General features: G+C 43.8%; 2 protein-coding genes and 1 long non-coding RNA gene across 4 annotated transcripts; 2 read left to right on the top strand and 1 right to left on the bottom strand.

Moving 5' to 3' along the window:
• The first annotated feature begins 7,968 nt into the window (after nucleotides 1-7,968).
• Nucleotides 7,969-16,324, top strand: LOC149979128 (uncharacterized). Its single transcript, XR_016484990.1, has 3 exons — nucleotides 7,969-8,187; nucleotides 15,315-15,468; nucleotides 15,800-16,324. It is a non-coding gene; the product is annotated as an uncharacterized LOC149979128 (long non-coding RNA).
• A 5,944-nt stretch (nucleotides 16,325-22,268) lies between these two features.
• Nucleotides 22,269-57,541, top strand: LOC110537350 (sacsin). Its single transcript, XM_036937332.2, has 8 exons — nucleotides 22,269-22,539; nucleotides 22,754-22,793; nucleotides 23,972-24,059; nucleotides 24,253-24,364; nucleotides 39,588-39,734; nucleotides 44,450-45,878; nucleotides 45,983-46,071; nucleotides 46,191-57,541. The coding sequence occupies exons 2-8, from the start codon at nucleotides 22,774-22,776 to the stop codon at nucleotides 57,200-57,202; spliced, it is 12,897 nt and encodes a 4,298-aa protein (XP_036793227.2). The 5' UTR covers nucleotides 22,269-22,539; nucleotides 22,754-22,773; the 3' UTR covers nucleotides 57,203-57,541.
• Nucleotides 57,542-59,863: 2,322 nt separating this feature from the next.
• On the bottom strand, nucleotides 59,864-62,010 carry om-ii (ependymin). Of its 2 annotated transcripts, none has more exons than XM_090191337.1 (6): nucleotides 61,836-62,010; nucleotides 61,547-61,635; nucleotides 61,205-61,345; nucleotides 60,833-61,019; nucleotides 60,569-60,653; nucleotides 59,864-60,364 (listed from the first exon to the last, which is right to left on the bottom strand). In XM_090191337.1, exons 2-6 carry the CDS (start codon nucleotides 61,565-61,567, stop codon nucleotides 60,232-60,234), a joined length of 567 nt encoding a protein of 188 aa, XP_090047463.1. In that variant the 5' UTR covers nucleotides 61,568-61,635; nucleotides 61,836-62,010; the 3' UTR covers nucleotides 59,864-60,231.
• Between the last annotated feature and the right edge of the window lie 6,441 nt (nucleotides 62,011-68,451).

The raw sequence follows: 68,451 nt of genomic DNA, 5'->3' as shown, positions 1-68,451 counted from the left end.
GTAGTTTAGACGCCACTCTTATCCAGTGCGACTTACAGTAGTGAGTGCACACATTTTTCATACTAGTGCCCCGTGGGAAACGAACCCACAATCCTGGCGTTACAAGCACCATGCGCTACCAACTGAGCCACATTACCCTACGCAAACCAATAATAGGTCTGTGGAAATAGCCAACAGTTTTGATTGTTAGAAAGTTTATGATTCTACCAGGATGCATCAGGAGGATAAAGATGACAACTCCACCCGATGAGTTTATTAGCTTGACTGACTTCACGAGCTGTGGTAGCTACCAAACTTTGATTTTATCAAGTAGTGTAGTAGGGTTGTTTACCATTGAAAGAAGTTGTCACAGTTCTACTCAGCGTAAGGGGTGGCTCTCCTGTAAGCACTAATACAATAGCAGCTGGGTCTACTTAGTTCATTGACCGTATATGAACCAGAAAAAAAGAGGAAGTGGGATGTCTCGCTTCCTCTTCTGCCATTGATCCTGCCACAAAATAAAAAACTGTTACGAAACCCGTAACTAGCCTACGGATATTGTTGCACTTGGTTTGTCTAGGGGTCCTAGGCCTAGTTACATGGTCTGTAACCTGAATGAATATGTGCATTTATGTGGGAAATCAGCATTTGAGGACTGTTGGATACACATGTGCCCAGGGAGACAGCAATCTTACCTTAGAGCTGGTCCTGGACCTGTCTCTTGACATCTTGGTCGGCCAGGTCAAGCGGAATATTAGTTGTTCAAAGATGACCAAAATAAATATATATAAACAATGAAACTACAAAAAGGCATACATAAACTCAAGATTAAAAACCAAATGAATAACCTCATGGTCACCAAACAACCCATCAGCTTCAAAGCTGTGACACTGACTGATGATTGATTCACCGTCATTGGCAGCAGCTGATGTGCTTATCAACCAGGCTTAGCATCTCGACAAGGTTTCTTGTGACAACAAAAAGAAAAAAAAAAGAAAAAAAAATGTATGTTACTCTCATTGAAAGCATTTTCTTGAGAACTACAGATGTATCATAAAGAATGTGAAAATGTAATTGGATTCATTTGCTCTTTTTAAAACCCCCTCAGTCGTTGAGGGTGTGGCTTTAATGAACCATCAGTATGTTGGCAGCAGCCACTTAATGTTGGTGGTGTCTGTTTAACAGTCTGATGGCCTTGAGATAGAAGCTGTTTTTCAGTCTCTCGGTCCCTGCTTTGATGCACCTGTACTGACCTTGCCTTCTGGATGATAGCGGGGTGAACAGGCAGTGGCTCGGGCGGTTGTTGTCCTTGATGATCTTTATGGCCTTCCTGTGACATCGGGTGGTGTAGGTGTCCTGGCGGGCAGGTAGTTTGCCCCCAGTGATGCGTTGTGCAGACCTCAATACCCTCTGGAGAGCCTTGCGGTTGTGGGCGGAGCAGTTGCCGTACCAGGCGGTGATACAGCCCGCCAGGATGCTCTCGATTGTGCATCTGTAGAAGTTTGTGAGTGCTTTTGGTGACAAGCCGAATTTCTTCAGCCTCCTGAGGTTGAAGAGGCGCTGCTGCGCCTTCTTCACCATGCTGTCTGTGTGGGTGGACCAATTCAGTTTGTCCGTGATGTGTATGCCGAGGAACTTAAAACTTACTACCCTCTCCACTACTGTCCCATCGATGTGGATAGGGGGGTGCTCCCTCTGCTGTTTCCTGAAGTCCACGATCATCTCCTTTGTTTTGTTGACGTTGAGTGTGAGGTTATTTTCCTGACACCACACTCCGAGGGCCCTCACCTCCTCCCTGTAGGCCGTCTTGTCGTTGTTGGTAATCAAGCCTACCACTGTAGTGTCGTCCGCAAACTTGATGATTGAGTTGGAGGCGTGCATGGCCACGCAGTTGTGGGTGAACAGGGAGTACAGGAGAGGGCTCAGAACGCACCCTTGTGGGGCCCCAGTGTTGAGGACCAGCGGGGTGGAGATGTTGTTACCTACCCTCACCACCTGGGAGCGGCGCGTCCAGTACCCAGTTGCACAGGGCGGGGTCAAGAACCAGGGGCTCGAGCATGATGATGAGTTTGGAGGGTACTATTATTGTTAAATGCTGAGCTGTAGTCGATGACCCAGCATTCTCACATAGGTATTCCTCTTGTCCAGATGGGATAGGGCACTGTGCAGTGTGGTTGCGATTGCGTCGTCTGTTGACCTATTGGGGCCATAAGCAAATTGAAGTGGGTCTAGGGTGTCAGGTAGGGTGGAGGTGATATGGTCCTTGACTAGTCTCTCAAAGCACTTCATAATGATGGAAGTGAGTGCTACGGGGCGATAGTCGTTTAGCTCAGTTACCTTAGCTTTCTTGGGAACAGGAACAATGGTGGCCCTCTTGAAGCATGTGGGGACAGCAGACTGGGATAAGGATTGATTGAATATGTCCGTAAACACACCAGCCAGCTGGTCAGCGCATGCTCTGAGGACGCGGCTGGGGATGCCGTCTGGGCCTGCAGCCTTGCGAGGGTTAACATGTTTAAATGTTTTACCCACGTCGGCTGCAGTGAAGAAGAGTCCGCAGGTTTTGGTAGCGGGCCGTGTCAGTGGCACTGTATTGTATCGCTCACCGAATCAGCGTATTTGTCAATGTTGTTGTTGGACGCAATGCGGTACATATCCCAATCCACGTGATTGAAGCAGTCTTGAAGCGTAAGATTGGTCGGACCAGCGTTGAATAGACCTGAGCGCGGTGGCTTTCTGTTTTAGTCTCTGTCTATAGGCTGGGAGCAACAAAATGGAGTCGTGGTCAGCTTTTCCAAAAGGAAGGCGGGGAAGGGCCTTATATGCGTCGCGGAAGTTAGAATAACAATGATCCAAGGTTTACCAACCCCGGTAGCACAATCGATATGCTGATAGAATTTAGGGCATCTTGTTTTCAGATTAGCCTTGTTAAAATCCCCAGCTACAATGAATGCAGCCTCAGGATATGTGGTTCCAGTTTACATAGAGTCAAATGAAGTTCGTTCAGGGCCATCGATGTGTCTGCTTGGGGGGGAATATATGCGGCTGTGATTATAATCGAAGAGAATTCTCTTGGGAGATAATGCGTTCGACATTTGATTGTGAGGAATTCTAAGTCAGGTGAACAGAAGGACTTGAGTTCCTGTATGTTGTTATGATCACACCACGTCTCGTTCATCATAAGGCATACCCCCTCCGCCTCTCTTCTTACCAGAAAGATGCTTGTTTCTGTCGGCGCGATGCGTGAAGAAACCAGCTGGCTGTACCTACTCCGATAGCGTGTCTCGAGTGAGCCGTGTTTCCGTGAAGCAAAGAATGTTACAGTCTCTTATGTCTCTCTGGAATGCTACCCTTGCTCGGATTTCATCAACCTTGTTGTCAAGAGACTGGACATTGGCCAGTAGTATGCTCGGTAGCGGTGCGCGATGTGCCCGTCTCTGGAGCCTGACCAGAAAACCGCTTCGTCTGCCCCTTTTACTGCGACGTTGTTTTGGTTCGCCGGCTGGGATCCCATCCATTGTCCTGGGTGGTGGGCAAAACACAGTACCCGCTTCGGGAAAGTTGTATTCCTGGTCGTAATGATGGTGAGTTGACGTTGCTCTTATATTCAGTAGTTCCTCCCGACTGTATGTAATAAAACCTAAGATTATCTGGGGTACCAATGTAAGAAATAACACCTAAAAAAACAAAATACTGCATAGTTTCCTAGGAACGCGAAGCGAGGCGGCCATCTCTGTCGGCGCCAGAAGTATTTTGGGACATAGACTGTAATGTAAATGTGTTAATATTGTTGTCTGTGTTTCTGCTTACCCATAGGCATCACCTGGAGATGCTGAGTGACCGTGTGAGGATGGAAGCGTACCGCCAGGTCACCTTGACCAAAGGTGCCCCCCTCAGGGAGAAGGTGGTCATGTACCTGGGCTCTGGCAGCAGAGTCATCAGTCTCTTCTGTGCCCGCCTGGCCCATCCATGATTATAATATATTATTATTAATGTTAACAGGGTCACTGTGTCACATCCTCCCTGCAATATAACAATATTTAGGATATTCTATTAACTGAATTAGTGGATAGAAGCTAACTTTTCTTTTGAGCCTTGTGTTCACTTGGACATTACAATGCCTAAACCTCAATCTAGTGGACAATGTTAGTTAGAACACTGTGCGCTAGGTATATGAAACTCCTCTGTTGTTCTGTTCTGTGTTGTAGGTGTATTAAACCCCTGTTTACTCCTGTAGGTGTGTTAACTTCTGTTGTTTTGGTTTGTGTTCTGTTCTGCATTGTAGGTGTATTAAACCCCTGTTTATTCCTGTACGTGCATACAGTGGAGGTCAGCTCCATAGCAGAACACACTGAGACCGTGGTGAGGCAGAAAGGCTGTGAGAAGGTGGTCAGTGTTCCAGTGCCGGCCTGAGGAGCTGAGTCTACCTGGCAGAGTGGATGGGCAACTGTCTGCTGGTAGGATACTGTCTGCTGGTAGTAGTTACAGTGCATGCTTCCCAAATGGTACCCTATTCCCTAGGTAGTGCCCTACTTTGGCAAGTGCACAAAAGTAGTGCACTACAAAGGGAATAGGGTGCCATTCGGGACGCAAACACAGCACGGATGGGATGAGAACCTTCTTGATTCCCAGCTGGACGTACATTTCCTGTATTTCCCATAGCTCACATTCTGTCCCAGTTGTGTCAATGACGGCTGTCTCTCCTCTCTCTTACAGTTTAAGTTCATGCTGTCTCTCCTCCTCTCTTCTCTCTTCCAGTTTCAGTTGATGCTTTCTCTCTCTCTTGCTCCAGTTTGAGTCAAATCCAATCAAATGTAATTGTCGCATGCGGAAAATACAACTGGTGTAGACTTTACTGTGAAATGCCTGCTTACATGCCCTTCCCAACGATGAAGAGTTTTAAAATAATAAATAGTAACAGAAGAAAATAAAATAAAATACACAAGGATGGAGCTATGTACAGGGAGTACCAGCACCAGATCAATGTGCAGGGGTACAAGGTAGGGGGTTGTTGGGGGGGATTGTTGTTCGGGAGTGTCAATGTAATGTGTGTGAATGAGTGTGTACACTGAGTGTACAGACATTAGGAAGACTGACCAGATGAATACAGGTGAAAGCTATGATCCCTTATTGATGTCACTTGTTAAATCCACTTCAATCAGTGTTATACCAATAAGATCCTCTCAAATCTCCACAAGTGCATATAGGGTCGTAGGGTTTAGGGGTCGATTTCGATTTGGGCCTCTCTGTGTTGCTGTACCCAAAGTCAATTTGGCAACATGAATATACTTTGTTTTGAGTCTAAGGCCTTTTTAACACAAACATCTTTATCTCCCTATAAACTGTTTATCTGTTCTTATCTGCTGGTAGTTTAGGGGATGAAGCTGTTTTTGCTGAAGATATTATGAATCACCGATCATATAAAGACATGGGGGTCTGATGAAGGCCTGATGGTTACGACATTATATTACATGATTTCTTTAGAAGAATTCTCTAATAAGTGAGTGGCCATTCTGTTTCCCTACCATCATCCATCATACCTGCTATGTAAAGACCCCTCCTCTGTTTTCTTAGCTCACCACGTCGGCCCAGGTATCCTGCTGTAAGGGCTCTGTATCACTGTATCACAATCTGTATCACTGAAGCTTTAAATTTAAAGATTATTTCTGATGGACCGACATATGCAGAGTTTACTATGAATGTAGTCTCTGCTAATGTGGGAACATTGAATTCTAATCACACTGTAACGCTGATCTTCCGTGATACGGATTGAATAGTGGCCTAAGTATGTACGATGTTATGTAAGTTATTATTCTTATTATTGGATTCCAGATAGAGGCTCCAGTGGAGGGGTCATGGTGGGTATGCGTTAAGATTGAAGATGATTCAGATGAACCCCCAGACTAACCACAGATTAACATGTTTCTGTCTGAAGACAATGGAACAAAACAAACAAAAAGAAGCCTTGTATTACATTTTGTATGAACACTGGTGACTGCAGAGATACAGCATTTACATTTTAATAATTTAGCAGACACTCTTATCCAGAGCAACTAGGGTTAAGTGCCTTGCTCAAGGGCACATCAACAGAATCTTCACCTAGTCGGTTCAGGGATTCGAACCAATGACCTTTCAGTTACTGGCCCAACACTCTTAACGGCTAGGCTACCTGCTGCCCACAATGCGGTACACACTATGCCCAGCTGTTCTGATGAGTGGTGAAATTTTTCATCCTGGAGATACAGTATTTTTACAGCACATTCTGTTTGTTGACATGTGGAAATATGCATTTGTCAGAGGGGTATTCCTGGAAGCCGGATTAGTGATTCCGCAAGATCTGTCAAACAGGAACTTGTGCAAACTCCGGCTCCAGAAAGAAAGCTTGAAAGAGAGCCTGATCAGAAACCATAGCAACGAATGCTCTGAAGCAAACCCGCGACCTACTAGGTTAACTTGATCTTAGCCTGTCCTGGTGAATAAATATGGGACCTCTAAGCCAATCAGATATTTGTTCATCATTATGCCCTGTCACTTCTTGGTTAAATCCACTTGACATCGGAGCCTGTGCTGTTCTTCGTGCTTTACAAAGGGAATGTATTTTCTGGACCTCAAATACATCCTTTAGATCTGGGGTTCCCAAACGTTTTCACTCTGGGCTCCCGTTCAAGCTTTGGGGAACATCCCGCACTCCCCTTGCATGCTGCGTCTATTTTTATGGGCACAAGCACTGTTCATGGCACAAACTGTTCACACCCCTCTTGTTCAGAATTTTGCAGGTTAAAGCTTGTGTCCTGCAATTCTACACATTTTGTCATGGTGTACAACGACAATTTTGCAATTTTATAGCAAATTTTCCCATGTCTAATGTGTATTCATGTAATATTTGAGTGACAAAAAAATTACACATATCTGTGGGCAAATTTTTTTTAGCTGACATGGGCTAGTTGATCTGGACATTTATGACAAGTTATAAATAGTTCTCTAAGGTACGCAATGACTAACATGACAAGAGCAAGTGATGATGCACTACCCAATTTTGAAATTGCACCTTGTGCATTCTACTATTACAACTTTCAAGAGTAAATTTAAAGCTGGCCTAATTCACGCTGCAGATTTTCCAACGTCATTGGTGCTAGAGATGGAACACATCCCCCATTCAATGACCCTCTGGACCAAATGAAAGAGACTACTGTCACGCCCTGACCTTAGAAAGCTTTTTATGTCTCTATTTTGGTTTGGTCAGGGTGTGATTTGGGTGGGCATTCTATGTTCTATTTTCTATGTTTTTATATTTCTTTGTTTTGGCCGGGTATGGTTCTCAATCAGCTGTCTATCGTTGTCTCTGATTTGGAATCATACTTAGGCAGCCTTTTTTCCCTTTTGTGTTTGTGGGAAGTTAACTTTGTTAGTGGTACTTAGCCCTGTAAGCGTCACGGTTGTGGTGTTTGTTGTTTTGTTGCCGTCATTTTAAAATAAAATGTACGCTCACCACGCTGCACCTTGGTCTCCTTCTTACGACGCCTGTGACAACTACGTGAAAAAAAACATATTTTCACAGCATAAATACATGAATACTGTAACCTACACTTTCACCAAATCATTTTCAGAAACAGTCATTCAATTCAATGATCTTTCTCACTTCTTTTGTTTGTGACTCCCTTGGGGTTACAACTAAACATATAACACATTGTTGCCCGTGTTATCACGAAAAGCACTATGAATTCAATACATTATTTTTCACCCTACATAGGCTATGGAATGGGCCTACCATTACAATTGTGACAGGCTACTACAACTTACAGTACATATTGAACCATAGCCTTAACACGTATCACTAGTGTTGCAATAATAGTGCTCTATAAAGTGAAAGCATTATTACTAATCAGGCATGTGTGTCTGCTAGGTCTATTAGATATTGTAATTGTGCCACTTCACTTGCGCATTTTCTCTGTCTGCAATTTCTTCCCAGGCCCCCTCTCTGGTTTTGGCAGTGTCGTTTAATCAAACGTGTCTGTACGTGAGTAAAATAACTGCTAACGGTGTGTCTTTATGAAGGCACATTTATTGCTTACTTGACGTTGCTTCACCTTACAAGCCACAAGAGAGAGATACTTTCCTCATGAAGACCACATCTCCCCTTTTCAGAGAACAAATAGTAGACTGCCTTTGTCGCAACAGACCTCAAGGGATTATTCTGCCCTTATGTTGGTAAGTCTGTTCCTGCCTAGTTCTTCTGGAACATGTCAACATAGTAATCAACATATATTTTCTGTCAACTTTAACCCAAAATGCATCTCATTTCTTTTAACACAAATCTACCCCAAAGGTAAGTTAGAACTGTAACGATTTGACAGGTGTTTTGTAATCTTGTTTAACTTTGAGCTCAGTCTTTTGTTCTTGTTGCTTTGACTTACAAGTCCAGTCTTTAACTATTGCTCCCCCAGACCTTGTTCTGGGTGTAGCAGGAATATCCATGATTACTTTTGGTGTTGGTGGTTCTGGCAATGCGGTGTGTCATTATGGGGTATTGTGTGTAGATTGACAAGGGAAAACATTTATTTAATACATTTTAGAATAAGTCTGTAACATAACAAAATGTGAAAAGTCAAGGGACCTGAATACTTTCCAAATTCACTGTATTTCGCTAAGCGTGAAGACACTTGAATCTTCACCTGCGTAGCGTTGTTGTTCTCGGGTCCATTCATAGGGATGAGGTGATGTCTGTTCCTGCGGACAGACCCGTGGGAAACTTCCACCATGTAGGATTGTGGTGCTGCATGTTCCCTCAGCACTGTTCCTGTGACTTTTGAGTCAGTCACACACACCTGTTTTCCAGGTGGGAGTCTGCTGAGATTGCTAACTCTGTGACGCTTGTTGAAGCGTTATTGTTCCGCACTCCTCTCCTTTTCCTTTGAGCTGACCATAGCTGTGTTTAAGAGTGATGGGTCTAGCAGCGATGGGAGTGTTGGCACTGTGGTATGAAGCTGTCATCCCATCAGCAGCTGAGCTGAAGCCATTCTAGAGCGGAGTTGACCGATAGGCCAGCAAAGCAAGTGCAGTCTGCCTCCGTTGCTTTGCGGGAACATTGGACTACTGGTGACATTGCAAGTAACCAGGACCTCAGGTACCCCATGGCAGGCGACGATGGACTTCAGATGAACTATGACTTCCACAGACTTTGTTAGTGACATGTTTGCGATTTCCACATACCTTGAGAGGTAGGTGGTGATTTTCAGAGTGAACAAGTCTGTTCAGTCTTTGACAGGGTCTCTCAGGAAGTTGTGATGGTATGAGTGGGTGTGGATGTCAGCTCCTCCTTCAGCTCTTTGAAGGCTCTGACTTGGTCGGCCCCCCAGAACCAGTGATTTTTCTTTGAGAGTAGGTCTCTGAGAGGTTTGTCATTTTCTGCTAACTGAGGGATGAACTTTCCCAGTTGGTTCACCATTCTTCAAACTCTGCAGCTCGCTGATTTTGGAAGGCTTCACCTTCTCCTTGGCAGCCTCTGTCTTTGCCGGGTCGGGCTGTCCTCCTTTGTCCGAGATGTGACCCAGGAACTTCACTTCTTCCTTTGACAGGTCACAGTCCATGTTCAGAGTTCAACCGGCTTTTTCCATCTCCTGCAATGCGGCATGAAGTCTGGTATCATGCTCCTCCTGTGTTTGGCCCAAGACCAACACTTTATCCATGTGACAGACCACAACCTCCAGGCCTTCAGTGACCTCTTTCACCATTCTGTTCTGGAAGTGTTTAGGTGCTGAAGCGATGCCAAAAGGCAGACGGTTGAAGTAGTAATGTCCAAAAGGTGTGATGAAGGTTGTGAGTTTAACTGACTCCTCGGCTAGCGGGATCTGCGAGAAGCCCATGTTCGCGTCGAACTCACTGAAGATATTCGCCCCGGCTAGTGAGCCAAGGGTCTGTTCGACAGTGGGAAGTTTGTATTTTTCTCTACACACTGACTCATTGAGACTGGTGAAGTTGACACATATCCTCACGTCCCTGTTCTTCTTAAGGACAACCACCATGCCGGCGCACCAGTCCGTGGGCTTCTTTACTCAAGTGACAATCTTGAACCCTTGAACATGCTCTAGCTCTATCTTGACTTGTGGCAGCAATGTCAGAGCAAATGTAACCCTTTGCTATGAGATTTGAAATTGAGCTCCGGTGCATCCTGTTTCCATTGATCATCCTTGATGTTTCTACAACTTGATTGGAGTCTACCTGTGGTAAATTCAATTGCTTAGACATGATTTGGAAAGGCACCACCTGTCTATATAAGGTCCGACAGTTATCAGTGCATGTCAGAGCAAAAACCAAGACATGAGGTCAAAATAATTGTCCTTAGAGCTCTCTCAGAGTATTGGGTTGAGGCACAGATCTGGGGAAGGGTACCAAAAAATGTCTGCAACATTGAAAGTCCCCAAGAACACTGTGGCCTCCGTCATTCTTAAATGGAAGAAGTTTAGAAGCACCAAGACTCTTCCTAGAGCTGGCAGCCCTTCCAAACTGAGCAATCAGGGGAGAAGGGCCTTGGTCAGGGAGGTGACCAAGAATCCGATAGTCACTCTGACAGAGCTCCAGAGTTCCTCTGAGGACATGGGAGAACCTTACAGAAGGACAACCATCTCTGCAGCACTCCTCCAATCAGGCCTTTATGGTAGAGTGGCCAGACGGAAGCCCCTCCTCAGTAAAAGGCACATCATAGCCCGCTTGGAGTTTACAAATAGGCACCCAAAGACTCTCAGAACATGAGAAACAAGATTGTCTGATCTGACGAAACGAAGATTGAACTCTTTGGCCTGAATGCCAAGCGTCATGTCTGGTGGAAACCTGGCACCATTCCTTCGGTGAAGCATGGTGGTGGCAGCATCAGGAACCTGAGGATGGGGCAATTGGAGCCTTAACCCCAGTTTTCGCAGGGGAACGCCAGTTTAGGGGAAGATTGAAGAGAGCAGGAGATGAGTGAAGGGCTAGGATAGAGGCCGGTGAGCTAGCGGCCCTTTCAGTTAAAATTGCAGAGGTGATGGAAATCTTGAAGGAACTCCGGCCCTATCAACAAATAAGGGATATTACTGACCTAGAAACTAAGACTCAGTTGGAGGGAGAAATGGATGTTGAATTGCTGGAGATACTGAATCTTTATGACTAATCAGGGGAAGGTGTGAGCCAGGTGAGGATGACATTTTAAGGAGTCTGCCCGGGGTGGGGTGAAGGTTTTGCTTTGATTGATTTGTGTTGCTTAGACTGGCTATAAATATAAATAATGAGTGATGAAAATTACAGATTTTTTTTTAATGACAATGCTTGTATATGTGTACTGGATTATTTCATGGAGAATGTGGCCAATGTGTGATCAGGCAGATGGAAATTGGGACGATAAGGCTGACAGAAGTTAAGGCCAATTGCACCAGATGCCTAGAGACCGATGAAAATCAAAATCAAATGTATTTTTCTCTCTCAAATCAAATCAAATGTATTTATATAGCCCATCAGCTGATATCTTAAAGTGCTATACAGAAACCCAGCCTAAAACCCCAAACAGCAAGCAATGCAGGTGTTGAAGCACGTTGGCTAGGAAAAACTCCCTAGAAAGGCCAAAACCTAGGAAGAAACCTAGAGAGGAACCAGGCTATGAGGGGTGGCCAGTCCTCTTCTGGCTGTGCCGGGTGGAGATTATAACAGAACATGGCCAAGATGTTCAAATGTTCATAAATGACCAGCATGGTCAAATAATAGGTCTGGGACAGGTAGCACGTCCGGTGAACAGGTCAGGATTCCATAGCCGCAGGCAGAACAGTTGAAACTGGAGCAGCAGCACGGCCAAGTGGACTGGGGACAGCAAGGAGTCATCATGCCAGGTAGTCCTGAGGCATGGTCCTAGGGCTCAGGTCCTCCGAGGGAGAGAAAGAAAGAGAGAATTAGAGAGAGCATACTTAAATTCACACAGGACACCGGATAAGACAGGAGAAGAACTCCAGATAAAACAAACTAGCCCCCCACCACGAACTACTGCGGCATAAATACTGGAGGCTGAGACAGGAGGGGTCAGGAGACACTGTGGCCCCATCCGATGATACCCCCGGACAGGGCCAAACAGGAAGGATATAACCCCACCCACTTTGCCAAAGCACAGCCCCCACACCACTAGAGGGATATCTTCAACCACCAACTTACCATCCTGAGACAAGGCTGAGTATAGCCCACAAAGATCTCCGCCACGGCACAACCCAAGGGGGGCGCCAACCCAGACAGGAAGATCACATCAGTGACTCAACCCACTCAAGTGAACCTCTGCTGGAGGGCAGAGGTTCATCTTATGTGGCAACACCCCTGTCGAACTCAGGCCCTGGGTTAGAGCTGGTGGAGCTGCCGAATGAAACATGGGCCATGAGCAGATGACACCGTGTATTGCCGTAACATATGAAGGAAACAATGTGTTACAAAAGTCTGTGTAGATATCACGTGTAAAGGAGACAATGTGTTATGTAACTTTGCTTAAATGTCATGTGCAAGGGGGATGATGTCTTGTGTGTAGTCAAGGGCTTGGACAAAATGTATAAATACCAATGTAAAAGATAGGGAAAGAGCAGAAGCTGATTGATGTATTAGAAGAGTGAAGACTTTGGGGCAAGGTGAGCATTGTGCTTCATTACTATTGTTAGAAGCAACTGTAGAGTGCAATTGCTATAAAAAACAATAAAATCCATCAACTGTAAAGCTGGGGCACCAAAAAGAGAAGTGTTACTGGTTTTTATTTACTAGTTAATTTATTTGTTGAATAATCTGTTAAGAAGTAAAGTAACATTATAACAACTATAGGCTTAGGGGGTTCACCTTAGGTGGCCTTCTGCCAGACCATATTGTGGGCTCGAGCAGGAAACCAAAGGGGAGCTTGAGGGTAACTGTGTCAAAGGTACATTAATGGAGTACTGGGAGTCTAGCCTATAGGGCCTTTGTCTACCCAGACAAAGTGCTGAAGCCCTGCCTTCAGCTAGAGGATTTAGTTGAAACCCTATACCTGGGACTTAGCGAGCATGACTCACCTGTGAGGGTGCTGTCCGGTCAATTAGAAAGGAAGGACCAGCCGCTAGCAGGAGTGTCTGAGATTATGCTGCGCTTGTAATAAATAGTGTAACCCCGTCGTGGAACGTGACCTCCATGCACAGTGAGAATGAAGTAGTAAGAGCCGCGCCACTAATGAAAATAGTACAGAGCGGACTATAAATAAATATTGGATTGCTCATTGGTGTTATACACAAACACATAGCCCTCGCTGATTGTATACCGTGTCACAAACTACCTGTGAAGTGTAATCAGTAGGAAGGTGTGAGCTAACCTCTGTGGCAAGCAGGGATAGACCAAGATGGATGATCAGTTGTTAAAGTGGAGTTTAGGGCTCTACTGTTACAAACAGTTTAGGGTAGGAAGACAGGGAGACTGACTCCCCTGGAAAGAGGCTCATACCACAGGTGGGAGTTGATCCACCCTGAGAGGTCAAGAGAAGATCCACAGGCAAAGACTACCCACACGTGAGTGAACCTAATAGGATCGCCAGGGTGGCCCGTACTAGTCACCTCGACACTAGCTAACAAAACATACAGTACAGATAAATTATTCAAATTCATTATCTTACACAATATTTTATCACAGCACTGGCAAACCATGGTTGGTGAACGCTCTGACCTTTGTCCCATCATAAGAAGGTTTATGTCCATTCTAATATTCTAAATCCTAATTTATAATTCTATACCCATGTGGCTCAGTTGGTAGAGCATGGTGATAGCAATGAGTTTGATTCCCACAGGGTACCAGTACGAAAATGTATACACTTGCTATTCCCCACCAGCTGATGTCACGCTGGACCATGTTCCTGAAGCTAAGAGGAGAGGACTGAATGTAACTTTGTAGAGTTTGATGTTTTAGTCTAAGGTTTTGTAAGATGATCTAGACTGGTCTAGCCTGTGAACCAGTTTTGTCTGGTTCAGACTGGCTTACCTTGACATACTCATGGTGGTTCTGCTCCAGTGTCTCCAGATTCATAGGCAGGTAGAGAAACAGAAACAATAAAAAAAGACATAGAAAGCCCAAGTCTCAGACCACATCTCAAACTTCCTTCATCTGTGTCTCGCATTTCCCTCCCTGTCTTACCAGTGATGGCTGTACAACAGGGTTGTCGATAGCTCAATGGCTGTGTGCGTGCAGCAGTTTGCTCCCCGTGACGGGCCCTATCCAGTCACCTTGAACTCTCCCAGCTCTTGCCCCCCTTGGACACAGAAAGTATTCAAACACACACACTGCAGTGCTGCACATCTGCGGTCCATACACAGAGCACGCACAATTCAAGTAGCTATCAAGCAAACACATCCTCACATGACTAGCTAGTAGCCTATAAGTAAGTAACGTTAGCCTGTGTATAAATGGTTAGCTAACTAGACACACAATACAATATCAAGTAGTTACTTAGCTAGCTAGCTTCAAATGCTAGCTAGAGATTGTAGTTGTCACGTGCACAGCCGCTAGGTAACAATAGCTGGCTACAGAATTACAATTATCAAGTCACTCAACTAACAGTTGTAATGATTTGACCAAGAACACAAATTACACTCAACGGAGACTGTGTGGCTAGCTGCTGTAGCTGCACTAGGAACAATAAATGCACGCAGTTCGGCAACACCTTCCCTTTCCCCGCCTACCTTGATAATGCTTGTTTTCCGATATCCAAAGTGAAGAAAGCAGGACGAAAAAGGCAGATTTCTGTAAATTTCGCACATCTTGAAATAACAGATGGTGGTGGTGGTTAAATGTGGTGATGAAATGTGGTGAAATTATTCTGTCATGCTGCTTAATGAAGGATACCCATTGGCCACAATATACACTGACCTAATTCAGTAGTCAATTCAACATCATCTTTTCTCTCCTATTAAGTCCTGTAGCTAACTACATGTCAGAGCTGTGCCTATACCCGACAACCCTCGTCTCACTGCCTTGACCTGTTGCTGCGACTCTTCCTAGTCTCTGTGAATGAGTAAATAGAAATGTTGTTACAACCAGCAGCACATATTGAGTGTCTGTCTCTCTCGGTCTTGTCTGCAAAACAGACACTAACCTAGACCAGTGTGCAAAATTAAATAATGAAATGTAGTGTTGAAACCAATTCACCCAAACCAAGCCACGTTCAATCTGACCCAGAACGCAGTTCCACCTCGAAATTCCAGCCCTGGGTTTACCAACCCCTTGGTGATCAAGGTGCTTTACCCTCTCTGATGAATAACCCTGTTCTGAAGCAGTACTCTAAAATCAGTATAATCTCTGTGACATACCAGTCTGTTGTCTTTCAGATCACATATTTTGGACTGGCTGGAGGAATGACCACCAAGGAGACTGTGTGGAGAACACTAACACAACTCCTGACAAATGCCATGAACTGGAGAGGGGCCAATGGGAAGGAGGCATTTGAACCACTTGCCCTGGTGGCACTGTTTTTATCACAAGGTATGGGTCTCTCTCTCTGGGTTTGAATTAAACTAGTGCTTCTATTTAATGATTTTACCTACCATATTTCTCAGTGTTGAGGCAAAATACAAAACCTCTCTTTTGGAAACAAAATGATCACATGATATGATTGTATTCATATACAGGTTTAAGCTCATGATATTATTGAGTTGATGCAAAAGGGACAAACTGGCTTTTCCATAACAAATGGAAGAAGAAAAAACATTCTGGATTCAATGACCAACAGTAGGACTAGATTAATACTCCTTTAAAAGTGCCTTCCCAGTAAAACAATCTTGAATCCTCCCTCTGTTGTCTCTGTTTTCTGCAGGTGCCAACATCAATGCTCAGATAGAGGAGACAGTAATCAGTGATGGTCTAACATGTGTTGAGTCATACTGCTTTTTTTAATAACTTTGCATGGGTGAGTTGGATTAATGGATGGTCCATTGTGTGTCTACAACTGTCTCCACACTGACAGGAAAAGACATGCACTGCTGTGAAGGATCCTGCCTGACCCAAATGCTTCAAATGGCACAGTTACTGGCACAGGCTGTCTGTTTGACAGGCATTTATCAAAAGGAAACCACCAGAACACTATCCCTAAAAACAGTGAATAAAGTGATTGTTTGATTGAACCCGTTTTATACCCGTTTTCATAGACTAAATTACATGTTAACTACATATTTTGTTACCCTTTCCTGATATAATTTCATAAATCCTGACTGCTAGCTCTAGTTTAGACTTGTCTGGCACAAACACTTGTAGCTGAATGCATTGCTAATACCGCCATTCCCATCCTGTTTCATTTTATGTATCTCATTAATAATTTACATAAACATCTGTGTGTGCTGCATTGTGGTATTATTTTCCTGTGTTGACAGTTGTAATGGTCAAAATAATAAGCATTAGAAATGTATTTATACATTTTCTTTCTTTGGTCTTTTTTCAAACCTTGATTACATTGCCCTGTGAAGGGTGCTGTCTTTCGGATGGGATGTTAAAACGAGTGTCCTGACTCTGTGACTCTGTGGAGATGCTTGTCCTTCTGGAAGGTTCTCCCATCTTGGCAGCACTCCACCAATAAGGCCTTTGTGATAGAGTGGCCAGACAGAAGCCACTCAGTAAAAGGCACATGACAGCCCGCTTGGTTTGACAAAGGCACCCAAAGGACAATTGACCATGAGAAACAAGATTCTCTGGTCTGAGGAAACCAAGATTAAACTCTTTGGCCTGAATGCCAAGCGTCACATCTGTAGGAAACCTGGTGTAACAGTATAACTTTAGACCGTCCCCTCGCCCATACCCGGGCGCGAACCAGGGACCCTCTGCACACATCAACAACAGTCACCCACGAAGCATCGTTACCCATCGCTCCACAAAATCCACGGCCCTTGCAGAGCAAGGGGAACCACTATTTCAAGGTCTCAGAGCAAGTGACGATTGAAACGCTATTTAGCGCGCACTGCTAACTAAGCTAGCCGTTTCACATCCGTTACACTGGCACCATCCCTACGGTGAAGCATGGTGGCAGCATCATGCTGTGGGGATGTTTTTCAGTGGCAAGGACTGGTAGACTAGTCAGAATCAAGTGAAAGATGAACAGAGCAAAGTACAAACCTGCTGGACCTCAGACTGGGGCGAAGGTTCACCTTCCAACAGGACAACAACCCTATGCAGACAGCCAAGACAACACAGGAGTGGCTTCGGGACAAGTCTCGGAATGCCCTTGAGTGGCCCAGCCAGAGCCTGGACTTGAACCCGATCGAACATCTCTGGAGAGACCTGAAAATAGCTGTGCAGCGACGCTCCCCATCCAACCTGACAGAGCTTCAGAGGATCTGCAGAGAAGAATGGGAGAAACTACCAAAACACAGGTGTTCTAAGCCTGTAGTGTCATATCCAAGAAGACTCAAGGTTGTAATCGCTGCCAAAGTTGCTTCAACAAAGTACAAAGAGTCTGAATACTTATGCAAATTGTGATATTTCAGTTTTTGTATCAACCAATGTAATTTATATGGAAACGGCCGAAGCTGCTTACTATAGCTAACTAATGCACTAGCAGAAGAGCCGCGCTTCCCATTTATTTTCAATGGAAGGAAAGCGGCGAGGGATCTTTGGGCGGTGTGAACGTGGTGTGGGAGGTGGTGAAAAATAACTTTATCCAACTTTATGCAAATCACCAGCAGCGACTGCTGGACAATGACTAATCATATCGAGTGGTTCCCATGACGGATTTAACGTTATGCGACCCAATACAAAGATGGCTGACAAAAATACTAGGATGGAAGCAAATGTAAGTGATTATAACATCATAACAAATGCAAAAAAGGTACAGTTGAGAATAATGTGTTAGTTAGTGTAGAGAAAAAACAATTATGCATATTTTTTAAATCATAAAGTTAATTTATGAAAATGGCGATTTAGCAAGCTAGCTGGTTGCTTTATGGGTGTTGTGACAGTATGAAATTGTAATTCTGGAAACAACCAGCAAACCAGGCTGTCATCTTGTGAACAGTGGATGTAAATAATCTAGCTAGCTAAAGCATTTATTGCAAATTGAATGTGCAATTTTGTAAGCTTGCCTTGTTGATATTTGCCATGCAATGCAGATGTATGAAATAACGTAGCTGGCTAACTATTTTCTTGCTTATTGTGCAGTGGAGGATAAAAATACCTGTATGCCTATGGATGTGTAGCTAGCTATGTAGCCGATCTGTGTATGGACCCTAAAACGCTTGGTATACATATTAGTTCGGGCGGTGTACAATTGGCCCAGTGTCGTCATTGTAAATAAGAATTTGTTCTTTAACTGACTTGCCTAGTTAAATAAAGGTTAATATATATATATAAAGAATTCTGAGTGTGAGTCATTAGGGTCTGGTCCGGGGTGAGCAGTATGTCCTGCGCAGCCAATTAATTGTAGTAGTAATCTTCATCCAAATCGAGGTTATTGATCACTATTGTCCAGAAGCTATTTTCGGTCATAGGAAACTATTGCAAAAATCTTATGTAAAAAGCTAAAATAAAAAAAGTAGCCGGTAAAACGTCCTCTATACATTCCAGCGCCATTCTCATTCACAAGCGGCTCCTGGCATTATACCTAAAGCGGACATTGCCATTGGCAAATTTGAACACTGGAATATGAGATGTAATCTACACCTCAATTAGGATGCTAGACTCTGTACATTGACTCTGGGCTGGTACCCGCTGTATATAGCCTTGCTACTGTTATTTTGCTGCTGCACTTTGTTATTTAAATGTTTTACTTAACACTTATTTTTATGAAACGCTTTGTTGGTTAAGGGCTTGTAAGTAAGCATTTCACTGTAATGTCTACACCTGCTGTATTCGGTGCATGTGACAAATACAATTTGATTTGAAATCCTCATTATTTAGTTTCATGATTTTTCAATTTAAGTGGAATGATTTCTATATAGCCTACACTTCATGGCTATCGCCCGTTAATGCTTGAACTGATTGAATCTAGGCCTAAGAGTCCCACACTTTGTCATGTATATTTTATTTCATTTCAACATTAATATAAAACCCCAGGGGGAATGTCTTTAAAAACATTGTCAAGGCACAGATATAAATTAAACACAATGTAATGCTGTTATTAACTTCATTTGTCTTAGCCAAACTCATGTTAGGTTGCCTCTGACCAGTCTGCATCTGTCATATCTCTGACTCTACATTTGAAAAAATGACACTGTCTGAAATAAATTCCATGAAGTTATTTCTGTCCCAGCCTCTTCCCTGGGTGAAGCAGTGACTCCCACCAGATCTAAGAGCCTGTATTGTATTGTATTACTAAGCAATGCTCCACATGCTCTTGTTTAAACTTGGGGTGGCATAGGTCATCGACACACTTATACCTCTACAGCTACATATGTAAGTACATTTTACATCAGGGTTCCCTAGCTGGTGGGCAGAATTTGGCACACGGGTGGATTTATTTTCGGAAACACCAGGAAATCAGTTCCAAAGGATTTTAATTAGGAAATATGTTCCAAGCATTCCCTTGCTTAATAGAGAGACACACAGTGCATTCAAAAAGTTTTCAGACCCCTTGACCTTTTCCACATTTTGTTACGTTACAGCCTTATTAGAAAATACATTGTATTTTTCCCCTCAATCTACACCCATAATGACAAAGTGAAAACAGGTTTTTAGAATTGTTTCCAAATGTGTGTGTGTGTGTATATATATATATATATTAAAAAAGGAAATATCACATTTACATAAGTATTCAGACCCTTTACTCAGTACTTTGGCAGCCTCATCTTCTTCTGTGGGTTTTATGGCAGACTACACTGCCGCCACCAACTAGACGATTTGAGCCCCCCCCCCCCAAAAAAAAAAATGTTTAAAAAATAAATAAATGTATCCATACGTAATAGTAAAACTAACTTAATCCACCCTAATAAAAATAGTACATTGTCAAAACAAACAAAACTCCTACTTCTTCCTTATTTTAGCTCTAGGACCTGAGAGGGTGGTACGGCTTGTGCCAATATTGCATGTAACTCCTTCGCTGAGAGATCTTTCAGCCCCAGAAGCCGCAATCACTATGATTTCTATATTCCTGGACTTTCTCTACTCCTTGGCAGTGCCACTAATTACCATATATATAAATGCCACAAATTCCACTTTCTTACCTTTGAAATGTCAGGATCCTGCTGGTGAAAGGCAACCCCTGCCTCCTGCAGTGTAGGCCTATCCACTACCATGGACTCTTCTGGTGCACCATTCAAACCCTCAACCCTTTTCACAGCTGCATATGAAATGCTCTGTACAACCCTGACTTTGGCCACATCATTCTCTTTCACCCTTGTGGGGCATTCAGAAGACGTGGAGTCATGGTTCCCACCCGAATTGCAACATGTCATATATTCATCACTTTTATAACACATAACATGATCCTTTCCACAACTTGGACATCCTAGCTTCTCACTTCTGCAAACACTTGCTACATTACCAAAAGCTTTACAATGATCACACTGTATTGGTCTTGGGATAAATGCTCTGACTATGTAGTTAATATACAGGTACCTTAACTGCACTTGAGTAGGGTGAGACTCCATATCAAAAAACAAAAGAACAGATAGACTCTTCTCTTGTTCACCATTCACCACACGATTCATCCGACGTGCTTCAATCACTCCAGGAATATCTTTTAATCTCTTCAAAATCGACTTCCCACCAGGTGCCAGATATAACCCCTTTGATGAGTGCCCTGTTCCGAAGAGCCACACACGACACTTCAAACTTATCAAATCCGTTAAGACATAATGCACGTTCCTTCTGATCTGCAGAAGCACAAGAAATCAAAACAAGCCTGCCTCTCGTGATCCTCACAGCCTTCACTTTACCCAGCACTCTCTCCACCAGTTTGGATAACTCATATGGTTTCTTCAAGACTGGTACTCTGCTCAGCTGCTCCTCATTAACAAACCGTACTCCTGCTAGATACAAAAGGTAATTCTCATCACTGTACACTACTTTGCTCCGGACAATACTCCAATTCTCCTTGATTCTACCGCCATTGTATTCAGAATCCACTTCATCATCCGCTTCCGCCATCTTTCGTTCTCCTCAAGACCGCACTCAACAAGCTGTGTAGCGCCATAAGCAAAGAATTATGCTCATCCAGAAGCAGCGCTCCTCGTGGCTGTTTATTTTAATGCAATCTGTTTTACCTTATTTATACCAGCATGTCACCCCAATTTTGAAAGTGCAGTAACTGCAGTTGACTGTGGTATTTTGGACACAGTAATTGCAGAATAACTGCAGTGTACTGTAGTTGAACTGCAGTTATACTGCATGGTAACTGCAGTCACACTGCAAAATTACTGCAGAAAAAAACACACATTTTGGATGCAGTATTTGCAGCATACTGCAGTTATACTGCACTCTAACTACAGTTATAATACAGTGTACTGCAGTTATACTGCACTCTGACTGCAATCTTTTTTCGCAAGGGACTTGCGCAAAAAGAGGTGAAAAAAGCTCTAGATCACGTTTACTCCACACACAGAGATGCATACAAAGCTCTCCCTCTACTAAATCAAATGTGGTGGCACACTGACACACCTATTGATGAAGATGAGGCCATAAACTACTCATGGTTATGGCCGATGAGCTGGTCATGGCAATAGCCTATTTCAAGATGATCTGCTTTGAAAAATAGTGCTGCTGTTAGCTACAAATTGGGAGTTGTTGATTTTAAAAAAGAAAATAATTGATTCTTCTGTTTCCAGCAGTAGACATTTGCTTTCCAATCTCTACGTTTTCCCCGCAATTGTATTTTGAAATCTGCAATAGGCAAACCGACAGCCGCAACCAACCATATAAATATAATCCATTGATGGTAGTTCCCATTCGAATCGGGACTGGCATCCATTGGTAGCGTACCCTATGAGTTTAACAGTCAAATTGCCAGAGTAAAAGGTTACAAACCTTTCTATAGATTATATATCTATGGCCACAATGTGAGGCTGTTTACATTTTAGAAGCAAGCCATTGGCTGCCTTCATCCCTAGGGATATGTAAGGGAGTTCTGATTGGTTCCAAGTTCAGCAAGTTCATAAATTTGCCTCAGCAGACAGTGTTGAAATATATATTTTTTTCTGACAAAATGCGCAAGAATTGAAGGTGGCAACTCATTTTACAGTATTCATAATAATATTTCATTGTCATATACAACAAAATCAGCTCCTCCCTTGACGTAGATTGATCAACTTCACTTTTTTCGGCGTCAGCCCACCACCTATCACTCATACACCTTTGAATCACGTGCGAATAAAAATTTAAAGAGGAAGAAGATGAATATGAGTCACGCCCTAATGAAAGTTTTGTTTCATACATGACAAGGCAGGAAACGAAACCATTTTGTTATTCCTATGCTGGCAGGGCAGACCAAGATAAAATAGGCGTTTCATTTCCCGGGAGGAGGAAATGTTGGTCAATTGAAGAGTCAGTAGAGGACATAAAACCATTAGTCTACTAAGAATATTTATTCTGATGACATAGGTGGCTTCAGATTACTCCATCCAAGAAATGATTGAGGTAAATTGATCAATTTATGTATCTTAAATACAACAAAAGTCTTCTTATCATGATTATTATTATACGTTATTATTAAGACTAGGCTAGGCCTACTTGATCCTTGAGTAGTACATTTCTAAACTAGGGACATTTTTGTTTGCAGTCTGATTAGTACAGTTAAATTTTCTATCAAGCCATATAACAATAATTATAACTAATTCATTGGTTCTTGTAGAATCCTACCAATGTGGAAGGATGAGTGAGAGGAAAACACGGTGAGGAGATCATTTTAATCAGTTGAACATTCTAACCAGTAGAACATTTTAACCAGTTGCTTGGAATTGTATGTGTGTTCTCTTATAGCTGCACGATGTTTTACCTTGCTAACACTATACATGCTTGACCTGGTTAACACTATACATACTGTAGCTTTACCTTGTTAACACTATACATCGTGGGATTAACTGGAGATAATTTCCTGTTTCTATATAAAGCTATAAAATCTATAAAAATGGAACCAAATGTCAGTTTTATGTTTAGCAAATGTATAGAATTTAAACATAATTTCTTCCTGCGTTTAGTAGATAGAAGGTATAGATTGAGAAGAATGTGGTTTAATTTCCAACCATACTGTGAAAACTAAACCAGTTTCTAAACCCAAAAAGGCGCAACATTGCAAGGCTTCCCGGAATGCTTGCGAAACAGACCAAACAGACCAGGCCAGCGTTTGAGAAGTGAACAATTCTTCCTTAGTTGTTAATTTTCTTGATATCTAAAGGCACAGCCTAGATTTGAGCCAATGTCTTAAAAGTTGAAGATGTTATTACTCCGACCTCGTGAAAGTGTCAAACTGACCCATTTTTATTGTAGTCAAAAAACAACTTTATATTGTAATGGAGCACGTCTCGGACCATCGAGCCCGAGGTCCGGCGCGCTATCAACTGTGCCGCAAAAGCATGCTCGATTTCCGCGCTTATAAACCCAGGGTCGTTACACTACTCTCTCCTTTCAAAGAGCGCGTCCTCGCGCTAGCCTGCGACTCTACGTCTTACAAGAACGCACTCACCGGCCAAGCACACACACTGTCGTGGATGCAAGGTCCGATCAATGTAATGAAACAGCAGAGAGCAGGTTTCGAGCCCGAAGTCCGGCGCGCTATCGCATGTGCCGCAAAAGCATGCTCGTGCGGCAGGTCGATTACCGCGTTAATAACCCAGGGTCGTTACACTATTGAAGGAATGCCTTTGATTGCCTGCACATGCGCAGTTCTGCGTGAGACGACGAACGTTAGACCCAAGACGTGTTTCTACGCATGAGCTTAGCTAGCCAACGTCGCCATAACATCGCCTACAAGTGTGATCAGGGATTTCTATTGGAGAAACAGTTTTAGCCTATCTTCATACTGTAATGTCTTTGACTAAACTATCCAACTTCTTCACTTCTTATGGTTTAGAAATTCATTTGCTGCAACAGTTCCCCCTTTCATTGATTACCTGAAGGACATTCTGCGGAGGTACCCTGATGGAGGACAGATATTAAAGGTGACTTTGATAATCAATCAATCATGTATCAATCTGTTCATTCTGTACACTTACGGTAAATGCCATTAAAGCCACTAGATTTAAAGAAGTAGTGTGAACATCTTGTATTGTATAAGTTTGCCATAGCCCAATGTACTATCCAAGTTAAAGGAACCTATGTAAACGTCCCTACCCCTATCTGTGCTGTGACCAGGAGCTTATCCAGAATGCTGATGATGCCGGGGCGTCGGAGGTGGTGTTCCTCCATGATGAGAGATGCTACGGCAGCCAGAGCCTCAAGACTGAAGGTCTGGGAAAGTACCAAGGTAGGGTTGTTTCATATTTGTGGAAGATTGAAGAGGGTCATTACATATCTGCACCCATTTTGATTTGAACAAAACCTTTCATACATGTTTGCGCATGGTGGAAGTGGTCAGAAAGTGACCTTTTGGATCTGAATGCCAAAACAAAGTTGACCTGTTTTGCCTACCAAGAGACCTCCATGTCTTCATCACTGAAAAAGATGAAGGTTTGAGTTTGAAAGTTTACAAACAGAGTTGTCAAACTATTCTACGATTTCTTGCAAAACAATTTTACATTTTAAAAAATGTCATTTTTTTTAAAGCCTTAATGTCAATAATCTACAAACACGTAAACTAAGATTTTTCACATCTTCACAAATGTTGTAGCTTGGACTCTATTTAACATAATTTGAAAATGTTTGTGTTGTGCCTGTCTTCGGTTGAGACACAGCATACTAATGAATACAGGGTGGGTGTCATTTCAATCATAGAATTAATAGGAAATACCTATCCCTTCAGATCCCTGTAATTCAGCTAGTACACTATTTTATATTTAAATTGAATTAAAACTTTAACTTCCAATTACTATCAGAAAGATGGCAACCGGTCCACCCACTGTCGAATGTCAACTTAAATGGGAATGTCTATTATTTTACATTTTAGTAATTTAGCAGACACCCTTATCCAGAGCGCATTCATCTTAAGATAGCTACGTGGGAGAACCACATAACACAGTCATAGTAAGTACATTTTTCCTCAAAGTAGCTATCAGCAAAGCCAGAGCTAGTAAGGAGAAAAGAGTCAAGAGCCAGTACTCTTTGAAGAGGTAGGGTTTCCGATGTTTTCGGAAGATGGGCAGGGACTCTGCTGTCCTAGGTTCAGGGGGAAGCTGGTTCCAACATTGGGGTGCCAGGACAGAGAACAGCTTTTTTATTTTTTTATTTATTTTATTTCACCTTTATTTAACCAGGTAGGCCAGTTGAGAACAAGTTCTCATTTACAATTGCGACCTGGCCAAGATAAAAGCAAAGCAGTTCGACACATACAACAACAGAGTTACACATGGAGTAAAACAAACGTACAGTCAATAATACAGTAGAAAAATAAGTCTATATACAATGTGAGCAAATGAGGTGAGATAAGGGAGATAAAGGCAAAAAAAGGCCATGGTGGCGAAGTAAATACAATATAGCAAGTAAAACACTGGAATGGTAGATTTGCAGTGGAAGAATGTGCAAAGTAGAGATAGAAATAATGGGGTGCAAAGGAGCTAAATAAATAAATACAGTAGGGGGAGAGGTAGTTGTTTGGGCTAAATTATAGATGGGCTATGTACAGGTGCAGTAATCTGTGAGCTGCTCTGACAGCTGGTGCTTAAAGCTAGTGAGGGAGATACAGTGCCTTGCGAAAGTATTCGGCCCCCTTGAATTTTGCGACCTTTTGCCACATTTCAGACTTCAAACATAAAGATATAAAACTGTATTTTTTTGTGAAGAATCAACAACAAGTGGGACACAATCATGAAGTGGAACGACATTTATTGGATATTTCAAACTTTTTTAACAAATCAAAAACTGAAAAATTGGGCGTGCAAAATTATTCAGCCCCTTTACTTTCAGTGCAGCAAACTCTCTCCAGAAGTTCAGTGAGGATCTCTGAATGATCCAATGTTGACCTAAATGACTAATGATGATAAATACAATCCACCTGTGTGTAATCAAGTCTCCGTATAAATGCACCTGCACTGTGATAGTCTCAGAGGTCCGTTAAAAGTGCAGAGAGCATCATGAAGAACAAGGAACACACCAGGCAGGTCCGAGATACTGTTGTGAAGAAGTTTAAAGCTGGATTTGGATACAAAAAGATTTCCCAAGCTTTAAACATCCCAAGGAGCACTGTGCAAGCGATAATATTGAAATGGAAGGAGTATCAGACCACTGCAAATCTACCAAGACCTGGCTGTCCCTCTAAACTTTCAGCTCATACAAGGTGAAGACTGATCAGAGATGCAGCCAAGAGGCCCATGATCACTCTGGATGAACTGCAGAGATCTACAGCTGAGGTGGGAGACTCTGTCCATAGGACAACAATCAGTCGTATATTGCACAAATCTGGCCTTTATGGAAGAGTGGCAAGAAGAAAGCCATTTCTTAAAGATATCCATAAAAAGTGTTGTTTAAAGTTTGCCACAAGCCACCTGGGAGACACACCAAACATGTGGAAGAAGGTGCTCTGGTCAGATGAAACCAAAATTGAACTTTTTGGCAACAATGCAAAACGTTATGTTTGGCGTAAAAGCAACACAGCTGAACACACCATCCCCACTGTCAAACATGGTGGTGGCAGCATCATGGTTTGGGCCTGCTTTTCTTCAGCAGGGACAGGGAAGATGGTTAAAATTGATGGGAAGATGGATGGAGCCAAATACAGGACCATTCTGGAAGAAAACCTGATGGAGTCTGCAAAAGACCTGAGACTGGGACGGAGATTTGTCTTCCAACAAGACAATGATCCAAAACATAAAGCAAAATCTACAATGGAATGGTTCAAAAATAAACATATCCAGGTGTTAGAATGGCCAAGTCAAAGTCCAGACCTGAATCCAATCGAGAATCTGTGGAAAGAACTGAAAACTGCTGTTCACAAATGCTCTCAATCCAACCTCACTGAGCTCGAGCTGTTTTGCAAGGAGGAATGGGAAAAAATGTCAGTCTCTCGATGTGCAAAACTGATAGAGACATACCCCAAGCGAATTACAGCTGTAATCGCAGCAAAAGGTGGCGCTACAAAGTATTAACTTAAGGGGGCTGAATAATTTTGCACGCCCAATTTTTCAGTTTTTGATTTGTTAAAAAAGTTTGAAATATCCAATAAATGTTCTTCCACTTCATGATTGTGTCCCACTTGTTGATTCTTCACAAAAAAAATACAGTTTTATATCTTTATGTTTGAAGCCTGAAATGTGGCAAAAGGTCGCAAAGTTCAAGGGGGCCGAATACTTTCGCAAGGCACTGCAAGTGTTTCCAGTTTCAGAGATTTTTGTAGTTCGTTCGAGTCATTGGCAGCAGAGAACTGGAAGGAGAGGCGACCAAAGGAAGAATTGGTTTTGGGGGTGACCAGATAGATATATACCTGCTGGAGCGCGTGCTACAGGTGGGTGCTGCTATGGTGAGCAGTGAGCTGAGATAAGGGGGGACTTTACCTAGCAGGGTCTTGTAGATGACCTGGAGCCAGTGGGTTTGGTGACGAGTATGAAGCGAGGGCCAGCCAACGAGAGCGTACAGGTCGCAGTGATGGGTAGTATATGGGGCTTTGGTGACAAAACGGATGGCACTGTGATAGACTGCATCCAATTTGTTGAGTAGGGTATTGGAGGCTATTTTGTAAATGACATTGCCGAAGTCGAGGATCGGTAGGATGGTCATTTTTCCAAGGCTATGTTTGGCAGCATGAGTGAAGGATGCTTTGTTGCGAAATAGGAAGCCGAATCTAGATTTAACTTTGGATTGGAGATTTTCGATGTGAGTCTGGAAGGAGAGTTTACAGTCTAACCAGACACATAGTTATTTGTAGTTGTCCACATATTCTAAGTCAGAACCGTCCAGAGTAGTGATGTTGGACGGGCGGGCAGGTGTAGGCAGCGATCGGTTGAAGAGCATGCATTTAGTTTTACTTGTATTAAAGAGCAATTGAAGGCCACGGAAGGAGAGTTGTATGGCATTGAAGCTCGTCTGGAGGGTTGTTAACACAGTGTCCAAAGAAGGGCCAGAAGTATACAGAATGGTGTCGTCTGCGTAGAGGTGGATCAGAGACTCACCAGCAGCAAGAGCGACATCATTGATGTATACAGAGAAGAAAGTCGGTCAAAGAATTGAACCCTGTGGCACCCCCATAGAGACTGCCAGAGGCCCGGACAACAGGCCCTCCGATTTGACACACTGAACTCTATCAGAGAAGTAGTTGGTGAACCAGGCGAGGCAATCATTTGAGAAACCAAGGCTATCGAGTCTACCGATGAGGATGTGGTGATTGACAGAGTCGAAAGCCTTGGCCAGGTCAATGAATACGGCTGCAGGCCTCCCGGGTGGCACAGTGGGTAAGGGTGCTGTACTGCAGTGCCAGCTGTGCCACCAGGGACTCTGGGTTCGTGCCCAGGCTCTGTCGTAACCGGCCGCAACCGGGAGGTCCGTGGGGCGACGCACAATTGGCCCAGCGTCGTCCGGGTTAGGGAGGGTTTGGCCGGTAGGGAAATCCTTGTCTCATCGCGCACCAGCGACTCCTGTGGCGGGCCGGGTGCAGTGCGCGCTAACCAAGGTTGCCAGGTGCACGGTGTTTCCTCCGACACATTGGTGCGGCTGGCTTCCGGGTTGGATGGCGCTGTGTTAAGAAGCAGGGCGGCTTGGTTGGGTTGTGTATCGGAGGACGCATGACTTTCAACCTTCGTCTCTCCCGAGCCCGTACGGGAGTTGTAGCTAAACAATTGGATACCACGAAATTGGGGAGAAAAAGGGGTAAAAAAAAAAAAATATATATATATATATATATAAAAAATAAAAAAATGAATACGGCTGCACAGTATTGTTTCTTATCGATGGCGGTTAAGATATCGTGCTTGAACTGGGATGAACGGGACCTGCCCTTCCGTAGGGGGGGAGGGGGGGGGGGGCAAGAGACCAGCGGTGGGCATAACGAATTACTCTTTTTGGGGTGTGGGGTTTGGAGAGGAGGATCTGATGGTTCAGTGTCGGAGGCAGTGGATAGATCTAGAAGAATGAGAACAGAGGAGAGAGAGTCAGAGAGCCTCCGTTACACAGAGAAGAGCCATCTCAGTTGCGTGACCCATCTTGAAGCTTGACTGGTTAGGGTTAAGAAGATCGTTCTGTGAGAGATAGCGAGAGAGTTGGTCAGAGACAGCTCAAGTGTTTTGGAAAGAAAAGAAAGAAGGGATAAGGTCTGTAGTTTTTGACGTCAGAGGGGTTGAGTTTCGGTTTCTTGAGGAGGGGATAGGGCTGTGGTGGTCATGAAATTTTGTCAGAAAGTAATTGTCATGCAAATGAGTGCTGGTCTCACGGTAATTTACTGTTAATTAACCAACATGTTTAGCATGCCTTTGGAACATCTACATTTTAAAAAGTCATTAATTTTATATAGCCATCACAATAAAATCCATGATTTATTTAGTTGTGATAGGCCTATAAACCTGGGAATGTCTTAGAAATCAAAACATGAGGGCTGCATGATGCAACTCTATATTGATGCTTTGGAAAAAGATGCACAAAAAAAGCATGCGCTCTGATCCAAGTGCTTCCGGTGAGAGAGCGAGAGAGATGATTGCATTGCTGCTATGCTTGTGTAGCAAGAAAGTTTGGGTATATCTAATCAATAGAAGATGGAATTAAAATGACAGAATGAAAAGAAAGGCTACAACAACCAAAAGCCAACAGGTAGGCTGCTATTTAGGCTATAATCCAGAGTTATATGTAGGCTAACTGTAGGATGGTGAGAAGCGCAGTAACATTATGGCTAGCCTCAATTAGCCTAGTTAGCTAGCTTCTCAGTTTAATGCTGTCAAGACAGGTACTATGTAATCGGATGGGATGATAAATAACTAGCAAGAAGTTAGTCTAGCGCGAGGTGGGTGTGGTAGCTCTCTCTGGGAGACTCACGGTGCTCTGAGAATCTGGCTTCCGGCCAGCCGAACTGATTGAGTGTGCGCACATGCTCCCTAAAAAGACATTAGCTTGACTAATGAAGAAAAAATCTGGAAAGCGGCGGTATTACCCCGGGACAGTAGAGGGCAATGAGTTAGTAATAGCCATCTATGACCAAACAAGGAAGTGACGACACACCCAGACAAGGGACGGGCGGGAGAATACAATTGTGTACACAGAGAGAAACTTGACTGGGAGAGGAAGATGGCGGAAGTGGATGCTGAGTTCGAATTTATCAGCGTGTTGTGTAAATTTACTGAAGACGAATGTTTGAATGGACAACAGTAATATTGAAAACTGTAACAAAAAGGAAATTGTCAAATTGGAGTAGACGAAACGTGTGTAAATGATAAAGAATTGCTTCTTGTTGAGATGCGTTTGAGTAAGGATGCATATGAGAAACCTGTTTGAGGTGTGGAAAATGGTGATGTGTGTGCTTGGAAAAGTGGAGTCTGTCAGAGTGACAAGGAGTGGTTGTATTTCTGAAGAGTAGAGGAAGATTGCAATGAGCCTCAAAATAATCCGGACAACAGAAGTTTTGTGTTTTGAACTTTGGAGTAGAGCACCTTTCAAAGGAGTCATCTCGGGTGACAACAGGTATTCAGGTTGAATACCCGAATTGAATTCGTGGTGTGATTGGTGCCCAGCGTCTGACCCGCTGGGTGAATGGAGAAAAATAAGAAAGTCTGTCGGCCCTGTTTTTTTGATAAAGAGCAAATACTATGGGTGTTTTCTATTAAGATAATGTGCCTTGTTAAAAGGCTAAATAGCACTAAAGGGGGTAAGCAAAGGCACTATGTGTAATCCTGGGATTAAGTGTATTTATTGGTATAATTCTATAATGGTCTATAGTTATCTGTACTTAATCCTATAATGGCACCTAGTAATATTATAGTCCGATAATGGCATGTACCAATCTTATAATTGACTATATTAATCTGTAGTTATTATCTTCTTGGAAATAATGTAATTGATCCAAAGAACTAGAGGGGAGCGGAAACCCCGCCCAGAGGTAAAAACTTAGATTTGGAAACAATGGTGGAGTAAAGCCGAGGGGATAGATATGGTTATTAGCATAATGTGGAGGGACTATGAAACTTGTATACGCATGAAACTGTATAAAAGGAGTGGACTGAGAATGAGTCCGGCAGTTTGTCCATGGGCCAGCTCGGCTTGTTACTTTGTAATGAAGTCTATTTCAATTCACAAGTTCCGGTATCTGAGAAATAGGATTGAGCGAATATTTCTAAGACAATACCTACGGATGTGAAGCTTGGTTATGTAAGATACGCCATAAGAACTTTCGTCCCCAAAGCCCTGCACTGTAAGAATTGTAAAGGATTTGGCCATGTTTCAAGTGTGTGCAGACGAACAGAGTATACTGAAGAAAGGTGTGTAGAATGACGACTGTGTTGCAATTGTGGTGGGGATAATGAGTTCCTAGAGTGCCCTGTAAGGATGAAGGAAATTGAGGTGGCAAGTTAGAGCGGTCAATCGAATCTCCTATGTGGAGGTGATTAAAATAATTGAGAAAACATGTGATGCTAGTGAAGAGATGGTAGTGGATACACCACAGCCTGTAGTAAATGTTTGCTGTCAGACAAAAGATAACCATATTTTTAATACACTGGGTTTTGTTGCATTCATTTCCACAGTTATAAACTGTACAGCACAAGTCTCAAAGAAGTTGAAGAAACTAGACGTTATTGTGGCTGCAACAGAAAAGTTTTTGGCACTCATGGATTTTACATCGGCTCCAGAAGACCAGCCCTCTCAGGTCCCCCTTGAGCCTGTGTAGGGATCAGATCTGTTTTATTTATTTATTTATTAATTTATCACAGGTGTCCATCTCAATGAACCTGGGCATACCTACAACTACTGACACTCTTGTTGTCGGAGAGTCATAGAGAATGCATTCAGTATCATGGCTATGAGGATTCTTGGTCGTCCAATTGAGTGTACACCTGAAAAGACTAAGGACATTGTGAAGGCATATGTGGCTCACAACTTCTTGTCCTCCACAGATGAAGCTCATGAGCTGAACACAAGATACTTGCCTCCCGCTTTTGCTGACACGCCCCTCCCTTATGGCAACTACCAACCTGGAGAGTTGAGAAGTGTTGTCGCCTGCCACAACCATCTCCAAGGAGGAGGCAAGGAGACTCTCTCGTTCCAGGGCGACACGGCTTGCAAGTGAAACAAGCTTAGGGACTACTTCCTCTCCCCCCTGGACGTGTGCCATGGCAGGAAGACATAGTTAGGCGAGGACAACTCAACCCAACGCCAGCAAATCATGTAAATAACAAGTGTCAGGAATAAAATGAGTCAGTGTAGATACAAATATTTATTAATAGAAAAATAGAAGAAATATTACAAGTGTCTGCAACTTTGCTCCTTTTGTCTTTTCCTCAATCCTGACTATTCTCCCAGTCCCTGCTGCTGAGTCCTTTAGATGCTTTTTGGCAAACTCCAAGCGGGCTGTCATGTGCCATTTACTGAGGAGTGGCTTTTGTCTGTCCACTCTACCATAAAGGCCTGATTGGTTGAGTGCTGTAAAGATGGGAGAACCTTCCAGAATGACAACCATCTCCACAGAGGTGGAGCTGTGTCAGAGTGAACATCGGGTTCTAGGTCGACTCCCTGACCAAGGCCGTTCTGCCCCGATTGTTCAGTTTGGGCGGGAGTCCAGCTCTAGGAAGAGTCTTAGAAGAAGTTTTGAACTACCATCTAAGAATGATGGAATGATGTATTCTTGGGGACCTTCAAAGCTGCAGAAATGTTTTAGTTCCCTTACCCAGATCTGTGCCTCGACACAATCCTGTCTTGGAGCTCTATGGACAATTCCTTCGACCTCATAGCTTGGTTTTTGCTCTGACATGGACTGTCAACTTATATAGACAGGTGTGTGCCTTTCCAAATCATGTCCAATCAATTGAATTTACCACAAGTGGAATCAAGTTGTAGAAACATGGATGATCAATGGAAACTGGATGCAGCTGAGCTCAATTTCGAGTGTCATAGCGAAGGGTCTGAATACTTATGTAAATAAGGTATTTCTGTTTTTTATTTTTTATACATTTGCAAAAATGTATAAACCTGTTTTGTCTTTGTCGGGTATTGTGTGTAGATTGAGGAATATTATTTTTGTTCATCCATTTTAGAATAAAGGTTGTAACGTAACAATACTTTCCAAATGCACTGTATGTATGAAAGGTTTCTTTAAAATCACAAGGGATGCAGTCAAAGTGATTAAAATCATATGGAACGACCCAAAATAAATAACTTCAAATTGAACCTTACATTACAAGGGCTCACTGTTGATTAGACAGCCAACATGCTGAATTTTCTCTTTAACAGTGGTTTATGAAATGTCCATTTTACTTCAACATTACACTACAACACTAATGAATACATCAGAAAGTAATAAAATACAGGTCAAGCTATATGTCTGAAGCTGACTTGGTCTCATTGCATGCTGACTGCTAGGCAGCAAATGTAGTAAGGGTTTTCCACAACATCAGATTAACAGCAGGGCAACATGCCCAGATTAATGTGTATACTACTATGCAAGCTAGGTCTACTCAGGGTTTTTAAAGCTAGCCAGCTTATGTTAGCTTCACATTCCAGCTCAGGCTTCATCCATGTTATGAAGGTGGATATTGATTGTGTACCTGCCGCTTACTCAAGCCTGGGCAGTAACTGCTCGTTCATGTGGCTAGTCGAATGTGGCTAGAAATATTAGTGGTCACTTGCTCTGAGCATCAGGAAACATTCTCTCTCTGGCTCACACAGGGCCGCCAGCAAATGTGTGGCAAGCTGGCATTAGGGAAAAAAAGTACCACACTTTATATGCTCCCAACAATGTAATGCGTAAACCTGGCACTTGCCCCAGTACTTTTCAATCTGGTGTAGCGGTGCCCCATCACTTGATTTGGTTGAATAAAAAATATTGGTATATTGGACTGTTGTCATGTCTGTCAGCAGGTCCTAATGTATATGTAATGAATACTCAGGGAGAAAAAGGTGTAGTGTCATGCGTAGATGTAATAGGTGGCAGGGAAGTCAGGCGCAGGAGAGTCAAATGGAGTGTAAAATGGAGTCTTTTAATAAAGTCCACGGAGTATGCTCCATAACACTAAATGTACATAAACATGGGTACAAGGACCCGACGCACACCTATACAACAATCACACTACACTGACAATAAAACAATCTCTGACAAAGACATGAGGGGAAACAGAGGGTTAAATACACAACAGGTAATGAATGGGATTGAAAACAGGTGTATGGGAAGACAAGACAAAACCAATGGAAAATGAAAAAAGGATCAATGATGGCTAGAAGACCGGTGACGTCGAACGCCGAGCACCGCCCGAACAAGGAGAGGCAACGACTTTGGCAGCAGTCGTGACAGTACCCCCCCCCTGACGCGCGGCTCCAGCTGCGCGTCGACACCGGCCTCGGGGACGACCCGGAAGGCGAGGTGCAGGGCGATCCGGATGGAGACGGTGGAATTCTGATAACATGGAAGGATCTAACACGTCCTCCACCGGAACCCAGCATCTCTCCTCCGGCCCGTACCCCTCCCAGTCCACGAGGTACTGAAGGCCCCTCGCCCGACGTCTCGAATCCAAAATGGATCGAACAGAGTACGCCGGAACCCCCTCGATGTCTAGAGGAGGCGGAGGAACATTACGCACTTCAGCCTCCTGGAGCGGGCCAGCCACCATCGGCCTGAGGAGAGACACATGGAACGAGGGGTTAATACGGTAATGAGTGGGTAGTTGTAACCTATAACATACCTCGTTCACTCTCCTCAGGACTTTAAACGGCCCCACAAACCGCGGACCCAGCTTCCGGCAGAGAAGGCGAAGGGGCAGGTTTCGGGTCGAGAGCCAGACCCTGTCCCCTGGTGCGAACACTGGGGCCTCACTGCGGCGACGGTCTGCGCCAATTTTCTGGCGCCTTATGGCACGCTGAAGGTGGACGTGGGCTGCCTCCCAGGTCTCCTCAGCGTGCCGAAACCAATTGTCCACCGCAGGGGCCTCGGTCTGGCTCTGATGCCAAGGAGCCAGAACCGGCTGATACCCTAATACACATTGAAAGGGAGTAAGGTTAGTGGAGGAGTGACGTAGCGAGTTCTGAGCCATCTCTGCCCAGGGCACGAACTTCGCCCACTCCCCCGGCCGATCCTGGCAATAAGACCGCAGAAACCTACCCACATCCTGGTTAACTCTCTCCACCTGCCCATTACTCTCGGGGTGAAAACCTGAGGTAAGACTAACCGAGATCCCCAGACGCTCCATGAACGCCTTCCAGACCCTTGATGTGAACTGGGGACCCCGATCAGACACTATATCCTCAGGCACCCCATAGTGCCGGAAAACGTGTGTAAACAGGGCCTCTGCAGTTTGTAAGGCCGTAGGGAGACCGGGCAAAGGGAGGAGACGACAGGACTTAGAAAACCGATCCACAACGACCAGGATCGTGGTGTAACCCTGTGAAGGTGGAAGATCGGTCAAAAAATCCACCGACAGGTGTGACCACGGCCGTTGAGGAACGGGTAGAGGTTGTAGCTTACCTCTGGGCAGGTGTCTAGGAGCCTTGCACTGGGCGCACACCGAGCAGGAAGAAACATAAATCCTCACGTCCTTAGCTAAAGTGGGCCACCAGTATCTCCCGTCAAGACAGCGCATCGTCCGACCTATCCCAGGATGACCAGATGAGGGTGACGTGTGAGCCCAATATATCAATCGGTCGCGTACAGCAGACGGAACGTACAGACGACCAGCTGGACACTCAGGGGGAGAAGGCTCTGCACGTGACGCCCGCTCAATGTCCGCGTCCAGCTCCCACACTACTGGCGCCACCAAACACGAAGCTGGGAGTATGGGAGTGGGATCCATGGACCGCTCCTCTGTGTCATACAGCCGAGACAATGCGTCTGCCTTAACGTTCTGGGAGCCTGGTCTGTAAGAAAGAGTAAACACAAAACGAGTGAAAAACATGGCCCACCTTGCCTGGCGAGGATTCAATCTCTTTGCCTGCCGGATATACTCCAGATTGCGGTGGTCAGTCCAGATGAGAAAAGGGTGTTTAGCCCCCTCAAGCCAATGCCTCCACACCTTCAAAGCTTCTACGACAGCTAACAGCTCCCGGTTCCCCACATCATAGTTTCGCTCCGCCGGGCTGAGCTTCTTAGAAAAGAAAGCACAGGGGCGAAGCTTCAGTGGCGTACCCGAACGCTGAGAGAGCACTGCTCCTATCCCAGCTTCGGATGCGTCCACCTCCACTATGAATGGCAAAGAGGGATCCGGATGAGCCAGCACAGGCGCAGAAGTAAACAGAGTCTTCAGGTGCTCAAAAGCCCTGTTCGCCTCAGCCGACCACTGCAAGCGCACCGGGCCCCCCTTTAGCAGTGAGGTAATGGGAGCTGCCACCTGACCAAAACCCCGGATAAACCTCCGGTAGTAATTGGAAAACCCCAAAAAACGCTGCAACTCCTTTACCGTGGTTGGAGTCGGCCAATTACGCACGGCTGTAATGCGGTCGCTCTCCATCTCCACTCCTGAAGTGGAAATCCGATGCCCTAGGAAGGAGATGGATTGTTGGAAAAACAAGCATTTCTCAGACTTGACATATAGATCATGCTCCAACAGGCGACCAAGCACCCTGCGCACCAGGGACACATGCTCGGCGCGTGTAGCAGAGTATATCAGAATATCATCGATATACACCACTACACCCTGCCCGTGCAGGTCCCTGAAGATCTCATCTACAAATGATTGGAAAACTGATGGAGCATTCATCAACCCATATGGCATGACCAGGTACTCATAATGACCTGAGGTGGTGCTAAATGCCGTCTTCCACTCATCACCCTTCTTAATACGCACCAGATTGTACGCACTCCTGAGATCCAATTTTGTGAAAAAACGTGCCCCGTGCATTAACTCAATAATCGTATTGATCAGAGGTAGCGGGTAACTATATTTCACTGTGATTTTATTAAGACCTCGATAATCAACGCACGGGCGTAAACCGCCATCCTTTTTTTTCACAAAAAAGAAACTCGAAGAGACGGGTGAAATGGATGGCTGAATGAACCCCTGATGCAGGGATTCAGAGATATATGTCTCCATAGCCTCCGTCTCCGCTTGCGACAGGGGATACACGTGACTCTTGGGATATGCAGCGTCTACCAGGAGATCTATCGCACAATCCCCCAGTCGATGGGGTGGTAATTGAGTCGCCTTCTTTTTACAGAAGGCGAGAGCCAAATCGGCATATTCGGGGGGAATGCGCACGGTGGAGACCTGGTCTGGACTTTCCACCGTAGTAGCACCAACGGAAACCCCTAAACACCTACCTGAGCATTCTCGCGACCACCCTGTGAGAGCCCTCTGTGGCCAAGAAACAGTGGGGTTATGACAAACTAACCAGGGTAGGCCTAGCACCACAGAATACGCAGGAGAATCAATAAGGAAAAGACTAATCTTCTCCTTGTGACCCTCCTGCGTTATCATACACAAAGGTGCGGTTACCTCCCTGATAAACCCTGACCCTAATGGTCGACTATCTAAGGCATGAATAGGGAAAGGCATATCCACAGGAACAATAGGGATCCCTAAACTATGAGCTAGACTTTTATTAATGAAATTTCCAGCCGCACCCGAATCTACTAGCGCCTTATACTGGGAATGCAGTGAAAAGTCAGGAAAAGAGACAGAGACAAACATTAGTGCAGCAGAGGGCTCTGGATGAGAATGGTGCCTACTCACCTGGGGTGACGCCAGAATGCCCTGCCTGCCCTCTCTATTCCCAGAAGAACCAACCCGGCACCGACCAGCAGTGTGCTCTCTGCGACCTTGAATGGTGCTCGAGCGGGAACCCCCTCCGGTCTCCCTGCGCACCATCCCTCCCAATTCCATAGGTTCGGGAGAGAGGGTGCGGGAGGATGGAACAACCAGACCCCGATCTAGACGTCCACGAGTAGCCAGCATGTTGTCCAGCCTGATGGACATGTCCACCAGCTGGTCGAAGGTGAGGGTGGTGTCTCTACAGGCCAGCTCCCGACGGACGTCCTCGCGTAGACTACAACGGTAATGGTCGATCAGGGCCCTGTCGCTCCATCCAGCGCCGGCAGCCAAGGTCCTAAACTCCAAGGCAAAATCCTGCGCACTCCTCGTCTCCTGCCTCAGATGATAGAGAAGCTCACCCGCTGCTTTGCCTTCAGGTGGGTGATCGAATACTATCCGGAATTGGCGGGTGAACTCCTCAAAATGGTCCAGCGCCGCAACCTCCCTACTACACACAGCGCTGGCCCATTCCAGGGCTTTCCCGGTGAGGCATGAGACGAGGGCGTAACTCTTCTCACGGTCAGATGGTACTGGGGAGGCCGTGGCTAGATACAAGTTCAGTTTAAGGAGGAAACCCTGGCAGCCGGCAGTATCTCCGTTGTATCCCGTAGGTAGGGATAAATGGATCCTCGATTCCGGAGAGGAAAAATCGTTCACGGGAGATTCCGGTTGTGGTGGTGGTGGCGCTGGAGAAACTCCCTGTCTCTCCCAGCGATCCATTTTCATGGCAATGTGATCCATGACGGAGCTGATAACGTCAATCTCCCTAGCTTGTTCCTGAACGCGTTCCTCCAGCTCCATGGGCATAGTGTCCTCTCCTGCTGACTTCATATATTTGGTCAGAGATTCTGTCATGCGTAGATGTAATAGGTGGCAGGGAAGTCAGGCGCAGGAGAGTCAAATGGAGTGTAAAATGGAGTCTTTTAATAAAGTCCACGGAGTATGCTCCATAACACTAAATGTACATAAACATGGGTACAAGGACCCGACGCACACCTATACAACAATCACACTACACTGACAATAAAACAATCTCTGACAAAGACATGAGGGGAAACAGAGGGTTAAATACACAACAGGTAATGAATGGGATTGAAAACAGGTGTATGGGAAGACAAGACAAAACCAATGGAAAATGAAAAAAGGATCAATGATGGCTAGAAGACCGGTGACGTCGAACGCCGAGCACCGCCCGAACAAGGAGAGGCAACGACTTTGGCAGCAGTCGTGACATGTAGATTCACGTGCAGAGTGTGGCAGGTGTTTATTTCACCTTCGCAGAAGGTAGGAATCGTGGTCATAGGCAGGCAATGGTCATACACAGGTAGGCAAACAGGCAGGTGAATCAAAGCAAGGACTGAAGGCTAACTGGTTCTCACAAATGAGCTAGGAAAAGGCTTAATAGAGTCAAAACGAACAATACCTCACAAAGGCACGAACGGAATGAATTTAACTAAATAAGGAGTTGATGAGACCAGCTGAGTAACTAACACAGGTGAAATCAATGAACAAAAATGAGAGACAGGTCTACGTTCAAGAACACAAAGAAACAGAACACAAGGTTGACTAAGAAAATAAATACAGAACATTACAGTATATGAATATCTGATTGTTGTCTTGTCTGTCAGCAGATCCTAATGTGTATGAATAACTGACTGTAGTTCTGTCTGTGACCAGGTCCTGCACTGTATGCCTTCAACAATGCAGAGTTCACAGCAGAGGACTGGGAGGGAATCACGACCACAGGCCGGAGCATCAAACGCAAAGACCCAAACAAAGTTGGCAGGTTTGGGATCGGATTCAACTCTGTCTACCACATGACAGGTGAACCCCAAAGTATTTTTATCACAATAAAGAATCAAACAATGAGCATGCAATAGCTACTGTATTTCACAAGGTGTGGTTGATATGCTAAAATCCATAACACAGCGCATGGATCTACAGTGACAAGAACAAGTATGTGAACCCTTTGGAATTACCTGGATTTCTGCATACATTTTACATACAATTTGACCTGATCATCATCTAAGTCACAACAATAGACCAACACAGTGTGCTTAAACTAATAACACACAAATTATTGTATTTTTCTTGTCTATATTGAATACATACTTTTTCCAACCTACACTGTGAATGTTTAAGTTATGTTAACCACTAGGCTAATGACTTCTCCAAAAGCTAATTGTAGTCATGAGTCAACTAACCTGGAGTCGAATCAATGAGACGAGATTGGAGATTTTGGTTTGAGCTGCCCTGCCCCATTAAAAAAAACTCACTAAATTTGAGTTTGCTATTCACCAGAAGCATTGCCTAACGTGAACCATGCCTCGAACAAAAGAGATGTCAGAAGAACCTAAGATTAAGAATTGTTGACTTGCATAAAGCTGGAAAGGGTTACAAAAGTATCTCTAAGAGTCAGTCCACGGTAAGACAAATTGTCTACAAATGGAGAAATTTCAACACTGTTGCTACTCTCCCTAAGAGTGGCCTTCCTGCAAAGATGACTGCAAGAGCACAGCGCAGAATGCTCAATGAGGTTAAGAAAAATCCTAGAGTGTCAGCTAAAGACTTACAGAAATCTCTGGAACATTCTAAAATCTCTGACGAGTCTGCAATACGTAAAACATTAAACAAGAATGGTGTTCATGGGAGGACACCATGGAAGAAGCCACTGCTGTCAAAAAAAAACATTGCTCAACATCTGAAGTTCGCAAAAGAGCACCTGGATGTTCCATAGCGCTACTGGCAAAATATTCAGATTAAACTAAAGTTGGGTTGTTTGGAAAGAACACACAACACTGTGTGTGCAGAAAAAAGGCACAGCACACCAACATCAAAACCTCATCCCAACTGTAAACTATTGTGAAGGGAGCATCATGGTTTGGGGCTGTTTTGCTGCCTCAGGGCCTGGACAGCTTGCTATCATCGACGGGAAAATGTATTCCCAAGTTTATCAAGACATTTTGCAGGAGAATGTAAGTCTATCTGTCCGCCAATTGAAGCTCAACAGAAATTAGGTGATGCAACAGGACAACAAAAGTAAACAGAACAGTAAACAGAAAAGTAGACAGAAGTAAATCAACAACAGAATGGCTTGAACAGAAGAAAATACGCCTTCTGGAGTGGCCCAGTCATTCCTGACCTCAACCTGATTTGAGATGCTGTGGCATGACCTCGAGCAGTTCACACCAGACATCCCAAGAATATTGTGGAACTGAAACAGTTTTGGAAAGGGGAAAAATTCCTCCTGACCTTTTGCAGGTCTGATCTGCAACTACAGAAAACGTTTGGTTGAGGTTATTGCTGCCAAAGGAGGGTCAACCTGTTCAAATCAAATTGTATTAGTAACGTACACATGGTAAGCAGATGTTAATGCGAGTGTAGCGAAATGCTTGTGCTTCTAGTTCCGACAGTGCAGTAATATCTAACAAGTAAGTTTTACAGGCAGTTTTACGACCTTACAACCACGTCATGAATACCACAGAGAGACTCCCTGACCATGCAATTGAGAGAGTGTTTCACAGTAAGACAAAGGGATTCTCCCACCCAATTTTACTGCGTCCCAGAACTATGGAGAATAGTTGAATATCCACTCTACATAACAAAAAGTCACTCAAGTTCCGAATACCGCAAGGATTTGTCCTCACGTTTAAAAGGGCTAATTCTAATGTCAACAATACAGGCCAGGAAACGTGGGAGCTTGCTATACACGTGAAATGGTATGAACTCTGAACTAATGATCGCTCAAGAAGTGAGTCCTAGATGACAGCTTAACAGACTGTAGCTGGAAAGGTAGCAAATCTAATACGAGAACACTGACTGACGTAGACGAATCTCCAGAGTGAGATGAACCTCTCAGACCACGTGAACCTCTCACACGACGACCCGGAAGATTCCACAAAGAACATGGCGACATAGACTGGGCAAACTAGAGCCTCATATCACCAACTCAACAATCGAAACCAGCTTCACATAAATACAATGCATTGCTTTTCCGAATGAGCTATCGTTAGTGGCATATGTATTTATGTAAGAATAGCTTCCCAGGTTCAATAGAGACCCATGTTCCTTAGCCTTCCTTCCAAAACCCCTTCTCTTCTCTGAATCTATTGTGTTATAACCAAACTGTTTTTGTTTAGTCCACTAGGGATGGTATAATGTTATTATGTATTGTATATTCTGTCATTTGTTTAATTAGTTAGTAATTAAATAAATGAGCCAATTGGTGTAAGGACGATTTATAGTAAAGGCTGGGTTTCGTGCAGATAGCCAACAATTTACGATGTTCAGATGAGACTGACAAAGGTAATAATAATAATTCATTAATAGAAGACTAATTGATCAGATATTAAAATATCTGAAGAGTTATATTCTGAAAACTATAACTTTAATCTGAACATTTTCCGTGGTGCCCCGACTTCCTAGTTACTTAAATTTACATGATTAGTTTAATTAGGTAATGATAATTACAGAGAATTGATTTGATAAAATAACAGTCTTCACCTTTAATGATACTAAAGACACATGGGTGAATGAGAATAAGTACATATAAATATATGGATGAGCAATGGCTGAGCAGCATAGGCAAGGTGCAATAGATGGTATAAAATACAGTATATACATATGATATGAGTAATGTAAGATATGTCAAATCAAATTTTAGTCACAATGCCAAATACAACAGTAGTAACTTACAAGCCCCTAACCAACAATGCAGTAAAAAATAAAATAAAAAAAATAAATAAGAAATAAAAGTAACAAGAAATTAAAGAGCAGCAGTAAAATAACAATAGTGAGACTATATACAGGAGGGTACCGGTATCGAGTCAATGTGCAAGGGCACCAGTTAGTTGATGTATTACAGTGGGGCAAAAAAGTATTTAGTCAGCCACCAATTGTGCAAGTTCTCCCACTTAAAAAGATGAGAGGCCTGCAATTTTCATCATAGGTACACTTCAACTATGACAGACAAAATGAGAAAAAAAATCCAGAAAATCACATTGTAGGATTTTTTAATGAATTTATTGGCAAATTATGGTGGAAAATAAGTATTTGGTCAATAACAAAAGTTTATCTCAATACTTTGTTATATACCCGTTGTTGGCATTGACAGAGGTCAAATGTTTTCTGTAAGTCTTCACAAGGTTTTCACACACTGTTGCTGGTATTTTGGCCCATTCCTGCATGCAGATCTCCTCTAGAGCAGTGATGTTTTGGGGCTGTTGCTGGGAAACACGGACTTTCAACTCCCTCCAAAGATTTTCTATGGGGTTGAGATCTGGAGACTGGCTAGGCCACTCCAGGACCTTGAAATGCTTCTTATGAAGCCACTCCTTCGTTGCCCAGGCGGTGTGTTTGGGATCATTGTCATGCTGAAAGACCCAGCCACGTTTCATCTTCAATGCCCTTGCTGATGGAAGGAGGTTTTCACTCAAAATCTCACGATACAAGACCCCATTCATTCTTTCCTTTACAAGGATCAGTCGTCCTGGTCCCTTTGCAGAAAAACAGCCCCAAAGCATGATGTTTCCACCCCCATGCGTCACAGTAGGTATGGTGTTCTTTGGTCGCAACTCAGCATTCTTTGTCCTCCAAACACGACGAGTTGAGTTTTTACCAAAAAGTTATATTTTGGTTTCATCTGACCATTTGACATTCTCCCAATCTTCTTCTGGATCATCCAAATGCTCTCTAGCAAACTTCAGATGGGCCTGGACATGTACTGGCTTAAGCAGGGGGACACGTCTGGCACTGCAGGATTTGAGTCCCTGGCGGCGTAGTGTGTTACTGATGGTAGGCTTTGTTACTTTGGTCCCAGCTCTCTGCAGGTCATTCACTAGGTCCCCCCGTGTGGTTCTGGGATTTTTGCTCACCGTTCTTGTGATCATTTTGACCCCACGGGGTGAGATCTTGCGTGGAGCCACAGATCGAGGGAGATTATCAGTGGTCTTGTATGTCTTCCATTTCCTAATAATTGCTCCAACAGTTGATTTCTTCAAACCAAGCTGCTTACCTATTGCAGATTCAGTCTTCCCAGCCTGGTGCAGGTCTACAATTTTGTTTCTGGTGTCCTTTGACAGCTCTTTGGTCTTGGCCATAGTGGAGTTTGGATTGTGACTGTTTGAGGTTGTGGACAGGTGTCTTTTATACTGATAACAAGTTCAAACAGGTGCCAGTAATACAGGTAAAGAGTGGAGGACAGAGGAGCCTCTTAAAGAAGTTGTTACAGGTCTGTGAGAGCCAGAAATCCTGCTTGTTTGTAGGTGACCAAATACTTATTTTCCACCATAATTTCTAAATAAATTCATTAAAAATCCTACAATGTGATTTTCTGGATTTTTTTTCTTCTCATTTTGTCTGTCATAGTTGAAGTGTACCTATGATGAAAATACAGACCTCTCTCATCTTTTTAAGTGGGAGAACTTGCACAATTGGTGGCCGACTAAATACTTTTTTGCCCCACTGTAGTGTGGAAACCGATATTATACACAGGAAGATTTACAGCATTTCATTCATACTGATCATCTGATCATTTCTAGATGTGCCATCCATATTCAGTTCCAAGTACCTGGTCTTCCTGGATGCTCAGGACAAGCTGTTTGAGGAGGATGGAGGCTTCCGGTGGTGTCTGGAGAACGAGGAAGACCAGATAACTCTCCTGAATCTGCAGGATCAGTTCCAACCATTCAGAGATGTTGTCGAACTAGTCAGTGGCCAGAGATGGAAGGACATCATCCAGGAGGAGCAGCACTTTAAAGGGACACTCTTTAGGTTTCCTCTGCGCAGTGAGGCCTCAGAGATCTCAGATAACCTGTATGACTACCACAAAGTAGTTCAGCTTTTCGAGAGCTTCATTGCAGATGCAGACATAATCCCTCTGTTCCTGAGGAACGTGTCATCAGTCTCTTTGCAGCACATTAACACGAACGGATCCGTCAACACCCGGCTCTCAGTGACCTCATCCAGTCCCACAGCTGATCCAAGTCTGAAGCCCAGGAGTGATTCAAACATCAAGGGCTCAACCTGCTTCAAAACCATCGCCTCTACCTCCAACAAGGAGGAGACAAAGACCAGGTGGCTTGTGACAACATGTTGCATGAAAGACGGAAATGTACCAAAGCTAGATTCACTTGCCAAGAAGCTAAGTTTCCGCCCTCATGTTGACTTGGCGTTTCCGTGTGGCCAGGAGAATGTCCTGACTGAGGGCAGACTGAGCTGCTTCCTGCCCCTTCCTAACAACGACTCCAACAAGACTGGACTCCCGGTCCATGTGAACGCCTGCTTCGGCCTCACTGACAACAGAAGACACATCAAGTGGCAGGAGGAAGACCAGAAGTATGATGAAGCTGCAATGTGGAACGAGCTGCTGGTGAAGGAGGTTCTCCCTCACACATATCTCCTGATGCTGCAGGATGCCATCAACCTAGCCAAGACCACCACACTCCCCGTCTCAGCTGTGTATAAGATCTGGCCAGACCTCAGTCAGACCAGAGACAAATGGCATGGGATTGCTGAGGACATTCTACAACGTCTGTTTAGACAGAACACTGCTGTCTTCTCTCTAGCTGAAGACGAAAGACAGTTTGTTTCTCTTGCCGAGTCTGTGTGTCCATCCAATGACCCCAAAGCATCTGAAATGATGGCTGCCGTGACCAGGACCTTGATTGCAGGAGGAGAAAAGCTTGTCACCTTCCCAGATCATGTCTCCAGAGCTGTCCAGCAGGCTTTCCCAAACCGTGACACTCTGAAATGGGTGACTCCAGCTCTTGTAAGGGGTGTTCTCCGCAGAGATGCCATGTCCAACCTCTCCATCGATGACAAACGGTCTCTGCTGCAGTTCATCTTGAGCGACGAGAAATACCACAACCTCAGGGATCTGAAGATGCTGCCTCTCAGCGACGGGACTTTCAAGACATTCACAAATGAAGAGAAGGACATTGCTCTTATTGACAATGATTCATTTCCAAGGTAAATTCTTAATAATCTAAATATACAGTGCAGTATTTTTCACAGGGATAATCCATGCCTTTTTTTCAATAAACAATTTACAAGTAAGTCTTCTCATCATTCAGAGTGCTGCTGCCAGGTTACAAAGCCCTGTTTCTGCCGGATGATCTCAGCGACACTAGCATCCACCATTTGAGGCAACTAGCTAAAACAAGTAAGATAATATATTGTTCAATATTGTACAAATTCTGTAAGGTTTTGGATATCATGTGGAATTGCAAATACCTGCATGTTTTTTACATGGTTATTATTGCCATATCTCTGTAATTTTAGAGAAATTCAACGTATTCAATGTGGATGCTGACATCGTGGCTACATTTGCCAAGAAGAGTCTCCCAAAGGACTGGGAACAGACAGATGGTCATGTCACCTGGAAGGTAGGGAGTGGCCAGCACCCACCCTTGAGGTGGCTCAGAGAGTTCTGGAAATGTCTCAACACTCACTGGGAATATCTGAGATGTTTTGAAGGCATGCCACTGATACCCATCGAGCCTCTTCACGATACTAGCCAGTCTGTCAAACTTGCAAGACTACAACAGAATCCAACCATACTTTTTCGGGAAAGCAAACAAACCATCTTATCAGACAAAATCGAGAACGTGATAAATAGTGTTGGGGGAACAGTGGTGAACAGAGATAAATGCCTGAAGCACCGAGATCTTGACTCGTACGTACTACCACTATCGCCTCAGAACATTCTACAGGTGTTCATGAACTTAGCTGCCAGTCAGGTCATCAGTGGAATCAGTTCTGCTCCTCACCATGAGAAAGAAGAACTCAAAGCCTACCTATCTACTCTGAATCCTCTCACAGTCCAGGAGCGAGATCTGCTCTCAAAGATGCCTCTCTTCCAATCAATGGCCGGAGAATACGTTGCCGCCCTATCCAAGCAGGCAGTGGTTCTGAGTTCAACCCCAGCTCTCCCCACAGAACTCCCCATGCTGCATTCCATTGTCCGGTGTGCAACTGAGGCTGATCGCAAGCTCCTATTGTTGCTCGAGGTTGATCTCCTGGAGACCGCCCAGGCGGCCATTTATTTGGTTGATGGAGTTGAGAGGAAGTCTTTCAAGAAACAAGAGACTGAGAGAATCATGACCTGGATTTTACAGCATGGCAGTATCCTCTTCTTACAGAATGGGACCTTGTACAGAAAATGTAAGGATTTGAGCTTCATCGAAGTAGATGGAAAATTGAAGAAGACTTCCAGCATTTTTGATCCAAACAATAAAACCTTCCAAGTCCTTTTTGAAGAAGATTTTTTCCCTCCAGCTGTGTTCACCCAGACTCCAGAGATGCTTGACGGCTTAACACGTATTGGATTGCAGACAAAGGAAATGGAAGTCTCAGCAGACAACGTGTTGCATATTGCCACCCATATTGAGAAATCACGTGTTCACTCACAAAGGGCTTTCAAAAAGGCAGAAGCACTTCAAAGACTATTGAATGACAATGACTTGCTTTCCCAGTTCTCTCATCAGCAGCTGCAGCACCTCTCACAGCTGCAGTGGGTCCCTTGTGAGAATCCTTGCATCACGAAAGAAAAGAACAAGCGGAAAAGTTTCTACAAGCCAGAGGAGATACGACATTCGGAGTACAAGAGCATTGTAGGGCATGTCATGCCTCTTACTGCTGATTTCAGTCAGAAAGTAAGCCGCAAACTGGGTCTGTTACGCCTCCCTCCTGCTGAGAAGGTTATGGAGAATGTGTCATCACTGGCAGCTGTGGCCCAGGCAATGACAGATCCAGATAAAGATGTGGAGTTTAAAACCAAGCTGCACAACATTTACAAATATATGCAAGATCACATTCCTGCGGTCAGGGAAGTGTTGAACAAGAGATGCATACCTTGGCTGTGGATCCACAACCATTTTGTTTTTCCTCATGATGTAGTCTTGGCCTACCCACCTGATTTGGATCTGAGCTTGTACATTGAGAGGGTGACCGATGAATTTCTTCCATACAGCACCTTGCTGACAGAGTTTAGAGTGAAGACATCACTGTCAAAAACAGAAATAGAGGACATCCTTTATGACATCAAACAGACCATTGAAGAAAGGTCCCAACCATTTGGCGAACCCTCAGAGCTGAAAGTGTCAATAGCCATTCTGAACTGGATGTGGAGAGAGAAGAAGACCGTCAAGGTCAATATCCCTGTGCCGGTCATGGCAGGGAGTCAGAGATTTACTCTGCAACCGTTGTCCAAGACGGTGTTTTGTGACATAAGCATAATCAGTCTGGAGGATATACAGCACGACCAGGAGGAGATGCATGTCATCCACGAGGAGATTTCACCGGCGACGGCAAAGTGGCTAAACATCCCGTTCCTCAGCACCCGGATCCTATGTCCAGAGTTAATTGGAATAGAGCAGTGTGGGCAGTCAGAACCCATAACTCTGAGGATCAAGAACATCCTGAAGGAGTATGATGAAGTGAATGACATATTCAAAGAGCTCATTCAGAATGCAGAAGATGCTGGAGCAAACACCTGTAAGTTCATGGTGGATTTCAGAGACCACAAGGACCCAGCGGACAGCCTCATAGACCAAGGCATGTCCCTCTGTCAGGGACCATGTCTCTGGGCCTTCAACGACGAGCTCTTCACTGAGGATGACTGGAAAAACATTGTCAAACTCGGATCTGCCTCAAAGGAAAACAAGGTTGAAAAAATAGGGAAGTTTGGACTTGGATTTAATGCTGTGTACCATGTGACTGATATTCCTTCAATCCTCAGTGGCAAGGGGCTTCTGATACTTGACCCAAATGTTACACACCTGCAAAAGCACATACAAAACAAAGCAAATACTGGAATCAAACTGGACTTATCTCGGGAGCAGGTTCTGCACAGGTTTCCGGGACAATTCAGACCATATGAGCGCATTTTTGATTGCAATCTTTCAAAAAAGAGCACTCAGAAATTCTACCAGGGCACGCTCATTAAACTACCTTTCCGGACACGAGAGGAGGCTGTCAAGTCAGAAATCAGCGGAAATGTGTATGACAGCGATGGCATAGTGAAATTTCAACAGAAACTGATCAACTCACAAACTCATCTCCTCTTTCTGAAGAACATCAAGATGGTATCTCTTCAAAACCTACCGAGCGACGCTTCCACTCCTCCTCAAGACGACCAAATTGAGACGCTTTTCACTGCCACCAGAAAAGTTGTGAGCACATTCAAGATTCCAGAGGACACTCCTCCAGGAACGATGCAGAATGATGCTCTGAAATCTCTGATGAAGCAATATGCGAAATGCCAAGAGGTCATTGACTGCCATAGCGCCAACATAGCAGAACTAACTCAACAACATTGTGATGGATCTGATGTCCAGTTTTGGCTTCTGTACAATTGCTTTGGGACACAAAATTCTTTACAAATGGTCCAGACAGACAACAAGCATACAGTGTTCTCCTTGCCAATAGGAGGTGTTGCTGTACCATTAAACAAAGAACCACAGACTGGGAAATGGGTCCCAGGAGACACCAAACAAGTTGGCCAGGCTTTCAGCTTCCTCCCCCTCTCTGTTGCCACAGGGCTCCCGGTGAACCTGAATGGATCCTTTGCTGTGACCTCTAATCGGAGAGGTCTGTGGGAGAGTGGAGTGAAATATGACTGGAATAGAGCTCTCCTGCAGGATGCTGTTACAACTGCATATGTCACTACACTACTAGTGTTGAAGAATATGTCAAAAAATGGAGACCTTCAACGTTACCAGTACTACACCTTTTGGCCCAATGAAAAGAATGTGAGCAAGACCTTCAAACCCCTGGTTGATGCATTTTACTTTGCCATCACTCAGCACTTCTCTGGCAAAGCTCTGGAGCTCTTCAGTGACGGGGACAACTGGTGCTCAATGTGCAATGCCAGATTTCTGCACCCAACAATTCAAGAGGACAAAGTTGTAGGAGAGCTTGCAATGAAGGTTTGTCAAAGGTATCCAAACGCATCTTATCATGTTGTCCCACTGCCATCGTGGGTGAGACAGAGCTTCATACAGACCGGCTTTGAGACGATTCTAAATCAGAGAACATTTGATTGGGAAACATTTTACCAAAACGTGGTATTCAACAACCTGAGCACTATGGACCAGAAGAGTAGGAACACTCTTGTGCTGCATGCTATTGACCTGAATGGCGATGCCATTGACAATCTACTGAGGAGCTACCCATGCATTCCTACAAAGAAAAGTGGACAACTCCAGTTCATCAAAAAACTTGTGAATCCCCTAGGAAAAGTAGCATGCTTGTTTGAGCAAGAGGAAGGACGGTTCCTTGGGGGGACCAAAAATGACTTCTGTTCCTCTAAAAGGATTCAACGTCTGTCAGAACTGGGGATGCTGAGTAACCATCTCCCTTTGGAGGACATCACAGAGAGAGCAGAGACCATTGCCAGCATTTGGCAAAAAGAAAAAGGGAAAGCATACAAGCATCTTCAGTGCATCCTGGAGCTGATGAGGGACTCCTTAGAGGATAAAGCCTCGCCTCACTGGGAGACTCTGAGAAACACAGAGTTCATTCCAGCATGTGCTCCAGTGAATACATGGGAAGGTAAAGATGGAGCAGTCAGGCTTCAAAAGCCTACTGACATTTACAGTGACCGATGTCGCCTTCTAGTTGACATGACACAGTCTGTGGTAGACTCTTCAAATTTGAAAATACACAGTGATGATGCAGTGCTACGCATACTGGGACTTTGTGAAAGCCCTTCACTTGAGACAGTTCTTCAGCAGCTGCAGGAAGCATCCAAGCACACACAAACATTTGACAAACAGATGCTTTTCAACATTGCCCTTGAATGCTACAGATTTCTGAATGAATGGCTGCAAGATGAGAAGGAATCCACAGCCATTTTTGAGAGGGCACACTCATTCCCCTTCATCCTGGTTGAAGACAGATTTGTGGATGTGAAATCTGTAGCAAAAATTGAGAATTTTGAGGCTAAACCGTATCTTCACGTCCTTCCACCTTCCTTGTCCAGTTTCAAAGAGCTCTGGAAATGTCTAGGCATCCAAAAGCAATTCACATCAGAACAGTTCCATGGTGTACTGCAGAAACTTAGCCAAGCCTATGGTACCAGCCCACTTTCCAATAATGATCTAGAAATTTGCCTGACAATAATCCTAAGGGGATTATATAAGGCCAAAGATGAAAACCAAAAGGATGGTCTCATACCTGATGAAAACCAAGATGACTGTCTCATACCTGATGGAAGTGGTGTTTTGAAGCCATCTAACCAGCTCTATTTTAATGACAGCCCCTGGATGGAAGTGTCAGAAAATGTCACTTTATGCCATAAAAAGATATCTCGTGCCATTGCACTTTATTTTGGGGTGAACACAACAAGACACCACACACTGCAAAAGCATTCAGTAGAGAACTTCTCACCATTTGCCGAAGAGTTCGGACAACATGAGGAACTGACCGTCCGCATTAAAAACATAATTGCAGCTTATCCCTCAAAGAAGGACATCCTGAAGGAGCTCATCCAAAATGCTGATGATGCAGAGGCCACAGAAATTCACTTTGTTTTGGACAAAAGAAATCACAGCACGGAAAGAACATTTGGAGAGAGATGGCATCCACTGCAGGGCCCTGCACTGTGTGTGTACAACAACCAGGTATTTTCTGAAGCTGATCTGAGAGGCATTCAACAGCTGGGAGAAGGTGGAAAGCACAACATTCCAGGGAAAACTGGAAAATATGGACTTGGATTTAACTCAGTCTACCACCTGACTGACTGTCCTTCGATCCTAACCGGTGACAAATGGCTCTGCATATCTGATCCCAATCTGAAGTATGTTGAAGGTGGATCACGAGAATCACCTGGTCGCAAGTACACTCTGAAGAACGAATTGAAGAACACCTTCATGGATGTTTACAATACATTTCTCCCAAACGAATTCTCTCTTGAAAAAGGCACCATGTTTAGGTTGCCTATCAGGTCGTGTGCCATGGCAAAAACCTCAAAGATATCAAGCAATGTTGTCAATGACCGAGATATCAATGAACTGTCTTCAGCTCTCCGTGAAGACCCTGAGGGATTGATTCTCTTCTTGAAGAACATCAGGAAAATACAGTTCCATGAAATCAACACAAACACAGGAACGCTTAGAATGACTTTCTCGATTGAAAAAAGTATTTCTGAGAAGAGTCATGCAGAAAAGGTTTATTTCCAAAACCACGTACAACAGTCCCTGTTGTCTGATGGACCAACAACACCACATGAAGCCATTTACAATGTCAAGATTTCATCATCTGATGAAAGGCAAAGCCAGTGGATCATTGCAGAGCAGTTTGGCTCCTTTAAAGGAAACACTGATATGAAAGGAGAGACTGGCAGAGTTCCCCAGGCATCTTTGGCAGCATGTGTAAGTTCTCATTCTAAACAGGATGACTTCAGTGGGCAAGTGTTCTGCTCCCTGCCCTTGCCTGGTAGAACTGGACTTCCAGTCCATGTAAACGGACACTTTCAGGTAGATTCTTCCAGACGGGCACTCTGGAAAGAGGATGGGAAAAGTTTGAAGACTGATTGGAATGAGTCTCTGAAACGGAACATCATTGCCCCACTGTATGCTGGCCTTCTGAATTACATCTGCAACCTAAATAAAGTGAAACCCAATTCCATACATCTTATTAATTCAGTCCTGGACAGGTCCTACTTGTCCTTCTTCCCCACAATTACCAAAGACATCGGCCAAGATTGGCATGAAATGATTCATGAAGTGTACAGGTCAGTCAATGAAAAAGAACTCTGTGTTGTTCCAATACTACGCAGATCAACTTGTCAAGTCCAACCCCAGTCAATGACACACCTGACAAATGTAAAGGAGTACACTGTTGACTGGTCAAGTGTGAGAAAGACAGTACCAACTGACACTCCTCATTTAACAAGCATGGAGAACAGCATCTTATTTTCTATTTTAGAAGATATTGGAATGCAGTTGGTTCCTTCATCCACAAAGATGACAAAAATATGGACCTGCTTTGAAACAGCTGGAATTGATGTGGAAAGAGTCAGTCCTTTGACGGTGGGAAACTACCTGAGGAAGAAACCACTGAATGATCCAACTCAAACTGAAATGGGTTTACCTCTACCCATTGGGCAGACTTTGATCAAAGACAAAGAGAGATGCTCCAAGCTCTTGGAGTACTGTATCAAAGATGTTGTAGTTAGCAAGAACACTTCCAGTTCAGAGAGCGGACTTCAAATAGCTGCTAACAAAAAGCATTCCAGATCAGTCAGTGGACTTCCACTCCTTCTCACTCAAGATCAGATTCTCAGAGTGTTCGATCCTGAGTCTCCCAAGCTTCTGTCAACATTTTCCGGATTGTTCCATGGACATCAAGAGGATTTTGCTGATTACACAACCAACATCAATCATGTTGAGGTTCTAGAAGATGGGAACTTTCTTGAGAAATTGACAATTCCAGTCACAGTTAAGTATTTGAAACCTATACTTCTGCAACTCCTTCAAAACTGTGAAACTGATCCACACAGTAGGTTACATGTACCAGACGAGACAATGCTCTCATGGCTGAAAGCGCTTTGGAAATTCTTTGATGGTCAAGTCAAATTAGCAGCTAAGAAGGGTGAAGGTGATAATCAGGCTCTGAGGGCCATCAAGGAATTGTTCTCTGACTGCCCTATTTTGCCAGTTGTGTGCCCAAGACTTAACAAACATGTTCTCCAAACAATGAGGAAAATGTCCAGTGTGATTGATGTTGAATCAAAAGAAGACATGTCATCTATCCTCCTGAAACTTGGTCTCATGAAAATAAACATTAAATTCTTCAGACATGTGGACCAACTGCTGTATCAACATCTACTCCCTGAGCTCTTGAAGACAAGTGACTGCAGTGCTGTGTTAGACCAAGTCCACCAGCTGAAACATTCAGAGTTTCGGCATCTGTCTAGTAATGAGTTGATTAAACTACTACAGTTTCTGCAGTCTGGGATGTGCTCATCTAAAAACAGACAGGGCTACCAGAGAAAGCTCAAGTCATTGCCATTATTTGAAACCATACAGGGTAAACGGCAGCGGATTGATGGACAACCAAATGTATTCATCCTCAAAACAGAGTTCAAGGAAAGCTTTCCAGATTTGTACATGGCAGATGACAACAACATCTTCCTCAAATATAACTGTGAAAATGAGAGCTTGTCAGAAAACCTGAGCATTAAAATCTTAAGTGATTTGGAGTACTATGTACAGTTTATTCTCCCTTTCCTACACAAGCTAAACGAAAACCAAATGATTCTCTCTGTCCAACTGTTGTTGTTGCTACAATTAAAACCCAACTACAAGTACCATGAAAAAATCATCTCTACAATGAAAAATGTGAAATTCATTCGGAACATCAATGGGAATCTGCAGATGGCCTCTTACTACTTTGATAAGAATGAGAAGTTGTACGAAGTCATGCTGCCGCAAGAGAGATTTGTGCCAGAAAGCTTCTGGAAAATATTCCCAGATGGAGGGATCATATCTCATAAGCTTCAAGCAAGGAAACTGCTCGAAGAACTTGAAATGAAGTGCACTGTGTCAGATGAGGAGATAATTGAGTTTGCTCATAAAATTGAATTGGATGCCAAAGTCACTGCCAACCTCCAAGAGCTGAAACTAAAGTCATCTACATTGTTTGAAACTATTTTGAAAAGGGATGACGTAAAGCTAGCACCAAACTTTCTCAAAATTATTTCTGACATTAAGTTTGTTTTTCCTGTGGAAATTCAAAAGAGATTGTGCAGCTACCACCCGTCATTTGCTGGAGAGAGGACTGTAGTTTCAATCAGAGGTTGTTTACTTGGAAAAGATCTCCACAAGTCCCTGATTTGGACAACCATGCCAATACTGCACTTAAGAAGGTTTATTGAAAAGCATATAACAATGATGATAGAAGCAGGCGCTGTTGAACAGCCCCCTCCGGAACGTGTGATAGAGAACCTCAGAAACATCTGTCAGTCACCATGCCAAACTCCTGACTTGGTTGGAACCCGAGCTGAAGTGTTCCGGACATCTTACACCTATCTACAAACAATAGAGTTTGACCCCAAGCTGTTGTCTGACCTCCCTGTGGTGCTGGTGGAAGAAGATTCTACTCTTGTAAAGACCAAGCAAACAGCTCTGGTATTGCCTCACGACGTGAAGTTTAGGCCATATTTGTATTGCATTCCTCCAAAGGATGTTAGGTATGCAGAATTCTTCAAGAAAATTGGCGTCAAAGACGAGCCTACTGCAGAGCAGTACTGCAACGTGCTACAAGAAATCCATGCAGATTCCACCGACAAGCAAACCCTTCAACCAAATCAGGAGGAAACTGTCAAGTGTGCTGTAGAGCAGCTTTTTTGTCTGATTAGGAAATTGGAAGAAAATCATTTGACCTCAGAACTTCCCAAGGCTTTGTATCTACCATCAACAGATGGCAGACTGTACCCTTCAGACTCTCTGTATTTCAACGACACAGTCTTCCAGGGTAGCAGATTGGAGGGTGCTCTTAAAGACTTGAAACTCCTGGAGAAACTGAGCAACTACCATTTAGGGTTCGACAGGTATGGGCATCATAAAATGCTGCAATTGTTGCCCCTGGAGATACGACCCAAAATGCTCTCCCAAACTGTAGTAGAGAACATGGTGGAATCCAACATGCAACTGTGTGAGTACGGGGAGTGCTGCGAGTTCAGCGGATGGTTTCAGGCACATCTGTCCTCTACTCCTTTCAGGCATGGTCTGGTTTGTCTCATTAGACAGCAGAAAGAGGGCCAGGTATCACAAGGCGACGCTGCCACCATGTGTGAGACAGCCTTTGGCAGCATTGAGATCACCTGCTGCAAGAGCCTTGAAACGGTGCTTTGGCTTGGCCAGGAGTTACTGAGTGGCACCACTGCTGCCACACAGCTGTATGTCAAAAAGGGCCAGCAAGGTTGCACCTTCTACCTGAAACACAACAACGACACAGCCCACAAAGTGAAGAGTGAGGTCATCATGAGACTGACTTATGAGATTAATGTCCTTCTCAATAACATTCTCGGCTCAAACCTCCTGCTAGTTCTGGGACACCTTCTCTCGTGTGATAGCATGGAGGATGTCAAGATGGCTCTGGAGCAGAACGGTATCCATAACAGTGCCGATACTGGTAGCACCAATACCGAAGAATCCCTGAAAGGACCGCCAGAACCAGGAAGTCCTATTCCTGAAGAGTGGCACGACACCCTGGACATGAGCTACCTCAACAACTATGAAGCTGGGGAATACGTTGGCTATAAGAAGACGGCAGAGGAGGATTATTGGTGTTATGCAGTTATAGTGGAACAGCTGTGTGTACCAACAGGCCAATCAGGACAGAGTGCACACAGATACAAAATACAAATTGGGAAAGATAAAGTAATCTTAGTCAGTGCCCTTGATCTGTACCAATTTAAACAGGAAAAGAAGCCTTCTTCCATTGGAGCAACTTGCATGGAACTGGTACAACTGACAGAATCTGTTCCACGGTCATCAACAACAATGGTCTTGCCACAGTCTTTGGAAGAAGCCAAAAAGGACATTGAGGATTGTCTGGCAGAGATCTGGACTCTGTCTGCAGAGGAGAAACACAAGGCCATCAATCGCCTCTGGTTGAGGTGGCACCCAGACAAAAATCCAGACTGTCTGCAACTTGCCACAGAGGCATTCAAGTATCTGCAAAACAGAATAGAGGATCTTGAGAACAGCAGGACGGGAAACCAATCATCCCCGCAATGGAACACAAATTTCCGAAACTTCTACGAACAGTGGAACCAGGAAGCTCATCGCCACCGGTGTGGGAGAGAGAGGTTCTCCAGAGAAAGGGGCCACAATACCAGATACAACTTCTATACATATCATGGAAATGTACCACAACCCAATCGAGCAGAGGCTCAGCGCTGGCTCAGTCAGGCCCAGTGTGATCTAGCTGCTGCTCACAACGACACAGGAGGCAGGGCCACAGAGTGGACTCTGTTCAAGGTACATCAGGCCGTGGAGAAGGCTCTCATAGCAGCCGAGTACAGAAGACATGGACAATATTCCAGCAACATTTCCATCTCCATTCTGGCTGAGCGGGTATCTGACTACAGCCCCAAGTTACACACACTACCCAGCATTGTGAGCAAACTGAAACAGCTGGGAGTCGACGCCAAGACCACTCAATACCCAAACTACCACCCCTTACCAAACATTCCCAACAAAATGTTCAAGTGTGAGAATGAAACCGAGGTACTGGACATGGCATCAAAGCTTCTGTGCAAAATAGAAATGTATGTTAATTGATTCAACACATAGCCTGCATATGTTTCCATTGGGCATTGATAGAAAACAAACAGTTGATTATTGCATACAGTTCTTTTAGAAATGCACACAAAAAAATGCTAAAAGCTGTTTGATTCGAATTGCTAAATGTATATTTCATGTTGGGAGCTTGTGCTTAGCTGCAAGTATATTATGATCATTCATGTGGTTCAGTAATTATTTTTAAGAAAACATTGATTTAAAGGAGAAATTGTTTTTGTTATACATCACAAATACAGTAACATTTTATGTTGAAGATGTATTCTGTTCTAATAAATGTCAAATATAAATGTGATTTAATAAAGTAAAGATTGATCAGTCTCTCTGCATCCTCAGACATATTACAGTATTTAGTCTCCAAGTAAAACAATGATCAGTCATCTGATAAAAGCATTTTATTTATTAAGAAACCATGAAAATAATGACAATGAACGTCAACTAACAGAATCTGCTCTGAAAATATGTCCTGTATGAATGATGTCACCACTCATCAGAAAATAACAGTCTGGTAGTGTGTGCTTGGTTGTCTCTCGGCAGTAGCCAGCCCCCAGTGTTTATGCAATACAAAATGTTTTGTTCTGTTGTCTTCATAGAGAAACATGTTAGTCTGGGGTTTCATTTGAATCATCTTCAGTCTCTTAACCCACGTCTTCATCATGACCCTATGGCTGGAGCCTTTATCTGGGATCCAATAATAATAAGTTGTATATACAACAGGCTGCTGCCTGGGCCCATGCGGTGCACTAAGGATACAGAGGAGTCTTTACATAGCAGATACAGTATGGTGGATGATAGGGGAACAAAATGCAATACAAGCAGCGATCCAGACTAATGTTTTTCACTGGTGACACCAGCCCAACTGGCACGCTGGTATGTTTTTTTATTTTGCCCAAATTACAGCGTGCCGTGTAAAGTCACGGGGACGAAGACCAAACAAACACGGAACAAAAGAGCGAGGAGTACCTTGAATAATGTCACACGCGCACATTATTTAACACACGGGATGAGATCTGTAATCATCTGCGCAATCCACAAGGGCATGAAAGCACAAAACACACAGCATAGGTACTCACACTCACCAACGGACATTGTAACAATAATCGACCCCCTAATGGAAACCAAAGGGCACATGTATACAAATACTAATCAGTGGGAATAGGGGATAGGTGTGCGTGGTGAAAGTTCCGGAGGGATCCGTGACACCAACAACAATAAACGTAGCGGCGTCACGCAATAGATACATGAGTAATCACCTTATCAAGTAATCCACAATGCTTAATAAGAAGTGTAAAAGACTATCGAGATGGTATTCAATAAACAAGTTGTTACATCTAACATGTCCAAACAGGAATGCATGATTCAAGATATTCTGATATGCAACCTAATCCAGTGGTTGTCAATCATTTTGGGTTGACAATTAGGCTATTGTTATATTTTACCGTCAAAATAAGGCTCCAGAATTTTCAGATGTTTTTGTTCAGCAGAGATGAATTTTCCTTCATCTTTATGTTGACTAATATGATATATAGCCTAATTCAATTGGTGCCAATTCACCACGGGGGAATTCAGATCCGAGGTAAGTGTGCGGAAATGTAACGTAATTCCCTTTTTATGCACAGTTGGATACCACGAAATTGGGGAGAAAAAGGGGTAAAATAAAAAAGTATTGTTCATCCGAAAAGCAAGCCGATGTCCCAAGTTTTTACGCACATTAGGCCTATTTGCTATGAAGACTGCGAGGAACTAAGCTTTACTGTAGTTAATTAACAACAAGCATGTTCCTTATCTGAAAGTGCATTCAATGATGCCTGTTACTCATGGTCTAGACTTGCACGGATGAGCTAGCGGCAAAGGGGTGATCGACACGTGACCCACCTCAACGCTCACAGCCTATTATTATTTTACTGTCAATGGAAAAGCAGTGCCAGACTTGCCTAGGTCCACGGCCGTATATGCAATCAAGTCCACGCACTGAGTGATACAGAAAAAAAAGGAATGTTCTCTCCTCCAGGAATAAATGAGGTAGGCCTGATTCATAGCGTTGCTATGACAGTTTCATTTCATACACGGACTAGTCCCCCACTGCTGCAACTGCTGCCATGCAGTGGGCCCCATGTGGTGGTGCTGAAATGGGCCAGGAGGCCCAGGAGGAGGGTCCCAGGAGGAGGGTCCCAGTCAGTCACACTGTCCCAGCCCTGGCAGCTGCAGCACCAAGGACAGCAGTTGGCCTCATGCTCAGCAACTCACCCCAGCTAGGGTTCACGCTCTGTCTCCCTGCTTGTTTTGGGTTTAATGACTTCATTGCCTTTCAGGTATCACATCCCTCTCTGTTAACCATAAATAGTTTAAAAGTTATATCAAACCCCATTTACAAAAGTGCAACAAGTGACCATGTCTGTGAAATACATTTTATGTAAACCTAACCCCAGAAATACTGACAGACAAAGACAGTGAGACTATTGTTCTGGATCAAAGGCATGACTAATTAATGAGACTAGAGTTTAGCCAATGTGGACTACAGGGGCTAGACGCTATGGTGCTGTAATTAGTTTCAGATAGAGATTAAGAGATATTCTTATGTATGTTTGATGAAGATGTTGAAGATGACTTGGGTAATTCAAAAAAATACATTTGGAGACTGGAAAAGATTTGGAGTTTTTATTCTTATTTGCCTATGCAGACCTCTTAGGCATTTGCAACTTAAAGTGACAGATTAATAGTGTAAGGTACAAACATTATATGCCCATCTATCCTGTTCAAACGTAGAGATTACATTAACATGACAACTTGAAATTAACTTTCCTTTTTACATCTGATCCGTCTTTTATGCAATGTCTTCAAAGGGGAATCAACAAAGAAAGTAAATTATAATACAGATCTTATCTAACAGAAGAGGAAAGATGGTAATAATAAAACACTCAAATGTAGTCATTAGAGTGAGAGAAACATCTAGGTGGATTAGCTTGCCAGGCTCTTGGTTGGTTGGGGCTGGAGGTCCTGGTGCCACTGTATCAGACAGTGTTGAAAATATTGAAGAAGTCATTCTTCTGGCCCTTTGGAGTCTCCTCCAGCTCCACAGCCTCACAGAAAGACGGCAGAGTGAACATTTCAGGGGCCTTCACCTCAGTGACCACTTCAGAATTGCTGTAAGAAAAAGGGAAATCACATGAAGATTTCGGGCATGCAAGAACCTACAACGTAAGCACAATCAGATATACAGTGCAGAACAAAATCTACAATCGTCAAATAAATCTAGTACTGTAATAGGGCAATATGGTAGCAGCATACTTTACATACATGTCAGTGACCTTACCACTGCTTTATGCAAGTTAAATGTATGTCACACACCTGAAGAGGAGTGTGATGGAGTCAGTTGAGTAGAAAGTACTGAGTGGTAGACATTCTCCCACAGTAGTTAACGCAGAATACTGGCCTGGAGATCAGATAGATAGACCGACAGACATTAGGACTGACATACACTGTATGTGAATGTTTTGATACATCTCAATAGCCTTGCTATGTAAACCAATATACAGTATATAAACCATCATGTATTACTTAATTAATGAAAATCACATTGACAGTCTGACTCCTAATGCGTATCATAATTACCCTTAGTCTCTGCCACAGATCCCATCCATATATTCACTTTGATGTTATCCTCCTGAACAGTGTCACTCCCCAAAAACAGCTCAACCTGATGGGCTGCACCAGCGGGGAGTTCCAGAGCGTGAGCATGAGAGTGCAGAGACATCTTCTTACAGGACTGGTTCTTCATGTCAATGTCATAGAAGACCCCCTGAGAGAGACGGTAGAGATGGAGGAAGACTCGGTTATGACGATGCTGTGCCATAACCATAGAAACAAGTGTGTTATACATGTATACTTTGATGTTATAAAGCAGCTATTCTGCATTACAATTGGGTTGGACTCAACTGAAATGTTGTCTTATAAGTGTGTATTTCTGTTAGTTCTCAGTGTTACCTCTTCAAACAGCATCAGGTAGTCCTCCAGATGCTCAGTCTTGTTGAGGTGCATCTCACTTTCAGTGAAACGTAGCTTCTTGTTCGTAGAGTCGTAGCTGTAATGTCCAGTTGCCTTGATTTCACCTCCTGTAAGGGCCATCTGTTTTATCAAGAGATGAAGAGCGAGAGGAAGATATAAAGAGAGAGATGAGTATGACCCAATTCTGTACCTGCAAAAACATCAGTGGACTAAAAAAGGATTGCCTGAGCTGAGAGTCTGGTTTGGTTTTGAAATAATGGAAATATAACCACACGGTGCCCTTACATGAAACTGGACATTGTTAATGGATTAATGGGCAACCACAGTCAGGACCCCAGTCATATTAGATAATGGTTAATGGATTAATGGGCAACTCACCACAGTCAGGACCCCAGTCATATTAGGTGATGCTAAAAGAGAAAAACGGCATTTAGGCAGATTTTAAAACTCAGAGATGTGTAGACATATAGGTATATTTTAAGTTAGAGACTGTCAAATCTATGAACCTTGACAATATTACAGAACCAGTCATACAAGTAACAGCAGTTTTCCACATAGTGCACAGCAAATATTAACTACTTCAAGTAGATATAAAGCAGATAATCCTTACTGCAGTGTTGTGGGCCATGGGACTCTGCCAGGGCGGTGGCACCCAGACACAGCCAGATGGAGAGGGCAGCGAAGGCGAAGTCCTGCATCTTCTTTTGGAGGGAGACTGAGGTTAACACTCAAACTTACACAACTCAGAGAGGATGATCACGACTCCAAGCGGTTCCAGGAACTGTGACAGGATGGATGGACACTGGTCCTTTTATAGGGTCCAACCATGGGGTTAAACGGAACACCTCTATGGGTCCAACCCCCACAGTGTCTGTAACAATGGGAAGAATGTTTTGGAAAGAGACGAGGGGTGGTTTAAACTTGCTGACCTTTCCTTCCACGTGGACCCTGACAAACAACATCTGCATAAACAGGGACTTAAGGACAAGCCACATGGAGTCACTATGAAGTATTGGTCTGCCTTGCCATTGTGTGTCCTGTTCTGTCCTTGTGTGTTCCTTGTCTTGTCAGCATCTTGTGCTACAGTTGAAGTCGGAAGTTTACATACACTTAGGTTGGAGTCATTAAAACTGTTTTTTCAACCACTCCACAAATGTATTGTTAACAAACTATAGTTTTGGCAAGTCAGTTAGGACATCTACTTTGTGCATGACACAAGTAATTTTTCCAACAATTGTTTACAGACAGATTATTTCACTTATAATTCACTGTATCACAATTCCAGTGGGTCAGAAGTTTACATACACTAAGGTGACTGCCTGTAAATAGCTTGGAAAATTCCAGAAAATGATGTCATGGCTTTATAAGCTTCTGATAGGCTAATTGACTTCATTTGAGTCAATTGGAGGTGTACCTGTGGATGTATTTCAAGGCCGACCTTCAAACTCAGTGTCTCTTTGCTTGACATCATAGGAAAATCAAAAGAAATCAGCCAAGACCCCAGAAAAAAATTGTAGACCACAAATCTGGTTTATCCTTGGGAGCAATTTCCTATGCCTGAAAGCACCACGTTCATCTGTACAAACAATGGTAAGCAAGTATAAACACCATGGGACCACGCAGCCGTCATACCGCTCAGGAAGGAGACGCATTCTGTCTCCTAGAGATGAACGTGCTTTGGTGCAAAAAGTACAAATCCATCCCGATACAACAGCAAAGGACCTTGTGAAGATGCTGGAGGAAACAGGTACAAAAGTATCCATATCCACAATAAAATAAGTCCTATATCGACATAAGCTGAAAGGCCGCCTAGCAAGGAAGAAGCCACTGCTCCAAAACTGCCATAAAAAAGCCAGACTACGGTTTGCAACTGCACATGGGGACAAAGATCATACTGGCGAAATGTCAAATGGTCTGATGAAACAAAAATAGAACTGTTGGGCCATAATGACCATCGTTATGTTTGGAGGAAAAAGGGGGAGGCTTGCAAGCCGAAGAACACCATCCCAACCGTGAAGCACGGGGGTGACAGCATCATGTTGTGGGCGTGCTTTGCTGCAGGAGGGACTGGTGCACTTCACAAAATAGATGGCATCATTAGGCAGGATATTTACAGGGATATATTGAGGCAGCATCTCAAGTCATCAGTCAGAAAGTTAAAACTTGGTCGCAAATGGGTCTTCCAAATGGACAATGACCCCAAGCATACTTCCAAAGTTGTGGGCAAAATGGCTTAAGGACAACAAAGTCAATGTTTTGGAGTGGCCATCACAAAGCCCTGACCTTAATCCTAGAGAAGATTTGTGGGCAGAACTGAAAAAGCGTGTGCGAGCAAGGAAACCTACAAACTTGACTCAGTTACACCAGCTCTGTTAGGAGGAATGGGCCAAATTTCACCCAACTTATTGTGGGAAGCTTGTGGATGGCTACCTGAAATGTTTGACCCAAGTTAAACAATTTAAAGGCAATGCTACCAAATACTAATTGAGTGTATGTAAACTTCTGACCCACTGGGAAGGTGACGAAATAAATAAAAGCTGAAATAAATCACTCTCTCTACTATTATTCTGACATTTCACATTCTTAAAATAAGGTGGTGATCCTAACTGACCTAAGACAGGGGATTTATACTAGGATTAAATGTATTTGGCTAAGGTGTATGTAAACTTCCAACTTCAACTGTATATTCTATGATTCCTGGGGTATGGTCCACCCAATTAGTTTGTAAGCCATGAGACAATATTCAGATAATAATTATACTGTATGAATGCTTACTGCTTGGTCATAAATGTACTTGTAGTGGACAGTAATATTTGACATGTGTATATACAGTATATATGATATTATAAATGCCTCACATGCGACTGGTAATAAATGTTTATCTGACTCCATGAAGATAATTCAAATATACAAGCAAGCATCATGCTTGACGTTGACTAGCAAGAATTCATCTGAGAATTGTCTACACCAAAGGTAGATATTTAATTAACTTTGTACAATGAATGGATTCACATACAAGGAATAAAGCTTAAGTTACAAAGCATTAACTTAAAGGACAAAGCATGAACAAAGTGATGCTTACTAGGCGGGAGGCCTACAAGCCTAGGACATTGGAACTGATCATACAACCTTCCCCATTGGACAGGATACAGGATAGGAGAGAGAACAAAGGCATTTAATTCCATTTCTAACACCTGAAAGTGTAACCTTTCAACCCAAAACCAACCACCATTGACCAATCAAACGATACAAAGTTTACAGTATCCTAAACACTCCCGGCTCCAATCTCCACAGGGTGTCACAGCATTTAATGACTTGTGTGAGGGATGAGACCAGTGTAAATAAGACAGCCTACATACTTTATTTGATGGCTTCTCAACAATAAACTGTAATAGTGTAAGATCTTCTAAAACTCTACCGAAAGTTTTATTCATGCCCTTACAGTATATTAATAGTGCTTCCTGTGCAGTTTATGTCTCTATGGCTGTGAAAGATCCAGCAATCCTCTGAAGAAATAAGGGGGAGTCCAATCCAAACACTGAAAGCCCTGGTCAAATGAGGTCGGCTCACTGTCGTCCTGCTGTCTGTCAGGACAGGACTTTGCCCACTATGTCAACTCATGTTTGGCATGTATTCAATCCAAATATCCCCGGCACTCTCCAGCAGGTAAACTACTTCCCCTTCCCGTGCCTCAGAGGTCTTGGTCACATCTGTCCATAGACTTTGTAACGGATCTCCCCCTTTTTGATGGTTTTACCACTATTCTGATTGTTGTTGACATTCTCCAAATCTTGCCATTTTATCCCGCTCTCTGGTCTACCTACCGCTCTCCAGGTTGCTGAGGCACTATTCCAGCAGGTCCTCTGGCACTATGGCCTTCCAGAGAATATTGTTTCCGACCGTGGTCTCTAATTCACTTTGCAGGTCTGGAAAACTTTTATGGAGAAGCTGGGTGCCACGGTCAGCCTCACATCTGAGTCACTGCCAGGTCCGGCAGGTGGAGTGAGCCCAGTTCCTTCCCTGGGCGGTATGTGCCCAGAACTCCGTCACTCCTCCACTGGGCTGACTCCCTTCCAGTGCGTCCTGGGATATCAGCCAGCCCTGGCTCTGTGGACTCTGAGCCAGACCGAGGGCCCTAGCAGTTGACGAGTGTTTCCATTGTGCAGAGGTGTGGAACGCCGCCTACATGAGGCTCCATTTTGCCCTCTACTGTCAGAAGGATCAGGTTGACCGCCACTACTGTGAGGCTCCTGTGTTCCATCCTGGTGATCGCATCTGGCTCTCCACAAGGAACCTCCTGCTCCACCTGCCCTGCCGGAATCTGAGCCCCCGGTTTGTGGGGCCCTTCATGGTCCTCCGGAGGGTCAATGAGGTAACCCATCGTTTAGAACTCCCCACTAACTACTGGATCTCATCATCTTTTCCTTTTTCCCCTCAGTCCGGTGGTTCCTGGTTCCCTGGCTGATTCCGTCCCCCATGACACCCCTCCACCTCCCCTGGACATTGAGGGACACCCCGCCTATGCTATTAGGTCCCTCCTGAACTCCTGCCATTTTGGGGGTCGGATCCAGTAACTGGTGGACTGGGAGGGGTACGGCCCTGAGGAGCACTCTTGGGTCCCGTTGGTGGACATCCTGGAACCCAACATCATCCAGGATTTACATCCCCGCCGACCAACCCGCTCCTCGCGGCCGTCCTCCTTGCCGGCGTCTTTCTGCGGCTGTAACCGCATGTCAGGGTAGGGATTGTGCTCCCTCTCTCTGGTGCTTGACGTCACCAGTCTACTAACCACCAGTCCTGGCAACCCATATTGTGCACGCCTGGCAACCATCATTGAGTACACCTGCTCCCCATCATTAAGTGCACCTGGAGTTCATCACCACCATGATTAATCTCCCTTCATATAGCCCTCACCAACCTCAGGCAGTATTGGTTTTGTTTTCATGTCCAGACTATAGGGAATAGGATGTCATTTGGGACAGAGCCCTACTGCTTGGCTAGGCTTAATGAGCCCAGGCAGGCAGGAGTAACATTCGCCTTGTATTTTCTTGTTTTGTAACTCTGTTTGTTATTATTAAACTCACCATCTGCACCTGCTTACTAACTCCCTGCGCCCTTACACACATGAAAACAAAAAATTCCCCCGGGAGTCGACAGAACATGAGTTGCAAGATTATGATGTATCATTAACCCCTTTAACCTTGCCTGATCTTTTTTCCCTCTCAGATTTCTCTACATTGTTGCTGGCCGACAAAAGACAAAGACAAGATCTGCTGTGGTTGGAAAGTAGTACCCCAGAGTGGTCTAAAGTGTGCGTCTGTGTGTGAACAAGGGTCTTTAAGTTCACGATTAGTTGTTGCTGATCAATTGCTTGTTTTTTTTCTCTAAACAAAAGTGCTGTTATGTTACCGTATCTACCTTGGTTCTGTTTTCATGTCCAGAAGCTTCTCTTGTTTTGTAACTCTGTGTAATGAATACTCAGGGAGAAAAAGGTGTAGATTCGAGCGCGGCAGGTGTTTTATTTCGCCTTCGCAGAAGGCAGGAATCGTGGTCGCAGGCAAGGGTCATACACAGGTAGGCAAACAGGCAGGAATCAAAACTAGGACTGAAGGCTATAACTGGTTCTTACAAACGAGCTAGGAAAAGGATTAGAGTCAAAACAAACAATACCTCACAAAGGCACAAACAGAATGAACTGAACTAAATAAGGAGCTGATGAGACCAGGTGAGTAACTAACACGAGTGAAATCAATGAACAAAAATGAGAGACAGGTCTACGTTCAAGAACACAAAGAAACAGAACACAAGGCTGACTAAGAAAATAAATACAGAACCTTACAATCTGTTTGTTATTATTAAAGGCACCATCTGCACCTGCTTCCTGACTCACTGGGTCGTCGTTACAAAAGTGGTAAAATGGTGATATATTACCTTGATAAATACCACATTTCACTGCTCCACAGCTCAGTTTACAGAGCATGTTGACTGGTCTATAATCAGTGATCTGACATTCATGGACATCCACATTCTTCAGGATTCAAATCTGGATACACTGTAATAGACACAATCCAAACACTGTCATAGTTGAGTTGTTCCACTAAATTAGTGCCTTTTCATATTTTAAGTAATTGTGCACCAATATTGAATTTTAAGTCAGTTTATATTAAATGAAGTGCCCTTTAATATAGACCACATGGAGAATTTTCTTTATACGGATAAAGACTTGCTAAAGTGCCAAAATTAATCATTTGTACATGTCCCTCGGACTCTTCAGGTTTTCACCATGATTGTAAAGTCTTATTTTGTTGCTTGGACAAGGTAATTTCTGAAGATGATTTATTCAATATGATTAGTGATTCATTTTTGATTATTTTTTGCCATGTTAGAGTTTTTTTTGTGGTGGAAAACTGAGTTGGTTGAGCGTAACACCCCAACCCGTTTACCCATAAACAGGCTAGAAATTATTTAACAATTGCATTTTTGGGGGTGACGCTTGCAAGCTTTCATTTCCCATGTCACAAGGGGACTTATGGCTGATTTAACATGCAATCTACAACCCTGTTACATCATTTGGCACTTAATAGGCAGTATTTCATTTATCTCACCTCTCTAGATGGGAAAACATGTTCAACTTCCTAAAAAAAATTTGCTTTTCATGACAACGTTAAAATTAGGTGCAATCTGTCACGTCCTGACCTTAGTTCCTTTTTTATGTCTCTATATTTGGTTTGGTCACAGCGTGAGTTGGGGTGGGCATTTTATGTTTTTGTTCTATGTTTTGTATTTCTGTGTTTGACCTGGTATGGTTCCCAATCAGAGGCAGCTGTCAATCGTTGTCTCTGATTGAGAACCATACTTTGGTAGCCTGTTCTCACCTGTGTTTGTGGGTAGTTGTTTTCTGTTTTGTGTGTCTTCACCTTACAGAACTGTTTCGTTCACTCTCTCTCTCTTTGTTGTTTTTTGGTTACTGCAGTGTTCAGTTTATTTATTCAAATTAACATGGACACTTACCACGCTGCATTTTGGTCTGATCCTTACTATTCCTCATCCGAGGAGGACAACGATCGTTACACAATCAAACGTTTTCTTTCACCAAGTTACACATCAAAAGGCACCAAATTGGCGGACTGGGCAAGTCCAAAATAAAATAATAATTACTAACTGGGCCAGTCCGCCAATTTGGTTAGTAATTACACCTTTATTTAACCAGGTAGGCAAGTTGAGAA

The sequence above is a fragment of the Oncorhynchus mykiss genome, chromosome 12, assembly GCF_057628025.1.
Source record: "Oncorhynchus mykiss isolate SJ-2025 chromosome 12, ASM5762802v1, whole genome shotgun sequence".
NCBI classification, from domain to species: domain Eukaryota; kingdom Metazoa; phylum Chordata; class Actinopteri; order Salmoniformes; family Salmonidae; genus Oncorhynchus; species Oncorhynchus mykiss.
The sequence above is the reverse complement of the archived record's forward strand: the minus strand, read 5'-3'. Positions and strand labels throughout refer to the sequence as shown.

Coding starts and splice junctions, on each gene's coding strand:
- om-ii (XM_090191337.1), bottom strand. CDS start 61,567: ATGACTGGGGTCCTGACTGTG. Junction 61,020..61,204: donor ACCTGATGCTGTTTGAAGAG/GTAACACTGAGA, acceptor CGTCTCTCTCAG/GGGGTCTTCTATGACATTGA. Junction 60,654..60,832: donor ATCTGTGGCAGAGACTAAGG/GTAATTATGATA, acceptor TCTGATCTCCAG/GCCAGTATTCTGCGTTAACT.
- LOC110537350 (XM_036937332.2), top strand. CDS start 22,774: ATGAGTGAGAGGAAAACACG. Junction 39,735..44,449: donor CTCTGTCTACCACATGACAG/GTGAACCCCAAA, acceptor GATCATTTCTAG/ATGTGCCATCCATATTCAGT. Junction 46,072..46,190: donor GAGGCAACTAGCTAAAACAA/GTAAGATAATAT, acceptor CTGTAATTTTAG/AGAAATTCAACGTATTCAAT.